Source organism: Mercenaria mercenaria, chromosome 6, assembly GCF_021730395.1.
Source record: "Mercenaria mercenaria strain notata chromosome 6, MADL_Memer_1, whole genome shotgun sequence".
NCBI classification, from domain to species: Eukaryota; Metazoa; Mollusca; class Bivalvia; order Venerida; family Veneridae; genus Mercenaria; species Mercenaria mercenaria.
The window spans coordinates 29,719,117-29,774,475 of record NC_069366.1 but is presented as its reverse complement, the minus strand read 5'-3'; the positions used below and the strand labels follow the sequence as shown (position 1 = coordinate 29,774,475).

At 35.4% G+C, this 55,359-nt stretch overlaps 4 protein-coding genes and 1 non-coding gene across 10 annotated transcripts; 2 read left to right on the top strand and 3 right to left on the bottom strand.

The window, feature by feature from the left end:
• Nucleotides 1–8,943: 8,943 nt before the first annotated feature.
• LOC123549292 (monocarboxylate transporter 12-like) lies at nucleotides 8,944–18,158 on the bottom strand. Of its 4 annotated transcripts, none has more exons than XM_045337248.2 (7): nucleotides 17,636–18,158; nucleotides 16,324–16,430; nucleotides 15,582–15,725; nucleotides 14,319–14,462; nucleotides 13,903–14,038; nucleotides 11,824–12,521; nucleotides 8,944–11,159 (listed from the first exon to the last, which is right to left on the bottom strand). In XM_045337248.2, the coding sequence occupies exons 2-7, from the start codon at nucleotides 16,409–16,411 to the stop codon at nucleotides 10,813–10,815; spliced, it is 1,557 nt and encodes a 518-aa protein (XP_045193183.2). In that variant the 5' UTR covers nucleotides 16,412–16,430; nucleotides 17,636–18,158; the 3' UTR covers nucleotides 8,944–10,812. The 4 variants fall into 4 exon arrangements, with proteins under 4 accessions (XP_045193183.2, XP_045193180.2, XP_045193181.2 ...); XM_045337245.2 differs by lacking the exon at nucleotides 17,636–18,158 and adding an exon at nucleotides 17,243–17,608; XM_045337246.2 differs by lacking the exon at nucleotides 17,636–18,158 and adding an exon at nucleotides 17,397–17,608.
• Nucleotides 18,159–21,524: 3,366 nt separating this feature from the next.
• LOC123549293 (uncharacterized) lies at nucleotides 21,525–25,462 on the bottom strand. Its single transcript, XM_045337249.2, has 6 exons — nucleotides 25,311–25,462; nucleotides 24,810–25,009; nucleotides 24,124–24,250; nucleotides 23,437–23,629; nucleotides 22,784–22,962; nucleotides 21,525–22,382 (listed from the first exon to the last, which is right to left on the bottom strand). The coding sequence occupies exons 2-6, from the start codon at nucleotides 24,985–24,987 to the stop codon at nucleotides 22,343–22,345; spliced, it is 717 nt and encodes a 238-aa protein (XP_045193184.2). The 5' UTR covers nucleotides 24,988–25,009; nucleotides 25,311–25,462; the 3' UTR covers nucleotides 21,525–22,342.
• A 5,066-nt stretch (nucleotides 25,463–30,528) lies between these two features.
• Nucleotides 30,529–37,861, top strand: LOC123549294 (monocarboxylate transporter 12-like). Of its 3 annotated transcripts, none has more exons than XM_045337255.2 (7): nucleotides 30,529–30,756; nucleotides 31,043–31,166; nucleotides 32,171–32,314; nucleotides 32,943–33,086; nucleotides 33,263–33,398; nucleotides 33,631–34,328; nucleotides 34,989–37,861. In XM_045337255.2, the coding sequence occupies exons 2-7, from the start codon at nucleotides 31,079–31,081 to the stop codon at nucleotides 35,279–35,281; spliced, it is 1,503 nt and encodes a 500-aa protein (XP_045193190.2). In that variant the 5' UTR covers nucleotides 30,529–30,756; nucleotides 31,043–31,078; the 3' UTR covers nucleotides 35,282–37,861. The 3 variants fall into 3 exon arrangements, with proteins under 3 accessions (XP_045193190.2, XP_045193186.2, XP_045193187.2); XM_045337251.2 differs by having other exon boundaries at nucleotides 30,532–30,756; nucleotides 34,938–37,861; XM_045337252.2 differs by having other exon boundaries at nucleotides 30,532–30,756; nucleotides 31,027–31,166; nucleotides 34,938–37,861.
• On the top strand, nucleotides 34,447–34,518 carry Trnas-cga (transfer RNA serine (anticodon CGA)). Its single transcript has one exon. It is a non-coding gene; the product is annotated as a tRNA-Ser (tRNA).
• Nucleotides 37,862–42,029: 4,168 nt separating the features above from the next.
• LOC123549296 (E3 ubiquitin-protein ligase TRIM33-like) lies at nucleotides 42,030–50,912 on the bottom strand. The gene is made up of 3 exons (XM_045337259.2): nucleotides 49,686–50,912; nucleotides 44,348–44,418; nucleotides 42,030–43,075 (listed from the first exon to the last, which is right to left on the bottom strand). The coding sequence occupies exons 1-3, from the start codon at nucleotides 50,566–50,568 to the stop codon at nucleotides 42,944–42,946; spliced, it is 1,086 nt and encodes a 361-aa protein (XP_045193194.2). The 5' UTR covers nucleotides 50,569–50,912; the 3' UTR covers nucleotides 42,030–42,943.
• Between the last annotated feature and the right edge of the window lie 4,447 nt (nucleotides 50,913–55,359).

Here is a 55,359-nt window from a genome sequence, read left to right as displayed (position 1 = left end):
TTTTTCCCATCCATGTTATTTGCCCTTATAACATGTGGGCTTCAAGGGGTCTACAAGTATGAAATAGGCCACACAAGTACTAGCCTTAACCACAAAAGTGACTGCTGCCTGTGAAGATAAGATATTGATGGCATGCTGCATAAGCCAACTAAGAAGTCTACTCAGAAACGAGGTTATTCACAAATGCTCCTCAGTATAAAACTGTCGTATTTCTTAGTACCCATCCTGTCTGTGGATATCGAAACATCCAGAACCGACTCTTATTCCAGAAGTGGTAGGAAACACCTCCACTGTTTTCCCATGTGGCCATTGCTATTAGCCAGTTACTTGGAGCTGTAAGGGTGTCGAGTGCGAGTCTTGTTCTACATGGTATCATGCCGATTGCCAAAATGTCACTGATAGCATGTATGTCCGACTGGGAAATGACTCGAGCATGGGGGTTTGGAAAGGCCTAACATACGATAACATTAACATCACAACATCATCACTAGCTAGTCTCCACACCACTTTCAGTAACTTGCAGAATAGATCACACTCAAACAATCACTCAGTAAATACACAACTTGTCACGTCCACCCCTAAACGCAAACATAATCAAAATAACCTGCAAAAAAATCAAAATATCGCTCAAGCTCCTTGTCATAAATTGTAGGCCAATTGTAGATAAGAAATTGGAATACGAAAACATAATTTTGTCAACAAAGCCTGACATTGTTATTGGCACGGAGCCATGACTCAAGCCAAAACATTTTGACAATGAGATTTTCGACCAAAACTTGGACTATGTACCATTTAGACGTGATCGCCAGAAAGCAAGGGGGGGGGGGGGGCGTATATAAATAGCAGTCAAAATACTATAATAGCCCAAGAAGCTACTGATTTCTGCACAAACTGTGAAATTATTTAAAATCCCGATAGTCTGTCCTGATCTGCAGCTACTATAAACCGAGAGAAATTAATCAAGACAGTATGTCTGAATTTAAACGCTCTTGTGAACTAGCTTCCAAAACAAAACAGTTCTGTGGATTGGCGGGGACTTCAGTGACTTAAAAAAAATGGACTGGACCAGTATGTCCCCAACCGCAGACTGCAACTCGCCCTCAGTTTACAGGGAATTTAGATATACGACAACAATGTTACCCAGGTTGTCCAGGAACCAACTCGTGACCTTAACATTCTTGATTTTTCTTAACAAGTAATCCTACTCTTCTAAACAGAGTCAGTGTTATCTCTGGTATCAGTGACCATGATGGTGTCCTCATAAACACAAATACCACAGCTTGCATGAGACCACAGAAACCAAGACAAATACCCCTGTACAAAGGAGCTGACTGGGATGGTTTTGGATCACACATGACCGACTTCCAGCATGTGTAAATCTGGTAAGTATGATTGTTGCTCTGTTAACCAGTTGTGGACTTTATTTTCAGATTCCATCAGTACAGCCACACATAACTTCATTCCAAGTAAAACATCATCTTTTAAAATAGATTACCATGGATCAAGTCAGAACTAAAACGCTTATACATGAAACGTGACAAACCTAAGAGAAGCAGCTGGACAATCAAACACCACCAAAAACAATACATTGACATAAAACACCTTTGTCGTAAAGAAACAAAAATTACTTATGAAAACTAACTGGAAGACATTCTCAACATCTGCACAGACGCCAACACAGAACAACGTAAACAAAAACTAAACAACATGAAGTTATTCTCACTAATTTTAAAAACACTCAAAACAAGATGCTTCGGGTATAGATACACTTAAAAAGCAAAAGCAGATCTATAAAGAAGACGAAGATAAAGCAGACATACTGAATTAGATCTCTTTTCACAACCAAATCTCCTCTCTCACTAAAGTCTCTCTGTGAAATCAAACTCCAAGACTCAGCAGATGCAGGGAATCTAGCCCAGACAACATATAGCCCACATAGGCAGATGTCTGACATTGAGAAACTCATACCTGGGATAGAGAAACTCTTCTCTAACGGTGGCTGGCCCTGACCAGATCCGACCTATCATTCTAAAGAGAATTTGCAAGGAATTTCTCCATTTCTTCAGAATCTCTTTTTGGAGTGTCCCCATTCTGGAACCATTTCACAACCCTGGAAGATGGCATATGTTGCTCCAATCTACAAAAAGGGCTCTAAAATTGATCCCTCAAACTATCGCCCTATCTCTCTTACTTGTATTCTCTGTAAACCTCTCGAACATATTGTCTCGTCCAGTATTACAAACATTTCACAAGTTCTAACCTTTTTCGATAAACTTCAACATGGTTTTAGAGAAAAAAAATCTTGCAATGCTCAACTTCTTATGCTCGTTGATGATCTGCTGAAATCTGTAAATCTCAGGAGCCAGGTGGACCCAATTCCTCTTGATTTCAGCAATGTCCTTGATGTGGTAAATATGAAAAACTTCTGTTCAAACTCCACTTCTATGGCATCCGTGGAGAGACGCTGTCTTGGATAAAGTCTTTTCTTGACAATAAATCACAGTCTGTCATCACCAATGGCTCAGAACCAGATACTATCCCCGTCTCCTCTGGTCTGTACATGACCCTTTACTTTTCCTTATGTGGATCTTCCTGTGTATGCTTCCCACTCAACAGTCTGCCTTTTGCAGTTGATACTTCAATTTATCTTTCTCTCGCAGAAGTATACACTCCAAATACCTACAAGACGACCTCAACCAGCTCCAGAAATGGGAATCACTATGGGACATGAATTTCAATCCATCTAAATGTCAAGTTATCCACATTCCAAAAAGAAAAAACGGAAATAGACACCAAATCTACACTCCATAAAACCACATTAGAAACAATCTCATCAGCAAAATATCTTGGTGTCACAATCTCAAATGACCTAACATGTAACAAGCACATAGATAACATCACCAAAAAGACAAATTAAATTAGGATTTCTCTGACGTAATATTAAATCCCACTAAGTCAAACTTAAATCTACAGGATACACAACACTAGAGAGACCCCAGCTCGGGTACTGCTCCTCTGTTTGGTCACGACATACCAGTGATGTTATCAGACAAATTGAACCTTTGCAGACACGAGCTGCTCGATGGGCAATGCGCAGTTATGGACGCACCTCCAGTGTTACCGACATGTTGACTACCCTAAACTGGAGACGACTTGACCTACGTCGTATGATGTATAACATCACCCACAACTTAGTTGCTATTCCCCCAGAACACTAACCAATTCAAAATATGACTAGATAGATAGATAGATAGATCGTTTTCTTTCTATCAACCCTTACTTGCTTAAGCAGTAATTTTGTAATGAAATATCATACTAGTATGTAAATTATTATACCCAAAACTAGGAGACGCTTGGCAAAGCAAACACTTTTGCAAAGACTTCTGAGCTGAAATGCACATTTTTATAAACGTTTAATTTAGAATATAATTCAATCTTACCAAATATGGACATCGCATTTTAACCAAAACAACTTTCAACACTATATGATTGAATATACCTTCTGTGATTTTCGCTGTACACAACATTACATCTATACCGCTTAACACACTGATCAGAAGAAAAAAATAAATCTAAAAAAATATCGACGAAAATAATACCAAACCCTTTCCTCCGCCCCCTCCATAACAAATGTATAATATCCAATAGGAAAAAACACGCCAAAAAGAACGCAGCTCCCTCGTTCCATAATTAATATAAGACAAAGTAAAATACATTGGCAACGCGGAGGACACGAAACAAACAAGGAACATTACATATTGGGTCTTTAAATGGTCAGTGCTAAAAGCCACTGCGGAGTTTAAAAGCTCAAACCCTCGCTCTTTATCCCCACCATGTTTTTTTGTGGGGGTGGGGGCGGGGTTAAGGACCGTGTTTCAACAATATTTTCAGGTTACGTAACGACGGGTAGTAAACCTAACAGGTATTCCAGAATTTTGTACCAGTTTAAATTCTCCGAGATTAACGTCCAATTTCTCCACATGTTTCAAAGATGGAGGCCACAAAGCCTTTTATCGACACGCAGAACATACGCCTCGCCCAGGGATCGAACTCATGACTCTCGTAATTCGTGGAATTGCCTATTGAGCCAAGCAATATAAAATATAAAATATATAAACAGAAACAAAATTGCATGGTACAAAATCCTGTAACCAAGGCCAAACACAGGAAGCTGGTATCGTTAATGTCGATATTTTATATGATAAACTGATTCAGTCAATAGAGTGACCTGTATTGTTTTGATGTATACAATTAACAATTCATTTAACGGGAATGAACCTCTTTACGTGTTTATTAGAACTCCTAAACCTACTTTGGCATCTCAAACGTGGTATTCGGCTATATGTTGTCCGAGCCAAAACTACATTGCCTGTTTTGTACCTTGGTACCCGGTAAGCAGCTAAAATCTATATCACACAGAAGGCAAACTATCACCAAATATAACCAACTCTCCGCAAGAACGTCCACTCAAGTTCGACCAGTGCCAAAGCAACAACCTAAGCGGCATGCGTCCGTTCCACTGTGTGGTCCCCCTACGCTGAAAGCCAAATCAGCCAGCTGTAGATGTTCAAGCGAAAAACTGCAAGTTTTGCCTAACACGACTCTCAAGTTCAGTATGAGCTCCATTGGGAAACACTTCAGCACAGACGCAACATGTCCATAATAACCATGCTGTACAAAAGAAGGGACAATCTTGTTGATATTATTCCAACAATAGAAATCTACCAGAATCCAGGGTTTAATGTTGTTTGAGGAAACATCAACACATTCGAAATGAACGGCAGACTTCAAGTTTTATCAAGTTTTTAAACCGTTTAGCCTTTTAGATGTTAACAGTTGTCCCTTACGACTGCGCGTGTACAGTATTTTATTTCAGTTGCGAGTATAAGCGCCTACTCTTCCAGTTTGAAGAGGTTACTGAAGATGATGATGCTAATGATGACTTTAGTGAGCTCAACAAAACAATTTCAAGCACAAATATTGATGCGAAATGTGTAGTAAGTTACACACTACAATGTCCTACCAAGATACTAACAAAAACAATGCATACACAGACTGAAGATACCTATAAGTATTTTGACAGATCGTGAAAACTTATGACAAAATTGGAGAGATGTAAGATTATTTATGACCTAATTAAAAATTTGCAATCATTTCTACATTCCAGTTAAATTTTCTTAAAAGGCTGTTATGTATTGTAGTTTACAACTCATAAATTAAAACAAGAAAAGAACTGAATGTTAATTAAATATTGTTATGTCTTGCCTACCTCTTAAGAATTTCTATTGCTTCAGTCACTTATCACCAAACCTACGGATATGATAATGTGTTGTTCCTTTGGCTATAATCATGATCTTTTTTAAAATTCTGAAAACAAACCATACCTGTCAAGAGAATAAGTACAAAAAGCGTTAAATAAGTCATTAAACAAGAGAGCTTAAATCTTAAACGGATAGAACACAATCACGGGCATGTTACAATTAAACAGTTACTTAACAGAAGTGTGAAAAATACGCAGATACTTAAAAAAGTTCAGAGTCAATTGTTCAGTTAATTGTTTACCTAATAGTAGGAGAACCAAATAGGTTCATAGGACGAAAATGTGCCCAGTAAGATATACAAATGAAAATTATTTTTAAGTATCATTCAGAAAAGTGCCTTTTGCAAAATATTACTTGCAAAATACTCCAAAAACAACGAATCTTCAGAGGCCGTAAAATTAGTATTCTTAAACTGATATTCCTTTACAACTTACGTTCGGTCCTATTGTGAACATCAGCTATTTAAAAAATGCTAAATCAAGAATAAACATGTAGATGAGTCTGGAATCGAACCTGGGTTGCCTCGGCAGTAAAATTTTCTACCATCCTCACAAGTAACACGGAGGAAATCGTATCTAACGTCCGTCAGTACGAAGCTTTATAATAAAGGCAGTTTTCCTGTATCACGTAACAAACGCTTCTCAACTTTGATAATTTAGTAAAAGCAACTGATACTCATGTGTCTCCATAAAATATGATTTTCAGTGCCTAAGTTTCAAAGCCTGATTAAAGTATAGCATTAACTTCCTGATATCTTAATTTTCGTTTTTCTTCATTGTTGTATGATCTGGAGATCAATACCGCGATGGGAACTTATGTTACGCTTGAGAAATATGTTATATCACTTAATGGTGAAAGCCTACATCTTCCTGAAAATTACTGTATTCTAAGGTCAATTTCAACAGTGGTATCAACCGAAAACAAAATGTTATTATTTGATCACGTGTTAGTATATGGTTAAACCTCTTATCGAATACCCTTGCCATGCCCGTCGCCACCTATTCACCAGAATAAATCAAAAACTATAAAACGGTGGAAAACATAGCGATTTTATTTAAATAGTTTCTCATGGCGATTGATAAGGTGAATTTTGTGTTTAATGTGTACACAAAATTCCAAAAATGATTAATTTTTCATTCACCTAGCTGAGAATGCCAGGAAACAAAATAAATCGATAAATAAAATTTGTAAAAAACTATTGTAAGCGTTGACTGCACAGAGAATTGCTAAAGATACATAAATATTAAATTATACGTAATTCTTTATGCTAACTAGTGCAAGAGTATAAGAATGTCAAAATACATGCATTTTATATGTACATATGTATCCTAAATACCACAAAATGTATGATATATGAACGGATAGGTATGGAAAGCCATAGTTGTATTCTGATGTTTATATGGCTTTTTGTGTAAGAAGTATCTTTACTAACATGTTAACGACGCTTTCATCAGCATATTTGGTGTTTTTTTTTTTACTTTATATGCGGTCCTTTCAAATGTATATGCAAAACTTCCATTTGATCGTGCGGTTTATTTAATTTCATGTGCGGTCGTTCCAAACCGTTTATATGGATGATATATAGTAGAGGTAGGCACTTTCTATACTGATAAAAAGTACAGCATAAAGTGCTTTATAAACATCAGAAGACAGCTATGGCGTTTCATAGGCGGGGAATAGTGACTAACAAGCGTCCCAATTAATAGGGTTATAATATTCAGTTTTTGAGTCGGCTAAACGATGAAATCGTTTTGACGAGTCCTTGCTATCCAGCGATTCTCTAAGTCTAAATGGACCAAATAACACAGTGAAGGGATGTAGTTCGATTAGATTTCTCAAACTTCAAACAGTTCACTGCATGAATGAAGTTAAGTTGTGTGAATTCCCTTTGCTATGACCAATATACGATGTAATCTGTCATATTTATGACTTGTAGTTGTGCAATACTCGAATGTAACTCATTAAGCATAAATGTGCATTTTATGAATTGCGCAGGCTTACAAAGCTTGCGTAACATCCAGCGAAAGACAAAAAATAGTTCCACAGGGCTCCAGATAAGATGCGTATTAGCGTAAATTACGTATTGAAATAATGCAAATACGCATGTCTAATAATTTCTAAGCGTATAAAAACGTATATAAAATTACAGAAATGCACACAACGCTTTTTTAAAAACAAAATCTGGATCGTCTGGATGCGTTAGGTAACATAGCCGATCCCGATGAGCCTTAATTCTCCCAATTTGAACGTCTACACGCATCGTTTGATTTCTATAAACTTTGCGTGGGTTTCACACACATGAATTTTGCAGTCAGTAAACGGATAAATTATCGGAAGAAGAAGCTCTTACTGGTTTGTTTAGTTACTACAGATATTAAAAATGATTTTAATTCTTATTTTTCGAGAAATAAACAAATCGGCGAAACATGAAATTGTATTTACTTGTAGTTTTTGAAATCGAAAGTAGATCGTCTATCGTCAAGATCAAGGTCTATGTTTGGCTGCGAAACGAAACAACTTTTTTATGAAAAGATTTAAATAAGAGGTAATTTAACCGTAAACTTCAATGTCAGATACTGCCAATTGCTGCTAAATGTCTTCGTATCATCACAATTTGTGAAACCTGTTCTCCGCAAGTAACTGCCAACTTCCCCACATGAATCAGAGGTGGAGGACTAATGATTTCAGACACAATGTCGTTTATCAAATAGTCACGGAGAACATACGCCCCGCCCGAGGATCGAACTCACGACCCCGCGATCCGTAGACCAACGCTCTACCTACTGAGCTAAGCGGGCGGACACAATTTGTAAAATATATTGTTAAAAATGGAGAAAAGTGTAATCGTATCCGGATATAATATTTTGGGTAAATATCGAGCTGTGTTATGAAATTTTAACATTCAAGTAACATACATGATAGATATTATTGTAACAGAAATGATTCTAGAATTTATTTTTATTACACCTACATATAATCTATGTCAGACTGGTATTCTAGTCCTGAGGCATGATCTGAAAGTAAAAAGATGAAGTGAAGTCATACTTTGGATATTGTAATACTAGAAAGAATCTAGATCGTAACCTTTCTGGAATTTTGACTGGTTTGGATAATTTGCTTACGATTCTGGTTCGCCAAAAAAATGAAACCGCCACCAATTCTGCTTTTCATGATGACACATTGCTTGATTTTTGCAGTCAGTAAGCGGATAAATTATCCCGAGAAAGAGCTCTTACTGATTTGTTTAATTACTACTGATTTTAAAAATGATTTTATTTCTTATTTTTTGAGAAATAAACAAATCGGCGAAACATTAAATTGTATTTTCTTGTCTTCTCGAAAGTAGATCGTCTATGTTAGAGTGCTTTGACGAAACGAAACAATTTTTTTATGAAATGATTTAAATAATTTCACCGTAAACTTCAATGTCAGATACTGCCAATTGCTGCTAAACTGTCTTCATATCATCACAATTTGTAAAACATATTGTTGAAACTGGAGATTTTGGCGGTATAAAAGAAAGTGTAATCATATCCGGATATAATATTTTGGGTAAATATCGAGCTGTGTTATGAAATTTAAACATTAAAGTAACAGACATGATAGATATTATTGTAACAGAAATGATTCTAGAATTTATTTTTATAATACATACATAGAATCAATATCAGACTTATATTCTAGTGCTGAGGCATGACCTGAAAGTAAAATTATGAAGTGACAGTCATTCATACTTTCAATATTGTAATACTAAAAAGAATCTAGAGGTAATATTTAGAAATTGAAACATAAAATTTTCAGTTAGAAATCGCACCAAAGGCTGTATCAAGGGTCTACATTTTCAAAATTTCCTTGTGGTGATACCCCAAACCCTATTTGCAGGAGGGGGTATCCTCCCACACCCTCCCCCCATATTGCCACTTTACAGTTTGATACATTTGCCCTTTTACCACCTGCCACAATGCCCATTTCAAAATCTGACTGCAGTTCAAAGCGGGAAGGAACACCCTTCCCCAAACCCACCCTGCTACCGACCACGTAAAAATGGCTCAAACATTTTTTCAGCCCAGTCTGGGCCTGTCTTGTCTACATGAATCAAAACGGATAATTGAAAGTACATAGACTTGGGGACTACTGACATGGTTTTGAAGGGGTTAACAAGTCTGAAATAGAATAAATGATGGTTTTAACTAAAAAAGAACTGCATTTATTAATATTGGTTATCTTTTCCGAAATTGGTAGCTAGTCCGAGTAACTTCTCTTAGGTTCGAATGCGCAATTTACCTGTCAGTGTAAACATTCATGACACTATATATTGACACTCAGCAACATTTACATATCTTTAAACGCAAAAGTAAGTATACTTTAAATTCACATCCCTTATAATATGATTGAACAATACCTAGCGTGTGACACGGTTATTGCCAGGCCCCTTATCTGTAAAATATCTGAACAGTTCTTTCGTCCATCCGTTCCAAATTGTATGTGGCAATCCGCGCTATAAAATTTCAATATATAAATTTTCATATTCAAATTTTATCATGTGCGAATATATACCAACCGATAATTGCCTGTTTTGGTAATGCCGGAGGCAAATGTTTACTGGAAAAACATTTATAGTCATGGGCAGTATCTTAGTGTCACCTGTCAAATTGTAGTTTGTACTTTCAACATTTTTATTTTTGCGAACCACTCTTCAATTTTAGAGAAATATATTGGGTTTAAATACCTGTATAATGTCAATCAAAGTTTTACTAGGCATCGATTGAATGTCCATTTCATCTATTGTAACAAAATCTCTGTTCAGTTGGGGAAAAAAACTAAAACCAAACTGAAACTGGTAGACTATACTACCAGTACATCAATCATTAGCCGACTCTCAGGCCCTTCAGGCCTTTGATTTAGTGTTTAATAACTACATGGAGTCGTTGTTCAAGTACAATGAGTTTTTCTTACATATTTCGCACATATTAAACAATAACTTCCCATGTACGCGTTGACTCTACCTAAAAAATGCCATATATCAAGATCAATAAAGTATGCTGTTCAAAGTAACGTTTCATATGGAAATGCCAAAGGACATTTTCTAGTTTAATATGCTAATACGTGGTAAACTGTCTAACTTGAATATAGCTTAGCAACGGTAAATGAAGTCAGCGCATGTATGTATATGTAGTAACGTCTAAATCCGAAATAAAAAAGTCAAATTTACATTCAATGTAGTAACATTTCTAAATGATTATATGTACTATTATTTAGTTACTGGATATATAAAAGGTTCAGTTTGGTCTTTAAAACTATTCTTATTTTTTTTTAATTTAACGTCGCACCGACACATGATAGGTCATATGGCGACTTTCCAGCTTTAATGGCGGAGGAAGACCACAGGTGCCCCTCCGTGAATTATTTCATTCAAGACTTGAGAGTGTGAATACTTCTTGGTGAAAGTTCATTTCCTGAGTATTTTCAGTTAAATATCACATAAATCGTCTTATATATCCTCTAAGTCAGCTGTAGGCACCGGGAATGTGTGTTGACTTTTCAAACCTTTTTCAAAATCATATGGTCTGTAAATTCTGCTGATTCTAGCGGAAGTGAAATGTACTTCAGCACCGTCATCATCTAATAAAGAACCAGTTTCATCTGTGTGAGCAACCACTGCAGTCACATTGTTACCAGTACATTTATTTTCTTCATGATCATTGTTTACAGTGTCAGCTTTACTGAAATATCGTATGATTAGCGGTTCTAATGAAACAAGTAAACCCCCCAAAAGGAACAGACAGGCTGTCAGTATAAAAGATGCACTCCAGTTACCAGTATAGTCTTCAAGCCAACCTGAAATAAAAGAAAAGGAAAGAAAATAGTTGTGTCACATACGGAGAAGCGAGGAAACTGAACGTATTGTTCTAGTAGTTCAATAATTTTGTTGATATTCTCGTTAAATTACTTAACGTTCATTATATACATGTATTTTGTCATTGTTTTCTGTAAAAATGTTGATTGTTATAAAATAATACCGGTATGTCTGATTAGACAGTCAAATCTTATTAAGCAACTTTTTTTAAACCTGTCTATAAAGACCACCCTTGGGAGAGCCAAAATGTGGTCTTTATTGGGAGGTGGTCTTTATTCACAGGTTAAAATTCACTGTAAATATTAAAATGGGAAACAAAACATATGATCTTTAGAGCCAGGTGGTCTCTATTCAGAGGTGGTCTTTAACACAGGTTTGTCTGTATTTATAAAATTCTTAACAGAAGCAGAACATGTTTGTTACTTGGCTATGTTCTATGGGATCATTTCAAAGATTTTATGATATGATGCGACTTTGAAAGAATTGCTACGTGCTTACTCACTATAGGATTGTAAGCAGCCAGCTTATTTTGCAAAAAAAAATGTACAGATCATACTTGTATTTTGAGGCAATTTAAAACAAACAAGAACATGTAGATCATATGTCTTGGATATACTTGATGTTATGACCGGGTATCTCACTTACCGACACATGGTTGACTGACAATTACTCCAACTGCCAAACAAAGCATGAGCAAGCCATATGCTGAGGTAAAATTGTCCATTCCAACAACATCTATGATAAGAACAGATAACAAGCTCCAGAAAGAACCCGGAAATGTTCCAATGATTCCAGCATAAATTGCCATAAACAGAAAGCTATTAAACATGGGAGCAATGAACGAAAATACACAAGCAGTAAACATGCTTAAAAGAAATAAATGTCTCCGTGACACCCACTCTTGATCGGCCAGCCACCCAAAGAACAGTCTCGCTACAACTTCACAGATGCCCATTATATTTACTCCATACCCTGCATGTAGATTGTCATATCCTAGGGCTTTAATTTGCGCTGGGATAAGAATAAGATTGTTTCCGTAGCCGTTCATACATAGGATAAATGCAACACAATACATGGTAAATCGTGGATTTTTGAACAAGGAAAACTGAAAATTCAACCGCCCGCATTTTAAACAGTTGTTAGATTTCTGTGGGCTGTCAACTTCTGTTCTATCAAGTAAATACGCTTGCTCTTGTGGGTCATGCTGCGGATCTTTGGTTTGTTGTATTTCATGAAGAAGAAAAGGTGGTTGCCGGAGCAAACACGCTGCAACACACACGTTCGCCAGGAAGGCACCTAATATCCAGAATGCTCCAGGTAGGCTATATGTATCCACAAGAAATCTGTAATACATACAATTACAAGCTAAACAGAATTTTAAAAGTATGTCATAGTAAGTCTTGTTGTATTAACATTTCTCAATAAACAAGTTAAGCAAAAATCGAGCGCAATAGAAAGTTAAGTAAAAATCGTAAAAGCTACGCTTAATCGATTTTACAAAATTGCATGCATTTATCATTACATACCAATAATGCGTACTTTTTGCATAATCTGACATTTAGTAAGATACTTTTTACGAGAAATCAGAAGCTCCAGACAGTATGTCCCTTTGTCCCTGTAGAAGTATTTTTAAAAGGTTATTGTAATGGCTTTGTTTACTATGGCTACCACATACTTGACTTTGAACATACATTGTATCAATTTCTTATAATTTCCTAATAATAATTTTGCCGGCATTGTTATCTAAGGTTTGAATATTTGATTAACATAACATAGTAGCAGCTCTGTTCTATTACCTCCCTTTATGGCTCTGACAATATCAGTTTATGTGAAATATTAGCTACCAGTATCAGGAATTTGTGTTTTGGACAGCTGCTTTTCTCTGTTCCGCAACATCAAATTAAAATCGCTATGGATCTTTACGAGACGGGGATACATTTTTAATACTGACAATACTTTTAAATATTCTGTGTAAGATGACAGTAACTGTTTAGAGTGAACACCATATAAAGTATGTCTCCAGTATATCTATTTGAAAAATAGTCCTATGTAACATTTATGATGTTAAAGCAAACAAATTTTCTGTTAACTTCATGTTCTGTCAACTGTCTCAATATGCACATGCTATGTCGTAATAACTAAAAATCCCCAAAAATATTGATTTCTTTTTATTTTGAGATACAAGGTTGTGTAATTATTATGCTCTTGTAAGAAGGTTTGGAAAAAAGCAAGGATAAATATCAAACAGGGAATGCCACATTAAAAAAACGAAACCTCCAAAAAAAAAAGAAACTCACAGCACACAGATGTGCACACTACCAACATACACACTCACATGCAAAGTAAACACACGAGGGCAAAACGAATAAAAAAGGAACACAGTCTGGCACCTCCTTGGAACGGACAGTTGCAAAAACACCACTGGGGGAGCTTAAACCGGTTTATGATGCGCAACCAACCTCACTCTTCATGAAGTATTTCAAGCTGATGTCTTATGGTTTATGACTGAAACAGAAGCATGGATGATAAACTGACCACGCAATACATAATTTAGGACATGATCCAACAGGAATTTACTGCAACAAAAGCAAATACTAAGATGAAATTATACTATCATAGGGAATTGAAGTCAGTTCATTCCAAATGAGAAGTGTATGTGGAATTATCATATCTACCAATTTAAAGCTTGCATTATTAGTTTCTGGAAGTTAAAATTTCACTCACCTGTATATGAATGGATGGGTCAGTGCACCTACACCACTGCCAGACACCATGATCCCATTAGCAAGTGCCCTGTGATGCTCGAAGTAATAACTGATTATAGTGGAAGTTGGAGCAAAGATAAAACCATATCCAAGACCTGAAATATACAACATCATTTCATAGAGTGTTTATCTTCAAATCTTTGCTCAAGACAGACTGATTTATATTCAACTTTCTTCGATCATCTCAAGCGGTCTATTTATATTATTATTATTATACCAGATTTATATAGCGCCCTTTTCATGATCAATTTCACGTTCAAAGGCGCTTTACATAGTTCAAATGCAGCCACACAGATTTACTTGAATTTCTCTAAAACCATTATTTTATGTAAATTTATCAAAGCTGGAATTGACTTGTAAGGAATGATACAGTACCGCCACAAAGTCCGAGGGTAAGGTACAGGATCTCCATTCTTGCCACGAATCCTGACAGGAAATATCCAATCCCCATTAACACACCGCCAATGAATGTTATTTTTCTGAACGAATACGTCTTGCTCAAAAGGTTTGAAACTGGTGCTGAAACAAACAGAATCACAATTACATTTTAGACATGGCGAAGTTTTTTTCAGAAATTAGAACAGACTCTGTTTCGGCTTATACAAAAAACACCAATTGTCTGCTCGCTTAGCTCAGTTGGGAGGGCATGAATCTTTGAATTGAGGGACTGCGAGTTCCATCTCGTAGCAAGGCGCATGTTCTCCGCGAAAATTTGATAAAAGAATTTTTTCTAAAGTCACTTCTTCCTCCACATATGATTCATATGGGGAAGTTGTCAGTTACTTGCAGAGAACAGATTAGTACTGGTACAGAATCCAGGAACACTTGTTACATTAACTAACCACCATTACAAGACCTAAAAGCGACGCTTGAATCGTACAAAACAAACCGCTGAAAATGTTGTTAGTCAGTTTGACAAGACTTCAACAGGTCAATGATATTGTTTTATGTAGTATTACGGGACTGACTACGTCATTTAGTTTCATACTGGTAACTTATTAAAGCATAAACTTGGCAAAGAGTTCAGAACTTGAAACTATATAATAAATTATAAGTATACCTTAAGTATATTCCATATTACAAGCACGACATCAGTGAAAAATCCTTGTAAGAAGTGGCAATTTGTTAATACCAATATATAATACTCCCTTGTAATGCTTGTGAATATTTAAGACAGCAACTGATGGTTGAAACCTCTGAGATTAGCCCTATTTCTAGTGCATTCAAAGATCACAAAACATTTTTATTTTCTCTAACGATGATATTGTTAAGATTAACGCAAAAACCTGCTACAGTTTGTTGCAATTAAGGTCAAACATGTTGTACCCGTTTTATTTAGTACTGTATATAATAAAAGAACTGTTTTTTTTATATATATTTCTTACAGTAAATAGTCAGTTCTTGTCAATGTTAGCATCATTTTCTAACATTTTTATACATGTGTCGTTGAAATTTGGGGATATTTGTAAAGATATATTTCTGCACTGTGAAATGGTCATTATTTTATTGTTTTACTTTATAGTCCCTCATAATGAAATTCAATGAATTGCACTGTACTTTTGATGAGTCTAATATTTGTATGACTGTTAATATTTTTACAATGCTTAGACTGAAATCTGTGTAATCTAGGTTACTTACACATTCCAAGCATAAGTAATAAAATCAGGCTTCCAATCCAGGCTGTGTTTCCTGATCCCGTGCCATAATATGACACCATTTCTGTGTACAGAATTCCGTAAGATTTCACAGTCCCGATGATAAGCCAGTATATTGTGAAACATCCTAAAACGGTAATTAATGGAAAACTATTTCTTGCATATGCTTTCTTTCTACATTTGTATCAAAATAATTATCGCATGAATAAAACTATTGTATATTTTATATATAACATTTATCAGAAACAGAAAAATATATGAGGCAAAATTATAAGAACGGCTTCATAATGTAAAACTGTGAGCGAGAAATGTCACTATTTATAACGACGCCTTTTTTCACATACGTATTTTGGGAAATAGATTTTAGTTTTGCATGCTTTTTAGGCAAATAAAACACGGTTTTGAGTTCAGATGCGTAGTAATCTAATCACGAAGGTCGAAGGCCCGAGTGATTAATTACGACGCATATGAAACGAAAAAGCGTGTTTTATTTGCCAGCAAAGCACAAACAATACCAAAATCTATTTCCATTCTAACACGTTCGAATTACAGCAGAAAGGGATACTAATCTGGAATAATTTCTGTTAAAATACGAGGGAATTAAAACCAGAATAGCCAAAAGTATGCCATTTTGCGAAACATGTTCTAACCGACAAGACAATACACGGTAAAACCCATCTTTGTTTATACAAAAGAAAATCATAACAGTGTATTACTATCTTTACCAGCAAGAACAACCCAGGCGTGTCCACGATCAACATCTGGCCCCGTCAATCTGCCCTCGTCAGTGTCCTCCGACTTTTTGTCAACCATATTCAGTCATTGACCTCAACTGCAAATAAAGGCTATGAATATAAAGGTTGAAATATTGTTTATGACTGGTATGTTCAAAACCTTAATATCTGTTCATTCACACTTCTTTGCATTAACTTGCCGCTTGGTTCAAATTTTGTTTGCCTATCCAAGGTCTAGTATAGATTAGATAGCTAAAATCCAATTAATATGCAAGTTTGAAAAAAGTTGCCTCCCTTTGTCTATCTTGGATGAGCAACGAAGAATTATTGTCCAAGATGCGCGGAGTTTCAAATCTTGCCTTTGGTTCATATTGTTGAGATATCCCGATCTCTATCAAATTCAAATTTAAAGCTTGATATTATATGGAAATGAAAAGAAATATTGAGCTTTTTAATATTCCTGTTTAAAATGATGGGGGTGGTAATAACAAAATTTTAAAACAATCAATAAAAGATATATTTCTATATAGATATGTAACTCTATGTAATGGCTCTTTTTGTCTTTTACAAGATATATGAAAAGTAAAAATAATGTCTTAAGAATAAAATGTTGCTTTAATGTGATAGACCACCTTTAATCGTTTAAGCTACACAGGAAGAAAATCTATTTGTTTACTCTGCGGTTTAAAATATAAACACTCGTTTATCTTACTACTGATTTTTTTTGTAAACTCGTTTTGAAATAATGTTTTTACGTTTTTCTTATTATGAGTAAAATAAACACACACAAAATCTATATCAATATATTACCATTCGTGTTATTATAACTTGTGAATTATTAAACTGGTGTGTTCCTGTTGTAAACATTCATGTACAAAATAATGGTGTAAAAATCCAAATAAAATCATACTTAACGACTCCTCGCTACACACGGCTGGTTTTTTTCTTAACACAAGGATGTTGAAATCCAACACTCCTTACTAAACATGTAAAACACTTAAGTGAAACTTATTTTGAATAACTTCCAAAATATCTATTTGTTAAACATGAAATTGAAAACTCACGTCACTTTTCTTGCATATTAAATTATCTTTTAATGTGTTTAAGATAAAACCCATGAACTGAAACGAAATCTACGAAAATTCAAATAATGAGATGGAGTTACCTTCAAGAACAGATAACTCATGTTATATATTTAAGTTTTTCAATGTACTATGTCTGATGATAAACAAGGTATAAAATATTCCAGTTTCATCAATTGCTACAGATTCCGATGTTTAAAAGTTACTGTAACATACCTAACTGTTTTATAAAACCGAAACGGTAGTTCCAATTTAAATGGTGGTAGAAGAATCATATTGTCCAATGAATTTAATATTTCCTACTTATACCTGGGCAGTAGTACCCAGTTGAAAGGTTCCAATTATTATCTATAAAAATTAAAAGGCCAGAGCATACTCTCTGGAAGCATTGAGTACAGCCAGCACATCGCCAACCTAAAAAGAAGCTATTGTTCCGCATCAAATATAGTATAAAAAGTCCAAAATTGATGCAACAGTATCCGAATAAACACTACCTGGCGTTTATGGAAATGTTTCATAACAGAACTCCGTAAGATTATTTGCACTGCAATTTTGCTGTTGTGCGCGGCAGAATATAATTAATATGGTGTGACTATTTTGAACAATTCGCATGATTAGTGTTCCGCTTGTTTTCTCTCCTGTATCGTTGGGCCCTTAATTTTGTTTTTGTTTTTGCCCGGTGTCAGTATAATGTGACTGGGTGGGGTATCATGTCACGTGTCTACGGCGTGATATTCCAGTGAGGCAGCACTATAATGTTGGGCATTGTGCTCACTGTTACAAGTAGACACCGTCGTTTATATGACTGAAAAGTTGTTGAACCTAATTCTTTCTTTCAGCTTTGTTTACAAGAAAATCAATTTAGATACATAAATATTAATGTTATGTTACTTACAAATGTATTCACTGTTAAAAATATAATATTAATAATTTAATCAGAAAATATTTATAAGGTACACTGTTATAATATTTTTTATTACTTTGCAGTTAAGAGTTAAAACAAAATAAAATCTTACAATGTATTCATTTCTCACAAAAACTCGACTGGTTGCTTGACAAAAAAATATGCATGTTAAAATTTAACACTCGATAGTATGGAAGCCCTGGAGGGACAATTGATTTCCGTACTTCCCGCTTCTGTCTTCTAACTTTTGCACTTCTCACTTCCAGCTTCTTGACTTTCTACTTCTAACTTCTGCACTTCTGACTTCTAACTTCCACACTTCCGACTTCAAACTTCCTGACTTTCGACTTCTGATTTCCAACTTCCACACTTCTTACTTCCGACTTCTTGACTTCTTACTTCCTTCTTCTTACTTCTGTACTTCTGACTTCTAACTTTTGCACTTCTGACTTCCAACTTCCTGACTTCTTACTTCTGACTTCCAACTTCCACACTTCTTACTTCCGACTTCCAAAGAGAAATAAGAAGTGTGGAAGTTGGAAATCAGAAGTCGAAAGTCAAGAAGTTAGAAGTCAGAAGTACGGAAGTTAGAAGAGGGAAGTAAGAAGTCAAGAAGTCGGAAGTAAGAAGTGTGGAAGTTGGAAATCAGAAGTCGAAAGTCAGGAAGTTGGAAGTTAGAAGGGCGGAAGTTAGAAGTCAGAAGTGCGGAAGTTAGAAGTAGGAAGTCAAGAAGTCGGAAGTCAGAAGTATTTAAGTTAGAAGTCAGAAGTGCGAAAGTTAGAAGTAGGAAGTAGGAAGTCAAGAAGTTGGAAGTGAGAAGTGTGGAAGTTAGAAGTCAGAAGTGCAGAAGTTAGAAGAGGAAAGTAAGAAGTCAAGAAGTAGGAAGTAAGAAGTGTGGAAGTTGGAAATCAGAAGACGAAAGTCAGGAAGTTAGAAGTCAGAAGTGCGGAAGCTAGAAGAGGGAAGTAAGAAGTCAAGAAGTCAGAAGTAAGAAGTGTGGAAGTTGGAAATCAAAAGTCGAAAGTGAGCAAGTTGGAAGTTAGAAGTGCGGAAGTTAGAAGTGAGAAGTGCGGAAGTTAGAAGAAGGAAGTAAGAAGTCAAGAAGTCGGAAGTAAGAAGTGTGGAAGTCGGAAATCAGAAGTCGAAAGTCAGGAAATTGGAAGTCAGAAGTGTGGAAGTTAGAAGTCAGAAGTGCGGAAGTTAGAAGTAGGAAGTCAAGAAGTTGGAAGTGAGAGGTGCAAAAGTTAGAAGTCAGAAGTGGGAAGTACGGAAATCAATTGTTCCTCTAGGGCTTCCATACGATAGCGCATAAAACCTTCAGCTAATACTCATAATTTTCGTTAAACTTCCCGGTTTCGAAATAACACAGTAAATGTATTTTGTATAGACGTTTTTGCATTATTAACTCTTAATTTTTGTATATACAAACACATGAACTGTAACGAAAGACAAGGTAAACGTGCGTAAATGAAAGGTTCATTGAGATATGGTATATGTCTTATGCCGTATTTAAGTTCTATAAAACACTTACGTATTAATTGACCGTATCCTGATATTTACACTTTAGGGTGTCGGCGCCTGTTCAGCATTGACGTTGTGTGTATGCGAGTGCGTGCGTGCGTGCGTACGTGTGTGTGTTCGGGTTTAGCGTATTTTTCAACATGTTTTCAGTCCTATAAACGAAGCAGTGAGAGCAATACCCAACTGTTTAGTGCTGCATTATTGGAATATCTCGACGTAGACACGTGACATGATACCCTATCCAGTCACATTATACCGACACCGGGTTAACCAGTCTTAGTACTATCCTCTTAATGCTGAGCGCCAAGCGGGGAAGCTACCAGTACTATTTTTCATGTCTTTGGTATCACGCTGCCGGGATCGAACCCGCGACTTCCCGCATCCGAAGCGGGCGCTCTACCACTAGGCTACCGAGCATTAAATGTAGGGGAAGTATTAAGACATTATTTCAAACACGAACCATAAAGTCATTGACCTTACTAAAGCCTCCTTGCGGGCTTCCAAATAAATAAAATCATCATGAGCAAGGCATGAGCCAGTAGCATTGTGTCACCTGATTTGAAGTCACCGAAATGAAATAAGAAAGGTAAAGTTTTTTGTTTAACGTGGGTAGTCGACGAAAGTCCCTACCTTGAATGGATGGAACAACTAACTTCCAGCCGAGCCCAAGGCGGATATCATATTTACCTCCCCAGCATCCAGTCTAAGCCGATACTGCTAGAAACACAATCCAACCAGTACTGAACACTAGCTCTGGCCTGGAATCGAACCCGGACCGCTGGCGTTATAGTGCAACCTGCTATTCACTGTGGCACTGACTCCCTCGTAGAAGTATGCAAAACTCTTGTTTTTGTTTACAGTTTGTTACTTCTACAGAGACCTTGGCTCAAGGCATATAAGCACTGGTGGATTTGTACATATTTATAGCTAGGAAAATATTATTCTCTGATTTATTGGTACAGAACGTTTAAAAAATATCAAATGGAAGAGAAAGCATCAAAATATAACAGAAACCTATTTCTGAATTGCAATGTTTATATTTTGTAGTAAATAAAAACCGTCATAGATAACAAGCATTCAATGGTTCAATAATTACCAATGTATAACTCTTATTATCAAAACTGGTACATGTATATTCATAAATGTTTAAGAAAGCAAATGAGTAAGTAAGTAAATTATTTATAATAGTAACTTGTGTTATACATATTCAATACATTGTATATACAAATACATACGTAATATAAGGATCACCTGGCCCCTTGGGCCTATAACTCACTTTTAAATTACAAACAGTATATAAAACAATGTGTAGTAATTAATCAGGTATAGAATTCAATAGTTAAAAGTGGTTTTAACGAAAGACATTGCTGAAATATTCAAAATGAATTTCATGCAAAATCACATATGTGCATTATATTTATATTTAAATGTCATGTATGGCCATAAGATAAACATAAGCTGTTAATTGTACTTAAGCATATAAAGATATCCGTCTGTACGAGTACTGAATAGTTAAAACTGACGTAGTAATATTTAAAAAAAAATAATAATCATAATATGATGCGTTGTTGTTCGCAAGCACCGATAAAACAAAAATCAGATGTGCAGTTATCTTCTTTGCCGGCTGAACAAAAATGCAATTAAATCATTTGTAAAGTTGTCTTACAAATACGATTCTGTTAAGGTGACATGAATATTATATATTTTCAGCTTGAAGTAATCAACAAATATATAATGTTTTCAATACCAATTCCTGGATTGTAGAAAATACTGCCCTAGTCTGCATTTCTGGAGCCGATTAACTTACATTGTTTACCATGTGACACACGTACACATACCATGTGACAGACGTACACACATAAGCTGTTATTATTCTCGCTCGTCTTACATAGAAACTATGGAGTAAAATATTATCTCCATTGAATGACAAGTGGACTTAAATGCCAAATATGTTAAAATAACATTGTCTCTGTGAGAGGAAACTGATTTTGACTGAAAACCGATTGACACTGTCTCTTTGTCTCGAAGCCAAGATAATTGAAATGGTCTCTCTATTTCTCGACAACGTATTATTGATTGGGTCATATTTAATATTTATATTTATTCACCAAGAGTTTTAGTTAGCTTAAGACAATATCTTGCAAATTTTGCGCATTTAATACTTTTTATGGTTCCAATACACGTTCTTCTAACATACTACGCGACTGATCGATACATTTGGAAAGTTTAAAGATTCCTATTTGCTGTTCAGTGAAAATTTGAGATGCATAATGTGTGGGAAAGATTTTAGAATGAATAGAAAATTATAAGATAATCTTACATTCTGATCCTAGTGGTGTTTTTCTACTAACGTGCTTAAAGAACACAGGTCACAGCCTTTAAAGTTTAGAAATGTCATGGTATAGTCTTACAACAATTATTCATGTTCGTTTCACATGGAGACAGTATGCAATAATATATAGAATCCTTTAGAGCAGAAGATAAGATAGACAGTCCGCTGTCCTCAGAATTTTCCATGGTGATCTTGCTGGATGGTTTTATATCTGAAAGAAGAAATTAAGATAATTGATCTACAGATCATAATTTAAACATATCTTAATGATGACATAACTAACACATAACGTACACGGATATCTAACGTTTCACACATGTGTATTTATGCGGCAGGTCATGAAATTTGGACACGGGTAGCAGGTCAGTACGGTAGATATATTAGAAAAACCAATTTGTCATGATCTGATACATTCTATATAAGATCCAACATGAACAGTATGCCTATTTTATCAAATTATGAAAATTATACAATGGCCAATTTCGAAAGAAAAACGTTTTTTTTCCCAATAAGTGACGTTTCGTCCTAAAGCCATTATTAACTGTGTTATGAAATTTTTTTACTGACTATAACTTTACACTGAATATAATATTACACTGAATATAACATTACACGGAATTGAAGAACGCTACTTCTCCCATCATACTTTCCCCATAGACCTGCAGTGCTTTCTCTTTAGTTATTGTCCCTTTTGTAAATGCGTCGTTAATAACCTTTTCATATTTCGTGTACCCAGTATAGTTTGGATCTAAATTTTCCTGAACCCATTTGTTATAGATACCAAACTTTCCCTGAAATGAAGATAAAACAATGATAGAAAAGAATCTTCTGGATGTAAATTAGTACATTTTTTTATAAACTTACAATATGACATATTCGAAGACGACAACAGACGAGTTGAAATACATTGCTTCAACATCTGATGTGATGATATACAGTTTGGGGTCTTTGTATTTATTTTGTGGAAACTAAAGTACCTAATATAATACCATAGTGCAACATTCAACATTCTTGTTAGGCTATAGAATTGTATTTTTTATACGTTTCGTGTAGTCCATATTTAGATTGATTAAGATTATTTTATTTTATTTTATTATAACGCTATTTTATTTTATAATATTTTTACTTGATATTTCTTAAAACGTTTACCTATAGATTTTCAGAAGAGCTATGCAGGAAAATGATTATGAAAATGACTCTTCTTTCAGATAATTGTAATTGTAGTTTATCGATTAATTATAAGACAAACAGCGAACTTCACTTACTGAATCTGCCCCGATTTTTTGGCCAAGCCAAGGCCAGAGTCTAGCACATGGTATCAATGCTGTAACAAGGTAGTTGCCATCCATTGTTTTGGCAACATTCATAAGGTGATTCACATAATTTTGACAGGCACTTCCTAGCTGGATTCCATCCGTATCTTTGATATGCCACGCTTTAAATGCCTTCTTGTATTCTCTAAATGACAAATTAACATAATGCCAAACGGTCCCGGTGAAGTCGATATTAACGTTATACATGTATTGCAATGTTTTGATAATAGATTTATGCCAAGAAAGTCTATATGAATATGCTTTGGAAGCATTTAACGCGAGTATATATCTATATACATTAAATGGCAAAACAAAACCCCCAGAAAATATAACACTGAATCCAAGTACGGAGACTACTTTTACGACAAACACATCACTAAAAGATTCAAGAAGTTAAGAACAATCACATAGTTAAAAATCACTACTATTGATAGAACTGTTAAGACAATAAAGGGAAATAATCATACACATTATTCAAACCGTAGGCAAATAATAATTATGCAATTATCGAAAATAGCATTTAACAAGAAATAGATACACTATTATGTTTATAACAAAGATATGATATAAAGGCATTATGAGCCTATATTAAGACTACTTACGACAACTTACGAACAACTAAATTTTAATAGCACTTACAGATCATGACTTTTTGATTTGTTTAGTAAGAACTGTTTAAGAGCTGTATCAGTTGTTCTGTTGGCTGCAATGTCAATGCTTTCCTTGAACCAGTAAACATACACTGCATCCTGGATATTGTAGGCCCCTGTGTTTGTTAAGAAGAAAACTCATAACGTTTTATTAGGGCGTTAGAATGTGTTTTCGTTAATGTCAATAAAACACTTAGTAGTAATTTTGAAGTGTTTTGTACTCATTAAGCCTTTTTATGAAAAACATAAATCGCCGTTCGTCCTGTGCCAGGCGCGTAGATTTACCCGTTCGGTTCATTGGGATGGCTTATTTTTATACTTGTCATATCTCTAACGGTTGCAGTCAAAGGTTATCGAGCTGACCCGAAACATCCTAAATTGGACAACCAGAAGTGCCGATCACCTCGGTTGCAGGTGTGATCGTGCCCAAACAATGATCATAGAATAAAAAGAGTAATTGATTTTCTCTGTACAACATGGCACCTATCTGCACCCGTAGCTATACGAAGGAGTATCGGTTTCAATCAATATTGCCGTATTGTACATAACGTGGGTAAATAAGCAGTTGTAGTAAAGTTTGAGTATATATGTATGTTCGACAAATAATTACTGATCCGAGTTCATTTTAAAAAGCGTGTTACACTTTAAGTTTTATGAATATTTTAAAGTTAATACCAAACTCAGTTGGATCGAGTGACACATTCTTGATTCCCTGAATGTAGTTAGAAACTAGTGCTTTCTGATGGTAGTTTGCTGTCTGTTCCCACAGGTAATCTGACAACTGCTCCCCAACAACTCCATTCTCCAGGAAAACAAACAATACCACCAGAATTGCTGCCGGACAGTTCATCATACGGTTTCAAACACACGCTATACTAAAGATATGGAAAAAGGTTTTGCAAGTTCAAATGAGAAAAGGGGGATATTTTTGTCATAGCAAACATCTAAAGGAAATTAAACTTACTACATGTAAACTATAAAATGATTTGTCTACATGTTTTCTTCGATTATATTTAAACAAGTAACCAGTTATACAATTTACATTAATAAGGAGTAACGTTGAAGTAGACTATAGCATAAATCAATTGCGTATAGTTGGATTTTGCAAACATGACAATTATCTAGTTTACCAAATGAAGTTAATATTATTACTTAAACTATCAAATTGTCACATACCTTGTAATTTTTCGTCAAACCGTTTTCCTTTACAGTCTATCTAGTTCCTAAACTGGGTTTTTTTTATCTAACTTTAAATATCTTACGAAAAATGATTCATTAACAAAACGTATTTCCGGGTTTTAAAATAACGAAACTGAAAGTAGAAATATCACCAGTTATACAGGAGAGCAAGCCGTTGTATTTTCTACTTTTACACAATAATCAAGTGTATGTTTACGTTAGTCAATGACTAATATGTATATACTATTATATATGCTCTTATTTTTTACGCGTGCATTTGTTAGATATTAGATAATTATGTTGATATCATTCAACAAAAGCCTTAAGGCTATTGGAAGAGCTAAATAACTTATTAGCTAGTTGCTTTGGTTTGAACTATCATATTTCATTTTGTTTATGACTGAAGTTTAGTAATACAGTCAAATGGATTCCGAATACCAAATATAATTAAAGGTCATGCAATCTTATTTATTTTGCACAGGCTTCCATTATAATTTTAAAAATAATGACCCATTCACTGAGAAAATTCCATTAAAATGTCAGACACCATACAACCGTAATTTTACTTAGGCTTTTTTCTATTTTTAATCAATCCATATTTGAGCCGCGCCATGAGAAAACAAACATAGTGGCTTTGCGGCCAGCATGGATCAAGACCAGCCTGCGCATTCGCGCAGTCTGGTCAGGATCCATGCTGTTCGCTTTTAAAGCCTATTGCTATCAGAGAAACCGTTAGCGAACATTATGGATGCGCAGGCTGGTCTGGATCCATGCTGGTCGCAAATGTACTATGTTGGTTTTCTCATGGTGCGGCTCATTTTACGATTTCTCTTCATACACTTCTACCTCCTTTTTGAATAGCATATAGTCCACTGACGTGACAATTAAAAGTCGTGCATTCATAGTCAGCCAGAAACTCATAAAATGTTCCAAATTTCATAGAAAACATTGTATTGCTTGATTTTGACACACATTTTATAATTGTTAACACCTATTTATCCAGTCAGCTAATAAGAGTGACAATAGTAAGGTTGGGTACGCACCATAAAGCGGTTTAAGCTCCCCGGTGGTGGTAGTTTTGATACTGACCATTCCAAGGAGGTGCCCCACTGTGTTCCTTTTATATTTGTTCGTTTTGTCCTCGTTCGTTGCTTTGTATGTGCGTGTGCGTGTGTGTGTGTGTGTGAGTTTCGTTTTGGGGAGGCTGCCTGTTTGGAACGTGGCATTCCCTGTTTGATAATTATCCTTATCTTTGATTGAATCGAGCTCACCTAATATATTAAGAGCAAAAGCCTATAGTGTCCCCTCTCATTCTCTCTATGTTGCCATGCAGGGATTGATTTGCCAATATCGTACGCGATATTTTACTTAGCAGTAGTGTTTAACAGAATAGCTAACCTTGAAGAAAATTGATTAAAATACTTAACAAACGTGTTTTAAACATAAATTGTTCGTCATGTCATGGTTTATATCCAGGTAACTGTAAATATAATTTAATTGACATAACTGTTCGCACATAGTTTTACTTTAAATTACATAATTAATGGATGCGCGTATAAAGGCTGTGTTGAGTACTGTATAAATAGGATTTACCGTAGAAAAAAAAAAACATTTTAAAGGTATGGTAAAACTTTTCTTTCGTATTAGCCATTGAGATTTATTATTTGTAAAATTTGAGTTAACTGATTATGTCATATAACGCTATAGACCACATTTTCTTTAAGAGTAGCAATATTGATCCAGCTTATCTCAGTTTAAAGGGATAGGACACAGGATTTTGGCTACAAATGATTTTTTTTAATTGAGTTTGGTAATATTATGAATATTAGAGCACCTTTTTTGTTTCTAAACAGTTGCCTCTACAGTACACATTTAATCTCTTTAACCAATGCACTAAGAAATTCGTACTTGACGAACGTTTAAAGCTTTATAATTAAGGCAGTTTGTGACAACCGCTGGGAAAATACTAAAACAACTAGTTCTCATGTGTTCCCATAACTTTCAAAGACTTCCTAAGAAATATAGCAATGATTTCCTGACAATATTCGATCCTCTTTAATAACAACAATGTAGCGAAGATGCTGACTATGTATCTTCTATATAAGTTTGTTAACATACTTTCGTACTATAATCATTCAATTTATAATTACTGCGTTGATTGATCGTCATATTATAAACTGACTTCATTTTAGGAATATTTTTTCCCGCGTGTAGTATAACTTAAATATTAACCGCGATTCGTGTTGTGCAGTTTAATAACTTTTCTTCCACTTTTAATTCTAATACGACTAGCTAATAACCTACATACATGTAGAGTAAAATCTGTCCCCGGTTATATCTTGAACTATGCTGCGCACGCACCAAAACACGGCTGTTGCTAAAAGCAGAGGCGTAGCACGCAGTAGTAATTTACGTTTGATGAAAATACTCCTCTGATTCTCATCTAACGTTATTTGAAGCAAGTCGTGTTAAAATCGAAATAATAAGTATCCAAATAAGGTTTATCGTAGAATATCCTCGTTTGTCATTCTTATGCGTAGAAATATATCACTCAGGCCTTCGACCATACGTATAGGAACTCCAAACTCGGGTTATTCTACGATAAACCTAACTTTGATACTTATTATTTCTTAATGTTAGCAGCTGGAGTTTAATGATTATTAGGATAAGAAAGGTATAAAAGTTATAAGATATATATTCAAACTGAATTCAAAAATGACTAACAATGCTTAAATCATCACAACGATATAATGTTGACGTCACGTTGACGTGATATTTAGCGCCAAGGCCCATGTATACATCTAGAAATAGCGCTTTCAAACTTGATCAAATGTTTTACTTAATAGCATGTTTAAAACGAAATGTCACATTGAACAACTGTCTTGATTAATTTACACATTTATGAAGTTGGTTATTCGCTTTGCAGAATAATTCGCCATCTTTTGCGCCCAAACTGAACTCTTCCTGGCGTGCATAAACAAAGGAGCGTGACGACCTAACAGTTGGTGCCATGCATGCGCGAAGAAACAATTCTGCCATATTTGATAAAATTCATATTAGAATCGAAATAATTTATAGCCAAACGTTGTTTTAACGCTATTTATACTCTCGGGCGGTTATACGTCGTTCGAAATAATTCACTCGGGCTGCGCCCTCGTGAAATTATTACCGCCCGGCGTATAACCGCCCATCATGTATAAATAGTGTTAAAGCACCGTTTTGCTATAAATTATTTCTTAAACATAATCCAAAACAAAAATCTTAAATCTGCGTAACTTGATATATCACTTCAAAGCCGTTCTCACAATTTAAGATCAACAAGGTTAGGTCAGTGACCCGTTTATTATGATAATGTTCAACATAACAGAGACTGAAAGACCTGTGAAATACTTAATATCGGTATAAATGTACCATCAACCAGTTACGCTGAAACGAAACCTTTGGATTAAAATATTTCAATAGCTGGTTCTCAGCTTATCAATAATTTTGCAATTACTCGCATAGAAAGCTAGCAAAAAACATCCATGGGATTCGAAACCTTTGTTGTTTTTTTTTGTTTTTTTTTTTTAAAGCTGAAAAGGGCAGGAACAAGCAATATGAGACACGCTGATACGTGTTATATTTACAATTTCTTTTGCATAACGGCTTGCATCAGAAGAAAATGACTTCAAGCATACCACAATTCATTTCCGTCTATTTCAATCGAGTTCAATAACTTCCTTGTAAGACTTTATAAAACTTCCATGTGTTTCACAAAGGTTGTACTGTATTAATGTTTACGTTTGTTCTACTTGAACGATGTTGTTTTAACGTTATTAATAAAGTAATATTTTGTCTGTAGAGTTTATACCGACAAAAGGGGTCTCGAGTACAGAACGGTTAAGGTAGCTAGCTCTCTTCGAATTAGTTGCCCTCATAACTGTTGGTTCATGTCCTGTTCAGGTTATCTTTTGATGAAGTCATTCAATTGACTCTCGGAAGGTCTGTTTTTCTACACATATGCCCGCCCATGCCTAAAATAATGCCCGTAGATTCACCTGGGCTCGTTCTCTATCATAGTAGGAAACAGGTTGGTTTTACTCAGTAGACTGCTCATCAAATTTCTTAGTTCGTGATAAGTAGTGACTCAACGAGAAAAAGCTCAATATGGACCATGGTTTGAAAATTGTTGGTGTATATGTTACTTTCAGACATACATATGGTACGTCCTCTTGATGATATTTGTTTTAGCAATTATGATTTAAAGCTTCATTTATTTAGTTAATGTTGTTTATTTATAAAACATATATGAGAAATAATGCAATACGTTTTTGTCAGTACGTAGCTCACGGACTGGGCAGTCATTAAAAAAAGACCAATGGACCTTAGCTGGGCTTTTGTCTATGCAAGAATTATTGTTTTATCTACCATAAGGTTCTGGGATTTACACTGGTTAAAAAGGTGATGACCCCTCTATTTGCCGTGCAGGGTCAGTATATTTTTATGTTTGGTTTTGCTCGAAATAAGTTGTCAGTAAATCAAATTAATTATTGTGTTTGCTGGTGACCTTCCATACAAACAGGTGGGGTCAGTATGATAAAAATGGTGACTCGGCTAACGCCTGCCCCCTCCCCCACCTCAACCCATTTATCAAACTGATCCCACATATTTTCCGTGAAGGGTCACTAACAAACCCAATAATTAACTTCAATATGGACCTCGGTGTGTCATGTATTGTTCGTGTGAGTCGGTGGACATTAAAATTGTCATAAGAAGTAAAACTGCAGTTTAAATATATGATTGGGGTCATAAATTGTTAAAATATCATTGTTTTTGTGAACGATTTTAATATCAAACCCATGGAAAATGCAAGTTTGTTTACAGTTACTTTATTAAGAAATAAAAACGTTGTAATATTTTTTTAAAAATTATCAAAATTACAATGAATGCTAAAACGTATATACTTGTTATACTTGAAATACATACGTATTTGTAGTATATTACGATATATAGAATATTTGGTTAAAATGATAAAAGCTAATTACCTTCCCATCTTTTTCAAACTCCTTGGTTGAAACAAGTAATTTAATGATTTCGGTCTAGCATCACGTACGGCCAGTTCTTTTCCAAATAAAAAAAATACAAACTCCCGAAACTGAACAAATGTTAAGCTTGGTACTGCTCTACAGGTTGTACTGTATTGGAAAATGATCGTATATAACTCGGCAGTTGGATTCAAAAATAGCAAATCAGTTATGTTGCGGTTTAATGAGTGTAACTAACCTAATTATCTTACATACTTTAAATGTGTAAATCAATATAACCTGTTATAATGAATGGAAGTACGAGTAATTAATATTGCAATGTACAGTTGTGTTGTGTATAAAATGTATAAATAGCATATTCTGATCTAAACCGATAATTCTGTAATATGATTCATCGCAGAAAGGAGATTTAGCTAAAGGTTTGTGCTTTATTTTCACATAAGCTACTTAAAGACAAAAATCAAATAATTTGTAGTGCTTAGGATAAAATATAAGCTCGTTAACATTATTTGTTTCCTTGTCAAATTATTAAAATGACATATCTGGAATGATTAAAAATTATGTCCCATGCACACTGTGTGTTTCTTACAGTATGAATATTGATTCGATGAATAGGCTGTAATATTTGTTGCAATCTAAGTTCAGTCAAGCGCGATGCACGCGACGTATACCTTTTTTCCAATTTTCAGTCTTAACGAATTTCAGTAAACGAGAAGCAATCAGATTTGTACTACGAGTAAAATGGCTATAAATAAAGAAAAAGATAACAGCAAAGATACGGACGTCGACCCAAATGTTGATCATGGATACGCTTGGGTCATTTTAGCAGGTACAATGTAAATAAAATGTGTTCTTGTGTATAGTGGACGCAACTTGACCCCGATGGTTGACCTTTGCATAATAATACATAATGAGGCACAACCTATTGTTGAAAAGGAGTGTACGTAAAACACGAGCTGCACGAGAAAGAGAAAATATATTAAATTAATATAAATATAAATTAGTGTATTGAAGGTTTTAACTGATCAAATGTAAGTATAAGTACTTTGATACTGCAATATATACAAACTAATTTCATATAAAAATACACGGCTACCCTAAGCACCCTTGATTTCTTTAATGAAATAATCGATATGAATAAACCATCGCGGTCAAGTTGCGACTACTATACGCCAATTGAAGAATTGTCGTACAGTAAATTTCTTTTTGTTTCTGTAGACCCCGTGTTATATGTTTTTATGTTTAGGAATTGTGTTTTTAAGTAAAAGTTCCATGTTAACGTTTATATTTTGGGTATACTAGTAATTTTCAGCTATGGGTCTATGATTTTGTCTCACTTCAGCATACAAAACCTAAAGATTTTGCCCATCTGACAGTATAGTTTTTTCCACTCCATTTAAACATTTGCAGGAAATATGCCCAGAGTATTGTCTGACCAGGGACTGATAATTGAGCCGCGCCATGGGAAAACCAACATAGTGGCTTTGCGACCAGCATGGATCCAGACCAGACTGCGCGGATCAGGATCCATGCTGTTCGCTTTCAAAGCCTATAGCAATTAGAGAAACCGTTAGCGAACAGCATAGATCCTGACCAGACTGCGCAGATGCGCAGGCTGGTCTGGATCCATGCTGGTCGCAAAGCCACTATGTTGGTTTTCCCATGGCGCGGCTCAATTAATTTAATTTCATTCTAAGTTCAGAGCTGATATTTAATAGTAACATGTACACATTGTATATTTTTAATATAAAACAGGTCAGTGTACATGTTATGTTACGTACTTTGTCTTGCTTTAATATACTTAGTTAACAAAGGAAACAAACTTTATTACAGGGTGTTTTGTGATGTATTCTCTGGTTATTGGGACCATCAAAGCTTATGGTATACTGTATACGGAAATGGTATCCTATTATGGTACCGGGTCGGGGAATACAGCTTGGATTGGAAGCATGCTTCTCTTGCTTTTGTTAGGATTATGTGAGTTTATTGGTTTGTACATATGCTTGCAGAAAAATGTTTAAACAAACGGCATCATATTACGGTCACACGTAAGAATGTACAGACTGAGAGCATGGCCCTTTTGCTTTTGTTAGGATTGTGTGAGAATAAACTATACTGAATATGCCAATGAAATGCTATGTTACAAGATCAGGGAATACAGCATGGTAGTCTTGCTATTGCTAAGAAGGTGTTAGAATACCCTGTAAACAGAGAGACAGCTTAGAATTAGAAATATGGTTCTCTTGTGTTGATGTCGTTATTTACGATGTTTTCGCTGTGGTAGTTTGGATCATATGAATGAATTTTAAACAGACAGAAACACTGATTACCGAAGTCGTGCCAGGTTGTGGTAAATGACAAGAGTATGGTGTATTAATTTTGATTAAAGGAGTGAGAATTCACATCGCGCCATGTAATTATAGTCTATCTAGAGGTTTCTACTCAGTTTGGCAATAGATTCTGTATATATAAATCATATGATTCAGTATGAAACTTTGACTACTTAAAATAGTAACGTATTGGTTTGCCAAACCATATAAACATTTTATCATCTCGTATTATGCTTTGTTATGCCGACAATTGTCATATTACCCTTTTTCTACAGCTCCTGTAGCTAACCTGTTAAGTAGAAAGTTTACATTCCGGCGAGTGGCGTTTACTGGCGGTATGCTGTTGTGCCTTGGATATTTCCTTTCGGGTTTTGTTCAAAGGATGGAAGTCATGTTCTTGACACTGGGAGTGTGTGGAGGTATGTGCAACATTTATTACAGATATCTGCGAAAAAACTGCCTTGTTTGTGGCTTCTTTTTAACAGAAACGGCCAATACGGCAGCACTTATGATTGCATGTCGAAGGGATTGTAAATACATTCTGACTTAAATTTATGACTTCCGTGTAAGAATTATATATCTGCTTCTTTTTCAGGTCTTGGATATGGATTATCTTTTTCGCCCTGTTCAACTATAATCAGTTATTATTTCAAGAAGCACAGGGCACTTGCGAATGGTATCGTCGTGTCAGGCAGTGGTATTGGTGCTTTAACATTTCCTACTTTTTACAGGTTTGTTGGGATGATAAAAGAATTGTAATGCTTTGTTGTAATATTAATAATTTTGATATGTTGTTTACATTAGCGCAGATTTAGATACCTAAAATTATGACAGGTAAAATGTTTTCAGTCAAAAAGGATTACTTGTTTCTCCCACAAATTGATCTTTATGAATGAAATAATTTGCAAACTTTCGGTTTGATAATGATTACCAAACGATGTATGAAATATGTGTACATTATAGATTTCTTGTTGAGAAGTACGGCTTGCAAGGAGCATTCTGGATAATTGGTGGTGTTGTGTTGAATGTGTGTGTAGCAGCGTGTATCTTCAGGCAGCCACGGTTACTTCTGAAAGAAAAACAATCAACTGAAGCAAAAAACTGTAACGATAAAGACCATGAAGTCTTGTTAAATGGAAAACTTCAACAAAAAGAGGACCAGAAAGACACTTTATCAACTTGTTATGGACTTGATTTTCGTTTTTCGTTGTTTAAAAACCCGCAGTTTACAATGTACTGTGTAGCATTCATTCTGTGTATGAACGGATATGGAAATAACCTCATTCTGATTCCAGCACATATCAAAGCTATTGGATACGACACTCAGCATGCTGTATATGGAGTGACAATTATGGGAGGGTGCGAAGTTGTGGCAAGAATATCATTCGGTTGGATAGCCGACCAGAAGCTTGTGAAAAGGAAACATATCTTTCTGACAAGCATGTTTATTGCTTCAGGATTTTGTTTCGTTGCACCGTTATTTAATAGTTTTGTTTTCATGGGGATATTCTCGGCTATCATTGGCACTTTTCCGGGATCGTTTTGGAGTCTAGTTTCTGTGCTTATAATAGATGTCGTTGGGATAGAAAATTTTACACCCGCCTTTGGTCTTGTCATGCTTTGCTTGGCGTTTGGGGTGGTCGTCAGTCAGCCAACCATTGGTAAGTTCATCTGTCTTTTTTTGTATGTATTCCCTTCCTAAATCTGCCCGGTCGTCCTTCATCACTCAGTGGTCTGTATGTATCGAATTATCCACGGTGGTGATAAATAAGTACGACCGCCTCGGTAGCCTAGTGGTAGAGCGTCCGCTTCGAGTGCGGGAGGTCGTGGGTTCGATCCCCGGTCGAGTCATACCAAAGACGTGAACAATGATAACAGTAGCCCCCTTGCTTGGCGCTCAGCATTAAAAGGGAAACTGGCTTCTTCTCTCATACTCTCGTGGCGATGGATTCCATCAGGAATGAGGTGTCGAGAGTGATTAATATAAGTTGTAGAACTTCCTTCACAATCGACCTAAAATAAATTATGTATAAACTAAATAAGTATTATGATATGTAATATGCCGTTGAAAAAAGGTCATTGGGAGAAGAAAACAATTGTTTATTAAATGTTAAGAAAGTCCTGATGTTAGAAATTATTTAGATATTTAATTTGGTAGAACGGTTTATTTATGCAGTCATGTTTGTTATTTAAAGATCTGACAATTAAATTTCTCTTCTGTTCTGCGACGTTACGCAGATTTTTTCATGAATGCGTTTATTGATTTGCAGGTTGGCTGGAAGATTACACCGGTAACTGGCATGCGTCCTTTATATTGACAGGTTTTCTGTTTCTCTTTGCTGGTCTGATTGTTGCCATGGAGCCATTTATATTACGATTCTTTAAGAAACACGAGACACTCGATGATACTGTAGACAATACCATAGAGATTCCACTTCAGAATCTCAAAAGAGTTGTTACCTCAGAAGAGACAGATTCTCTGTTGGATGAAAATGGTGGTGTTATATTCACGTCTCCAAGAATCAGTAGGATTTACAGGCCTTATGAATCAGAAAAGCAGGGCAAAAGTCAGTACAGTTCACCAGCACCGGTTGTCGATGGTAACGAGGTATGACCTGTGTTGGAAACAGATCACGTCGGATGGTAGGGAGAGGCGACTAGAAAATCAGGTCTGAATCAAGAGTCCGCGATGAGCTCATGACCAAGTTTGGACACGCAATGAATGAGGTAACCTATGTGTGGGGATTTAGAGCTCACTAAATAGAATTCAGCAAATGTAATTCGGTGTAGAACGGTCAGGGGTGAGATATACAGAACAAGACTGCAATCAACGCGTACCGCTCATTCGGACTATATCAGGATATTCTTAATTTAGAAGTAATGGAAACAATTTAAAATTCTTAACATACAAGAAAAAATACTGAAGAAAATGTTTATAATCTTCACTAACAAAGTACCACTAACAGCTCTCTTATACACAGTTCTCAAGTTGTGCTCGATTAGATGTAATCTGATTTTAGCATGAAACAGAACACCACAGAAAAAGATACGATAATGAGAATATGTTTCCGTGGAGTCATACACGTCGTCCTTATCTTCTTCATTATGCAGCACCAGCGTTGGCTTCTTTTCCTCAGCAGCTACTGGTATTTCAGCGTGAACACTGTTACCGGGATCAGTTAGTAGATCTGATGTTGATTTCACTGCTGTTATGACGTAGTTTTGTGACATGTCTTTTTTTATGCTGGTGTATACTTACGTTTGCACAAAACCGTTTTAAGGCATTACTTCCAAATTTTAGTGAAGTTAAATAAGACATAGAATAAGAATTATTTAGATTTAAAAGGTGCATTCCAAATGTGCGTTGTTTACACATAGTTTTCAGTTTAATTTTGCAAAGAATGATTGTTTTTTTAAGTTTGGTGTATAAGTATTTTTTTTTCAAAGCTGGTAAATCTACTTACTTTGCGATACCTTTTAAGTTTTTTTTTTTTTTTTGGAATATGTAGTTTTGAAGTCTGACGTCCCGATTTATTTTCCTATTAAAGAAAGAAGACTGAGAGTTATAATGTTAGTACGTCATAGTTATTTCTTTATATAGCTTCAGACATTACAGCAAAACGAAAGCCATTTCTAGTTAGAATCGAAAAACTATAATTCAGAGATTTTTTTTTTTAAATAAAATCATTGTTTGTTGTTCAGGTGCGTATCATTTGTGTGCGCCCTCGTGACATAATTCATTGGCATATGAACTACGAAAAATAATTTCAATTTAACGACAAATCGCTGGTTAGGGATATTATTTCTTAAAGAAAATGCATTATACAAGTATGTCTTTACAAGTACTTTAAACATAAGCAAATGCATTTACAGTTTTTATTCGATAAAATTATTGATTTTTTATTTATTGGCTTAAGAAGTTTTATATTTATGTCTACTAACACTGGTTGTAAAAATAGTGAACTGTCTGACGTCGCGCAACAACAGAAGGTTTCCTCGGCTAACAAGATTATTTGGACTGTTATGTTTTTAACGAATAGCTTTGTTAATTTCTTTATGAGGCTGTATTCTTTTACTCCACATAGTGTAATTGTTAATATTCGTAGCAATTGTGCAATGGACACTGTTACAAGTTCCTCTAAAACCTGAATGTTAACAAAAGAAAGCTTAGTGAGGAGCTGCTGAATTAATGTAAGAAAGCCAATGCGCGCCAAATGACGAACATACTGACGAAACTGTCAATGATCAAAAGTTGATCCAAATGTCAGAGCACGCGGTCCACTAAATGCAACAACAGGTTAAGATATCATAGAAGTAATACCTTAATTTGTGTTAAGTAACTATTATTTGTGTCAGAGACTTTGCTTATCATATCATTACATGAAAAGTGCAACTACGGGCTACTACCCTTGCAAAGTCCTGAAATAAGCGTTAGAAAGAACAAGGTATGACAATCAAAAGCTGTAGCGAAAATTATTTTGCAATTATATTATAAATGTACAACAAGAGTAACTAAAGAAATCACCGAATATCGATTGATATCCCGCGTTTGGAATTTTGTACACGTGTTCGTTACTGCAATGCTTCAACTGACCGCTGATATATGTCCTGGACATCAGTACTACATAGTGATAATGTGAACCCCTTCAAAACCGCAGAAGAAGTTTGCGGTATAATCTCCAATTTAATGTACCAATTATGCCAGTGTATACTTTTCATCTAAGTGACCTTTCAGTGCTTGGACCGACCTTTAGGGATATGTCAAGGACGTCGACACTTATTACAATCTTTGAAAACAATAAAACTAAAACACTGTTTGTTTGTTTCCGAAACCACGACTTACAGACACATTTTGAACAAAAAGTACCAAGTATATAAATTTTCAAGTAATGTTGGGTAATTGGGGTTGTGTTAGGTGAATCGTGCCGCATTGATGGTGCAGATAAATTTCCCCCGTGTTAACAGCAGATACGCTCGTTATAGTATTCAACGTCCAGATCTGTCTCTTGAATCCCAATGACTCGGACCGCCCTCTTCATTATGGAAGATCCATTGCCAACTAGTGTAGTGATATCCTGAAATTATCCTGCAATACATGAGAAACATTCCAGTTAAGGAATTCCGTGTCAGATTACATTCTTGTATTGAGCTACAGGATTCCTTACTTTTTGTAAATAAATGACTTTGCATAGGTCTTTATTTCTATTTTGTTAGTTCGGTCTCCACTATCATTTCCCGTGTTTCTCAGTATTGAGCTCAAGTAGTATCGGAAGATAGAAAGAAAGAAAGATAAAACTAAGTTTGCCCAAACACTACCAGAATAACCCAACAACTTGTGTAATAAATGTTTATACTGTCTGTTTTTAGTTTGAAGTAAGAAATAATGTAACCTGAAACACGGATTGAAATGATTTTTTTATACACTTTAACATACACAGAGAGGCATTAGCGCCAGTCTAGGATTGATCTGGGTGATTTCAGACTGCGAAAATAATGAATATGTCTGACAATCGGGCAAAAAAATCCCAAGAGAAAGCTTTTTGTACTTCTATACAAAATTCCTTTTAGCAACATTATAATTTTGAACTCACATTCATAAAAAAATTTTTGTTTTGAGTATTTTCAATCAGTGCTGGCTAGATTTGGTTTGTTCTGATTGAAAAAGACTTCGACTTTTCCTAACATTTAGCTTGATAATGAGCGTTTGTTTAGAAACGCCTTTTGTCTGTGCACAATTCTTTACCTCTTCTGAACAGACTCAATCAAACCGAGTCTACTGGATTCATTCTATGCTCCCAAAGGATCTTTGTAAAGATCTTTCTTTCTTTGTTCAAATTAAAATAAATCGAACCATATTAGAATGCCTTTTAGAGAGAAGTTACAATAAATGTATGACATTAATTTGTAATACTCTGAATAGTTAAGTAAATGTATGATGTAAATTATGTGCATCTGACAAACAACCGACATATGGTATTAAACATGTATGTAGTATAATAGTCACATGTTTATTACAAGGCAGTAACGAGGAAGTAACATGAATTTAACAGATGATACACAATCAGCAGATATAGAGATAAGAGTTAATTTGCATCATGAATGTATGACTAACTTACTCGGGATGATTCAAGATTCCTCTTATTTAAATATACAAATTAATCTCATTTTTATATAACATGTTTTCATAACTCTGTTATATAGCAATTGAAAATAAAGGTTCATTATTTATATCTGTTTTCTCTCATAAGTTGAAGGCATGTCAAGTAATCATACAAAAATGTACGTATGTAGATTGCTGAAAAACAGCTCTTGTTTTCTACATCATTATTAGTGCATAATCAATTTAACCAGTATTGATTTTAATTGTACTTGAATCTTACAAAAGCAATAAGCACTGTAATTTTAAATTGAGCTACAACAAAACGTATGTTTTTGTTGATAATTTGGTCTTATATTTAACGTATCTGCATGGAAAACTTTTAATACTTTCTATAAAATTTGCAAACAAATTTAAATCAGTAAATGCATCTTTAATGATTCAGTCAAATATTACATAAATTAAAGTTGTATTTTAGAAGGAACACAGTTAAGAGAAACAGTACTGATATCAAATAGATACTCGTACATTCAGTAAGAAAAAATTGAAAACTCTGCATCAGTCGCCCATTCTGACAAATTAACCCTGTTCATGGGCGGTTGTGAAAATGCATGCGACCGTTCGCACCTTCCAGCGCCGGGTAAAGCAAAACTCAAGATTTGCACATGTTACAAGTACCAAAATACAGTTTAAAGACATTTGCAGATCCTTTCATATAGCGATGTACCTGGAACCTACCTTCAATGACTAAAATGATAAATATCTTTAAATTTTAAATGTAGATAAATGTTTTTCGTAACTAATGTTGGTTTTAGTGGATTTGGTATCCACATTGTTACGCAAACTTCCAAGTGTCAGTCGCTACCTTGACGTACTACAGAAACCGATTGTGTCAATTGTTACGTCCTATAGTTTTTGACCATCGAAATAAACGTTTCGAAATGACTGCCTGTCAAGCTATGTAGCAAAGCATTGCAATAGAAATCCTTGTAGCGCGCGACCGTCTTACGTACGTACGCACTCGCGCGCGATAATTCTTCATCTTTCTGCCCTGAACACTAAAATTAGAACTTTCATTACAGTGATTCTATTCTAAATGCGTTTAGACACTTCAGGCACTTGACCTCAATATGCATGTATACTAGTATACATATTTGGATTCTCACTATGACACTGCTTTTATTAATGAACATTTCATCGACTTCAAATACCATGCTTTCGAGAAAAAAAGTAGTTTTAAAAGTACGATAGAGGAAGCAAGAAACGCTAACAATTTTCCTATAAACTTACAACATCAATACATAGAACATAGTTGCTTGCATCACTAGTTTTAGCTATCAAGAAATTTTCGTTGTCATTTCGTCCAGTTTGCATTTCTTCACCAAATCTACGTCATACCCTGATAACAAAAACCAAAATAAAAATCAAGGCTCGGCAAGTGTTTGTACAAGCTCTTTGGCACTGTTTAGCGTTACTTGCTCATTCCACACTACCAGATATTTGGTGTACTTGATGTAGCAGTAGCGTTTTATTTTCAACTTCCCAAATTGAATATCTTAATAAAGTTTTTAAATACTTTCTTGTTCATGTAAAGTGGTAACAATCTTTCTCCATGTTGACTTCATACAATTCTAATACACAATGCTGAACACGATGAACATCTACTTCTTACTGTGGTACTTAATACAGTTGGTGAAACAGGAAAGACGACATGTATTTTGTTAGAATACGGTTTATTTTAATATTGTTTGTTCAACCAAGAGCAGGGTTTTTTGTGTGCAATTTGCTTGAACTGAAATGTATATGTAGGGTGGAAATTTCATGAATATAAAGTTTAGTTTATGATTGACAATATCAGTTATAACGCTGATGATTCGCTGAATACACTAGGTGATACTTTCATCGTTTACATGAAGTATTAACTTAAACGGGACATGCATCCGGACGGAAACAAGATGAGCGGTAACACCGATGGATGCTGCCCGAAAGTACTGTAGTATAAGGGGATTTTAAGTCACTGAGGTTATGTTTAGGAGAAATGTGTCAGAAGAGTTGTGCTTCTTTAAGACTGCACTCCCTCTCACTGATATTTATGAATACGTAAAGTTTCAAGTCAATACCTTATATAGTATTTGAGTTATGCCTCAGACAAAGTTTTCAAAAAAGGGAGATGATTCAATGATTCGAAAATGGGACCACCTAGAGATATTGTCACTGCACATACCCTCACTGATCTCTATGAATGTGTAAAGTAACTCGTCAATACCTTACAGGGTACTCAAAAGGGGAGATAATTCAAAAATGGGACCACCTAATTATGGTTCCTTGCCACTGCACTTCCTCTTACTGACACTATAAATATTTAAAGTACAATGTCAATACTTTACATAATATTCAAGTTATGCCCGGACAAGTTTTACAAAAAAGTGGATAATTAAAAATAGACCACATAGAGTAACTTGTCACTGCGCTCCCTCTCACTGACCTCTATCAATATATAAATATAAAGTCAAAGTATGCCCCGGACAAGGTTTTCAAAAATGGGACCACCTAGAGCCATGCTTTCTTGTCACTGCACTCCCTCTCACTGACCTTTATCAATATTATAAAGTATCCAATCAATACCTTACATAGTATTCGAGTAATGCCCTTGACAAGGTTTTCAAAAAAAAGGGAGATAAAAATGGGACCACGTGTAGAGCTATGGTTTCTTGTCACTGCCTTTCCTCTCAATGATCTCTGTCATTTATAAAGTTACAACTTTCAATACCTTTTGAGTTATCCTCAGGACAAGACGTGTGACGGACGGACAGACGGACGTTTCTACATATGGGTACTGATGTGGCTACTCATTTGTTCTCTTTATTGTTCTTTTAGCCACGTAAGAGAAAAATAGCCACATAAAAGCTGACGGAATGAATGACATCATAAAAAACGTACAGTCACCTATTGTTCCTATAGTCACCTAAGTATGTAAATGTAAGCTCGGAAAGACGGACGGATGGACAATGTGGACAGTATATGCTCCCCCCCACACCCCACATTTGGGGAGCATAAATACAGATTGCGGTGATATTGGCTATAGAAAATGATTAGGTAGATATTTTACTGTGTAACATATATATCACAGCTAAATTCCTCCTATCAAATTTCATTAGCAGGACTAACGCTTTTGTGAGTTTTCTACATATTTTATTAATTAAAAGAGTGTTTTCACAGATAAAATGTTCCTAAAGGGCACATTTTTACTTGATAAAACAGAATAGAACATAACATAACTTTAATAACTCAAGTTACATATGCAACATATGATTTTTAGGAGACATATGAATTATTAAAAATTTACACATGATACAGTCTTTCTGAAAAAGTTTAAATTCCAGTTGTAAGTAAGCAAGAATGTATATATTTCAGAATAAATGTTAAACCTATAAAATATTTAGGAAGGTAATATTTCAGTTGTATGAAAAGCTACAGGGGATTGGGGACAGGGGAGGGGGCGAAAGTTGTAATGCCAAGTTATCCTAATTAATGGTGATTGACTGGCCTTGGGTAAATTTAAAGTCATTTTACACGGGTTCAGTTTTATTTTGTTTTTATTGCAATAACTAACTAATGAAAGCATTATCTAAATTTCGACAAACTGATATAAATCTGGAGGTGTGCATCTTTAAATTAATTCCTAGTATCAAAGGACAAGCACCAACTTTTTTAATCACGTCCCACCTGCCCATGACATCTGGAAGTTTCTATGGAAACAAAAAACCAATACCAAGCGAAATTGTAGCGTGGGCAGTGTTGCATTTTCCATTACTGCTCATGAACAGACTCAATCAAACCGAGTCTGCAATTTCACTGCTTGCCTTGTTCTCGGTGCTTCCGAGGGATCTACTTTCCAGATTTTATTTATTGATTAATTCTGTTAAATGAATCATATGTTCATTTTGAAGCAATATACACTTGCAAATATTTTCAGCCTTATTGTTTTGGAACATATTGAAACTAGTCAGTAACTTAAAAGTAATAATAGAAGAACACATTCCTTTTAAATGTTTGTAGTCTGTAAAGGGAGGCAACTATCAAGGAGACAGTAATATCAGTGTAAACCAACTAAATACTTCCCAGAACTTCAAGATTTTACGATATTCAAAGTTAAAAAGCTATCATCACAAAGAAGGATTATATGAGCTGTAGATCAAAGGCATCGTTTACTCCTATCCTGTAAATTCCTGATGGTCCCTTATCCCAATTCACCACTGCCCATCCTGGTTCTAATTCTAAATTTGTCACAGTGCCTGGTCCCCCTGAATCCTGAAAATATAAATGATTTATGAATACAAGAACAAAGATCCAATAGGAACGGCTACGTTCAAAGAATACTCCCCACATATATAAAACCCCTATAACAGTATATGTTTGAATACTCCCCACATATATAAAAAACCCTATAACAGTATATGTTTGAATATGTACATCATGAACTTGCACAAAAAGATATACAAGGACAAAAATCGAGTAGGAAAGGTCACGTTCAGAGAACGCTCCTCCGCTCGTATTAAAAACCTAGAGCAGTGTATGTATGGATATGTACATCATAAAAATATACAAAAATACATAGACAAAGTAAAACATCTAGACAACAAAGACACATCAAAAAAAGGAACACACTGCGGCACCGCACTGGAACGGTCAGTAGCAAAAAACAAAACAAAAAAGAACACACTGGGGAGATTAAACTAGTTAATGATATATCAAACCTAGCTCCTCTAACAAAGTGAAAGGACAGTAGAAACAAAGTAATTCTCGCCAGTCGAAACCCTTCTATACTACACTCTACAGAGAAGGACTTATTTCATTCAATATGTGTGATTTTCTATCGTGACTGTTGTCACCTGTGCACATGGAGCCGATGTTGTAATTCCTGTCATATACAGTTCAAAACGCAAATTCACAAAACTTTAATGTTAATAAATTTTGTTGAAGATAACAAACTTTCCGACTTTCTATGAAAATAAAAGTCTTTTTATCAAAATCATTATCGACTTTCATTCTTGTTAAAAGTAGCCGTTGCTAAAATCGTTTATTGAAACGCTCTAACGCGATATCAAACACCGTCAACTTATGTCGGTATGGAAGATTCATCAAAATTACTTGACATGTTGCGATCTAGGGTTCCATGTTTTGACACCACTACGGGAACGATTTGATTCACATCGACACCACCTAATATATATTCACGTATCATCATTTTTAATACTGCTCAATTTTGTATAGTTAACGGGTGTGACGACTTATTCAGATATTCGATATTCTTTTCCAACGATCGGAAAATCTTCTTACCTCAATTGTTTTCAAATGGTTAAATGCAACGTTTTAAAAGTCCTTAAAGTATTTTCTTTGATTCGTAATTCAGCGAAATTTATTTGACACTATTGTTGCAGATTCAATAAAGTATTTAAAAGATAAACATTCAGTGTAAAAAAGTTTCACCCCGGATGTTGCTAAACATACATCAAACTTACAGACATCAAAATATAAACTGAAAGGCGTTAACGTAGCATTAGCTTTTACCAAACATCTTACCTGATTCTCATATTCCCAATCAGGACCCCGACGTACACGTGCACCTACAACAAAGTCGGTTGATTGCGGTTCTACAAATTAAGAAAAAAGTAACTGAATCATTTTATTATTTACACATTACATTTTCTGTACAGTGTTATATATAAAGAATATTTTCAAGGAAGTGACGACCAGTAGGAAAGAACTGGGAATGTATTTGGTATGTTGTGACTATGCCCTTTGACTCAAGGACCTCAAAAACAAGAGGGCTCATCTACTTACAACAGGCAGCCATCGTATGAAGATTGATGGTCATAGGCCCAAGTATTCAGTCTCAATGTTACTGTTACCATAAGCCATGAGGTACCGAACCCTCCCTAAATAAATGAAGACTCATCTCCTGGTCACAGACAATCATTCTGTCAAATCTGAAAGCCCAAACGTGCTTTTGAAATTGATCGAAAACCGTTTATATTTTCAAGGTCACTTTGACCATGATTTCAACTGTTTACCACAGGCAATAATTCTATGGAGATAAAAAGCATGAGGTACAAGTTTTCTCGAGGTTAATGTGACCTTTGAGTTTGACCCACCGACCTTTAAACAGGTAATCATTCAATGACGTTTGACGACTGTAAGGCCTTCTATATTTTGAGCGTTAACCCGTTTTCAGTCTCGAAAACACATGTCCATGACCTTTGACCTGACATTCAAAGTAACAGGGCAGGGGTCATCTACAGATCATATGAAATCGAAAATCGTTTTAAGTCTTAAGGTCACTCTGGTCTTGTTCTTTGGCCTACTGACCCCAAAACTATAGGGTAGTCAACTGACCAGAAACAATAAAGTATTGTGAGATCAAGTTTGTTTTCTATTTATTGATCGGAAACCAAGTGGTAACCGACCGACCTACAATGAGCAAAACAGTATAGCCCCTCTTTTTTCGAAGGGTGAAGTGGGAAATACGGTGTTCCGTTAGGGCCAGCGCCTGCTCCCTGTGAAGGCGAAACGCAAAGGTACGATGGTACGATGGCGAAGCACGACAGTACGATGGTGAAACGCGACAGGACGATGGTGACAACACGACAGGACAATGGCGAAGCGCGAACGTACGATGGCGAAGCGCGACAGTACGATGGTGACAGTCCATCGTACCGTCGCACTTCGCCATTGTACTGTCGTGCTTCACCATCGTAGTGTAGCGCTTCGCCATCGCACTGTCGCGCTTGACCTTCGTAGTGTCACCATCGTACTGTCTCGCTTCGCCATCGCACTGTCACCATCGTACTGTCGCGCTTCGCCATCGTACTGTCACGTTTCACCATCGTACTGTCGCGCTTCGCCATCGTACTGTCACGTTTCACCATCGTACTATCGCGCTTCGCCATCGCACCTTCGCGCTTCACTATTGTACTGTCGCCTTCCTCAGCTGTCAAGCATACGCGAAAGAGTTCACTTAGCCTACATGACATCAGACGGAGGGGCATGCTTTGGATTTACTTTCTAATAATCAGATCCTGATTTGAAATAGATCTACAATTTTTCCCTATACTTTTTTTCAATTAAAACTTCAGGGTCAGTGGTAAAAGGATAGGGTCGGTTAAGCGGAAACAAACTACTGTATTCTAGACCTAATTAACACTTGTATAAAATTTACCCAAAAGCTTTATAAGCAAAATTTAAACAAGAGTGTAGTTTTTTTATTATTGTTAGCCGACAATATACCGGTACTTTTAACGTTTCATGGCTTACAATATACATGTAAGAGCTGATTAAACAGCATTTTTTCACATAACAATTATTTACATGTAAATACATGTTGTTTTTTTTCCACAGAGAGGTTAAAGAGGCATTATGCGCATCTTAATGCACACTCATCTGTGTCATTTTGGTGAATGTTTTATAAAAACAATTTTCGGTTGCTATGCATTCAAGTGTGTTAAATTAACTATTATGCCGCATAAGTATTGGAAGCTGATGCTTTAGAAATAAAGAAATCGGACTTTTTCTTCTTCTTGTCGTTCGCGAAATCGGACTTCTGAAATAATAGTTCTTTTCTTTAATCTTCTATGCAGTGATCTCCCTTACCTATTGGTAGAGATTACTGAAGTCGAAAGGAAGAAACTCCTGCGTGCAGTTTTGACTTTTCCTTAAAAGACTGCCCCATGCAAATTAAGAAAAGTCATATTTGGAAAGTTATTATTTCGTACTGGTAACCGGAAGGGTTTGTTATATTGGGTTAAAAGCTATACTTTCCTTCATCCTTTGTACACACACATCTATTTCAGCTGAATTTTTACTTGAAAAATGCGTATAATTCCACTTTAATTTTGAACATAATGATTTTGTTTTCATAAATACAATCGGTCGGGGGATATTCGTTCATTACATAATAAACAACATCCTACCGGTTGATATTCATTTATATTATCCCTCAAGTAAACAATATAAAATAGCCATAGACCAATGGAGACTATCTTTGAATAGTACATTTCAAACAAATATTTATGTGTGATATTTTTTCATATCACTATGCAAGATGGCATTCATTTGAGTGACACTCTGCCGGGGATTTTCATTTGAATAACACACGGGTGATATTCGTTTGAATAACAGCTGCCGGGTGATATTCTTTAAAAAAAAATTATACCCGTGCCGAAAAGCGTTCCAATTATTTGAACAGAGTTGAGAATACCATGCAATACACAGTATGATTAAAGTCGGTCCTTATGTAAACAGAGAAAAGATGGTGAAGTGCGACAGTACGGTGGCTAAGCACGACAGTACGATTGTTACAGTTCGATGGCGAAGCGCGACAGTGCGATGGCAAAGCGCGACAGTACGATGGTGACACTACGATGGTCAAGAGCGACAGCGCGATGGCGAAGCGCGACACTACGATGGTCAAGCGCGACAGTACGACGGCGAAGCGCGACAGTACGACGGACTATCACCATCGTACTGTCGCGCTTCGCCATCGTACTGTCGTGTTATCACCATCGTACTGTCGCGCTTCGTCATCGTACCGTCGTACCTTTGCGCTTCGCGTTCACAGGGAGCAGGCGTTGGCCCTAACGGAACACCATAGGGAAATTCCATCATCAAGAAACCTTTTCAATTTGTTTGCCCAGGTTCAATAAAATATATTAAGAATATCTGTTTCAAGCACAAAAAAATAATTACAGCAGAATCGGTTGTCTGTTCATAATAGATAATGAAATTTGCAACAGCCCTGAGTCATTACCGGAAGAAGTTCAGTCACTATAGACGTTGCGTACGTTGTTGGCGAACATCGGAATTTTTTCAGTTTCGTTCACTTCAATGTTTCATGAAATTCGTTTTAGAAATACGGTTGTTTATCTTCTTATATCACAAGAAAGGCAAAACAATCTCCCTGTTAGTAAATATGATCGCATTTACGTTTAACAATTAGTAAAAATTTAATTCGACATAGAATCATAGAAAACAACACAAAAACGTCATGTAAGATGTAACAAAATTCACCAATGCGCATTATTTAACGGCTTGGTAAATTCATAAAACTATTTTTTTCCGTCAAATAAGAAGACTCGGTGTCGTGACGTTAACTATATTTGACGTCATTGCAGTCATTTGCTGTTCAATACTTCCTGTAACAAACAGGAAGCAAAAGACAGATCCAACTTAAAACGTAAGATTTTATGTCTTCCCTCGACAGGATTTGTTAAAATTTCTGTATTTTCTTTAACTATTTTATGCTTTCTATAATATCTATTTTGACAAAAAGTACATAAATTCTACTTTTGAATTAGTAAGTTTTTGTCGTATTTTGACTTTGATAATGGCGTTTAATATATGTATACTTTAATCTAGCCGCGATGTCACACGTGTCAAAAAATGCAAAAAATAAAATTACGAAGTTTTTGCATGCCGAAATATTTAAAAAAGTATGTATTTGTTTACAAAACAGCGACTACAGTCTGAAAGTACATACAATTGTCTGCAAATTGATATGCAAAAGTCTTACGTTGAATATGAATTAAATTTAACGCATGAAAATTGCAAAATCTAGCCGAGATGTCACAGCCATGAAATTAATGTAACGTCGACGTTACGTTTGAAAACTAAATAATGTATATGTATTACAACTGTATCTGAACACCGCAATATAATTCACTGTCTGATAAATAATTTGATTGAATAAATATTATATAGTACATCTATATCAAATATTTCCTTAAATATCGAAACAACATGATTTATGAAAACTGTAGTCCAACCACCCCAAGTAATCCCTGTAACGTCTAAACGGCTTAAAATGATGATAACGTCAGTTACGCTAATGTACGCCAACAATGAGCGTAACGTCTATAACGTAGTTTTTAAGTTAAGGTATCCGATTCATAAATAGGTACATTTTGATGCCTGGTGACCCCATATTTTTGGTATTATTTGAAAGAGGTGTGCCTGCTGAACAAGAATAAGTAAATAAGATGACTGTAAATAATATGCAAGAAACGTTTCAGTAGTGATTCTTGCCTGCAAAATGATACATCTTACACTGTAAGAACTGGATTTCTGTTGAAGTATCACTGAAAACTATAAAGTAAAAAAAAAATATAACATATATTTGTCATGTAATTTATATTTTCTTTTTCAATAGACAACACACCTTCAGATGATATCAAAATTATATGAGCTTACCAGAATTCAACCTTTGATATATTTTAATAGCACTGTTGTATAGAACTTGTTTATTTGTGGAGCGGACACCTTAACATGATATATCCTTGTCTTTTCGTTAATATTTGATTTTAAGTTTTACAGAGTTTCGGCAGATATGATATAATTATAGGTAGTCACATTTTGTATAACATGTTGAAATTATCACATGAAATGATTCAAACAAAGCGTACTAGTTCTGAAGAGAACAAAAATATGTGAAATTTGTAACATTAAACAAATATCTGTCTACAGACAACACTATCACATTTCGTAATTGGTCTTATGTGAACGGACTCACGAAGAGTAAACAGTCTCACATCTTGATATAAAACGAGAATCATAATTAAAATAGTTTCATCAAGGAATAGCAGGTTAATGATGTCTTAGACATCATCATATTTTAAGTAAGAACATTTATAAAGAGAAGAGTAATAGAAATACTTTGACTGTTCACGAGTTTACAAATTTAGAAAACATAGTAAGATCAATAAAATATTCTCTTACAAGCCTTTGACATAAGATGTAAAAGCTAGTTTTATCTAGAGAAACAACTGTCATAACACCCCGTTATCCAATCTAGATCTGTATCATTTACTTACTTCGAGTTCCTAGACGACCAGACGGCAATGCAGCTATTTTGCATTTTCATACTTACTTCCACCGAGACTTGAATTAATTCTCAGTTTTCCAAGATGATGTGCAGCTTGTAATATTCCTGCGATATTCTCGTCACGGATAAACTCAAACCTTTTCAAGACATGTTCTTTCTTTATTTTCGCATGCATCTTTTCAATGTCATCGAATTTAGACTTGCATCTAATTGCATTGATAAACAATGAATATCCATGATGCAGCTGCGTGTTCAGCTTTTGTTTTACTTCCTCGATTTCTGATATCAACGTCTTTACGTCTTGTTCGACCTTTGTCTGCATTTTTGTGTTTTCCGCGGATATCTGTTCTACCTCAGATAAGATATTGGCTTCTGCCTTGTCCAAATAGATATTTATGTTTGATCTGAATTGCCGAATTTCATTCAAAGCCCTTTCATTCGTCAATTCAATTTCGTATTTATTTTTTTGAATTGTCTTCCCATTTTCTGTCTTGTACTCTTCAAGCGTTTTTAGTTTCGCTACTAAGTTTTTAAATTCGTCTTCATTTCCAAATGTCTTTGATAGATCCTTGATATATTCTGGCTTACAAGTTGCATGTCCTAACACTATACAGTCGCCACACCCCACAATATCATGTGTACGACAGTAGAATTTGATGGGTTCATTATCGTGCTTCCCACATTTTTCCACGTCTTCTGTACTGCTATCCAGCGACATTGAAGACAGCTCAACTGTGGGAAGTAACACGTGATTTCTACAAAGTTTAGCTTTAAGGTGATGCCGGAAGCACGCAGTACACATGTACTCCTTACATTCTCGACATACTCCATTTGCTTTAGTTTTCGTGTTTTCAGCATGACATGGTTCACATAACACATCTACTGAAGTTCCTTCTTCTGTTTTTAACTTCCTTCCGGCGACTTCCATTTCAAACTGTAATTCACCTGTTAAAACAGCTTTACTTTTTCACTTAATCTAGTTTTTAAACTGAATATCAAAACCACTTATTAACTGTGAAGTGTACAATTGTACAGTCAATCTGATCACCTCGGCCTTTGTGCTAATTATAATAGTGTATTTTACGGAGAATATTGAAATACCCGATCTTTCACGATTATATATACATTCCATAGTACAAGGTCGTTGATAATCGATATCACTGCATGACAGCGATATACTTAAACTTTATGCAGCCAAGCATCTGATACTATGTAAAATATACCGGAATGTTTAAAGCTCATTTGATTTAACAACCATACACTTTTCACTCCCTATAAACGACTGTACTCCCCCTCTTCCTGTTGCGACCGATCACAACAATAAACAGACAGGCCGATGGTAAGAAATCGTCTTAAAATTAATTATTTTGCTTTACTCGGTATGTGTAACAAGCTTACCCATATATCCACTTATCCAGGTAGTACTCGTGTTAAATATTCAACCGGTAGGGGACATTTACCCCCTCCCCACTGTGGGGCTGCTTGTTACTCTCCTACTGGCTGAAAACAAGTTTCGGGGATTATAGGAATGCGCTTTTCCGTCCCCCTGCAATCCGCTTAAAAGTCATATCCTAAACTGATGAATCATCGTGTAGCAAGAAGATTTTGTACTTCAGTCAGATTGTATCACAGACGCCCTTAAAATACACATGAAGTACAGTAAAAGACTAGTATTAATAATGGTAAAACATAAATTAGTGTGAACAGCATAAAATACGCTGTACAAAGGTTTCAGGAAATGGATCCCCTGTAGGTTATAATGTAGTACTTCTTCGTAATTGCCTCCGTTGAAAGAAGTACCTTAAAAATAAGCACTCAATTTTTAATTTTTCGCACTTCTGCTTGTAAAATGGGGGCTTATTTCAGTCGCAGAATGTATTTTCAATAAAATAAGACAAGCTTCATGTTAAATTTTGTGTGTTTATGGCAAAGACAAAACTAAATTGGAGGTGTTTACTGTGCGACGCTGTCTACAAAGCGATCCACAAAGGGTTAGTAGATTCAACCTGGCGCCGTATCACTACAAATCACCCAATTTACTGTTCATAATTTGACAGCTTATTAATTGTAATTTGCGATGATTAATCGGTTTCAATATTTTTGAAATTCTAGAAAGTATAGTCTTGTGCGCGACACATCGTCTCATGATGGTGAACATTTGTGCCAAGTTATTTCAGATTCCCTTAATGCATTTATAAAGAAGTTATGGCACAGACACGAAAAATAGACCCTGTTATACCTTTAAGTGTCACATTAAAGAGAAAGGAAAACAATAAGACAGGCATTAACTACATATTGCCGATGTTTGTGTGTAAAGTTTGAGAGAGGTAGGTGTAATAGTATTCAAGTAATTGCACGACCAAATCTATAGTACATAGAGGACACACATACAAACAGACCGAATAGACAGGCCGCATTGTGACTCCTATATACCACCCTCCTTCAAACTTCGTTTGCGGGTTATAATTATGAAGAAATACTACAGGAGCATAGGAAAAGCCGATATTTTATAAATTAGTCAGTTTCAAACAGGCATACAGTCTATTTTACGAAAGTCGCAAACATTTGTACAGTACTCAAGCAAACATGCATACAGTCAGGAATTCACACCGCTTCTTCTTTCCTTGGTGGTTTTAAACAAATTGGAGATTTTAGCAATGATTTAATTTATGTAACCAAACTAGTATTGTTTGTTTATCCATGAAATAGTGGGATTTACATGTAGATCAAGTCGCAACAGGAAGAAGGGGAATACAGTCGTTTATAGGGTGTGCCTTTAAGGTATTGGACCCGTAATAGAGTACCTCCTTTTTGAAGAGTATTCAATTCCTACCATAAACCTATTTTGACTGCAATTTTAATGGGGGCATAGGTTCAAACCCCACTGGGACCAAAATTTTTTTCTCCATATTTTCCTTTTTTTCTAGTAAGTTTTTACTTCTTTCAATATTTATTATGGATGTATTGTACAAAAGTGGAAAATTTTCATTTTATAAGCGATATCTTGCTGTTCAAAGTGAATTTACCTCTGAATCGGGAGGGGTAGAGTTAGACATCTTTAAAAATACTGAGTTACATGCGGTAAAAGTTCTCTATTTTGCCTTCATTCTTTAGATTACATATTGTGGAAGAAATGCACGTAGGTTTTACTTCTGCCCCAAGGTTACTTTTGAATGAAGTGAACAAAATTCAAAACAGACCCATAGGATTCGACCTATATTTTTTAATGTTTCAGTTAGAATTCTGTCTCATTAAATCTGTTTACTTGAGGCACCCTAGAAAAAAATGATATTTACAGTTTTATTCGTGTTTTATAATTGTTTAACAATAGTTTGATGTTTCTTTTATCAAAATTATGGCTGTAGTGAATTCTCTGCAAACGTTTTAGATAGTGGCCATCACATTGAAATTTGTCTCTACCCGAGCTTGAGGAAATACCATAAATTATACAAAATTTACAAAAAAAACGGCACGGTAAAAGTTGTTTAAAATTTGCAACACAGTGCGAAACATGGTAAACTTTAAGAAAATACAAAGCAAATGCCATTTTTTAAACATTACTATTAGGGGTCCAATACCTTAAGCCAAAGATATGATCATAATTTTTTTCACAACGTAAGATTCATGTATTGTACGAAATAGATTATCAGCCATTTGTTAATTTCGTGGATTTGTCCTAAATGTTTACATCGTGAAGATACGAATTCCTGAATGTAAACTGTTGAAGAAAAAATCTTTTTCTTCTTAACGCCGCCTACACCGTCACCCCTGATCCAGCAACGAAGGATGCCGTCTTCATCAGGTCCTCCATCTTGCCGTGCACTTTGATTTTCATTGGGGTGCTGTCTTGCCACACACTTTTCCTTTGGTTCTCCAGACGTGGACATCTCTGCAGAATGTGCTCAGCAGCTTGCTGTTCCAGGCCAAGGGGCACATCGGAGAAGGAGACAATTTAAGCTTTGTGCACATGTGGGCATTTAAGAAGAAACAATGAATAATTATCACGCAGAAATCATAGATTCTACAGTCCAGCTACCTGATTTTATTTATAATTTCAGCGTGTCGTACGGTTTGTGTAATGTGGATGTATATGATTAACTAATACCTTTGTTAATTATGAGCTCCTCGGACACAGTTCTACTTTATGAGATGCCAAGCCGTCCTAATATTCAGACTGGGATTACGGACTTTTAGTACGAAATAGAAAGTAATATGAAATAAGGCACTGCCTCAATCGGGAATCGATCAGACTTCAACTCATCCCTTTAACATTAAAAAAAAACTGTCTACTAGGGTGTTTAATAACAGGCAAATTGTTGAGAAGCACAATGACAGACTTAAGGTGATCACAACAGCTCACACTGTGCTCAGGTGAGCTAAAAATCATACAAACTGAAAAGTTACTAGATTGCAACTCACTGTTAACAAGACTTAACAGACAGACACACATTAACAATCTATTTGCACCACGGCAGGTTAAGAGCTCAGTATAGGGAGACATATTAGCCTTCTTGTGCAGGCTTGGTTTTTTCTATCTGTGTTAATTGTAATTCTGAAATTACTCGTAAAACAAATCCTAATTTTGTTTTTATATACACATCACAAAGACTTGCATTACACTTTATTTATTGAATAAACTGTTCACATGTGTAAGTTTTATCTGTATACACATTTATAATGATCACAGATCACATAACTTGTTTTATCCATACATGAAATATAACTGAACTGTGACTAACAACTTTTAATAACAGTACTGGATGCTTTTGTCAGGCTTTGAAATAAGTATTGTCAAAATAAAGAAAATGTGACTTGCTGTAATCTGTATTCTAAAATGTACAATTTCTTTAACAACAAGAACAAATAAACAAGAGGGGCCATGATGGCCCTGTATCGCTCACCTGACATATTGACATAAAGATCACCAAGATCAACATTATGACCAAGTTACATTAAGATATGATCATAAATGTAGCCTCTAGCTTTTCCTTTGATTTGACTTGGTGATCTAGTTTTTGACCCCACATGACCCAGATTCAAACTTGACTGTAAGATCATCAAGATTAACATTCTGATTAAGTTTCATGAAGATGCAGTCATAAATGTGGCCCCTGGAGTGTTAACAAGCTGTTCCTTTGATTTGACCTAGTGACCTAATTTTTAATCCCACTTGAACTAGATTTAACTTGGCCTATAGATCATCAAGATTAAAATTCTGACAAAGTTTCATTAAGATATGGTCATAAATGTGGCCACTACAGTGTTAACAAGCTTTTGGTTTGATTTGACCTGGTGACCTAGTTTTTGACCCTAGACGACCCAATATAAAACTTATCCAATATTTTATTGAGGGTAACATTTTGATTAAGTTTCATTAAGATTGGGCCAAAATTGTGACCTCTAGAGTGTTAACAAGCTTTTCCCTTGATTTAACCTGGTGACCTAGTTTTTGACCCCACTTGACCCAGATTTGAATCTGATCTATGGATCATTAAGATTAACATTTTGACAGTTTCATTAAGATATGGTCATAAATTTGGCTTCTAGAGTGTAAACTAGCTTTTCCTTTGATTTGACCTAGTTTTTGACCCAACATAACCCAGATTCAGATTGGACCTTGAGATCATCAAGGTTACCATCCTGACCAAGATTCATGAAGATATAGTCTTAAATGTGACCTCTACGGTGTTAACAAGCTTTTCCTTTGATTTGACTTGGT

Bases quoted from the DNA above. Each gene is read 5' to 3' on its own strand.
- LOC123549292 (XM_045337248.2), bottom strand. From the start codon at position 16,411: ATGGTTGACAAAAAGTCGGAGGACACTGACGAGGGCAGATTGACGGGG. The intron at 15,726-16,323 runs GTAAAGATAGTA...TTACCGTTTTAG, and splicing joins CGCCTGGGTTGTTCTTGCTG to GATGTTTCACAATATACTGG. The intron at 11,160-11,823 runs GTAAGTGAGATA...CTTTTATTTCAG, and splicing joins TGTCAGTCAACCATGTGTCG to GTTGGCTTGAAGACTATACT.
- LOC123549293 (XM_045337249.2), bottom strand. From the start codon at position 24,987: ATGATGAACTGTCCGGCAGCAATTCTGGTGGTATTGTTTGTTTTCCTG. The intron at 23,630-24,123 runs GTAAGTGCTATT...TTTGTCATTTAG, and splicing joins AAATCAAAAAGTCATGATCT to AGAATACAAGAAGGCATTTA. The intron at 22,383-22,783 runs GTAATGTTATAT...TTCTTCTTTCAG, and splicing joins GTAGCGTTCTTCAATTCCGT to ATATAAAACCATCCAGCAAG.
- LOC123549294 (XM_045337251.2), top strand. From the start codon at position 31,079: ATGGCTATAAATAAAGAAAAAGATAACAGCAAAGATACGGACGTCGAC. The intron at 32,315-32,942 runs GTGAGTTTATTG...CTTTTTCTACAG, and splicing joins CTTGCTTTTGTTAGGATTAT to CTCCTGTAGCTAACCTGTTA. The intron at 33,399-33,630 runs GTTTGTTGGGAT...TGTACATTATAG, and splicing joins ACATTTCCTACTTTTTACAG to ATTTCTTGTTGAGAAGTACG.
- LOC123549296 (XM_045337259.2), bottom strand. From the start codon at position 50,568: ATGGAAGTCGCCGGAAGGAAGTTAAAAACAGAAGAAGGAACTTCAGTA. The intron at 44,419-49,685 runs GTAAGTATGAAA...CTTAATTTGTAG, and splicing joins TAATTCAAGTCTCGGTGGAA to AACCGCAATCAACCGACTTT. The intron at 43,076-44,347 runs GTAAGATGTTTG...TTATATTTTCAG, and splicing joins ATTGGGAATATGAGAATCAG to GATTCAGGGGGACCAGGCAC.